The following is a 72,089-nucleotide window of genomic DNA, read 5'->3' on the forward strand; positions in this document are numbered from 1 at the left end:
ATAAGTATAACTAGATCACTTTGCTGTACAACAGAAATCAACACATAATAAATCAACTATACTTTAATAAAGATTGCCGGGAGAAATATCAATAACCTCAGATTTGCAGATGACACCACCCTTATAGCAGAAAGTGAAGAGGAACTCAAAAGCCTCTTGATGAAAGTGAAAGGTGAAGGTGAAGGTGAAGTCACTCAGTCATGTCCGACTCTTTGCGACCCCATGTACTGTAGCCTGCCAGGCTTCTCCATCCATGGGATTCTCCAGGCAAGAATACCAGTGGGTTACCATTTCCTTCTCCAGGGGATCTTCCATACCCAGGAATCGAACCCAGGTCTCCTGCATTGGAGGCAGACGCTTTAACCTCTGAGCCACCAGATATACAGATGACACCACCCTTATGCAGAAAGTGAAGAGGAATAAAAAGCCTCTTGATGAAAGTGAAAGAGGAGAGTGAGAAAGTTGGCTTAAAGCTCAACATTCAGAAAACAAAGATCATGGCATCCGGTCCCATCACTTAATGGGAAATAGATGGGGAAACAGTGGAAACAGTGTCAGACTTTATTTTTGGGGGCTCCAAAATCACTGCAGATGGTGACTGCAGCCATGAAATGAAAAGACGTTTACTCCTTGGAAGAAAAGTTATGACCAACCTAGATAGTATATTCAAAAGCAGAGACATTACTTTGCCCACTAAGGTCCGTCTAGTCAAGGCTACGGTTTTTCCTGTGGTCATGTATGGATGTGAGAGTTGCACTGTGAAGAAGGCTGAGCGCCAAAGAATTGATGTTTTTGAACTGTGGTGTTGGAGAAGACTCTTGAGAGTCCCTTGGACTGCAAGGAGATCCAACCAGTCCATTCTAAAGGAGATCAGTCCTGGGTGTTCTTTGGAAGGACTGATGCTAAAGCCAAAACTCCAGTACTCTGGCCATCTCATGTGAAGAGTTGACTCATTGGAAAAGACTCTGATGCTGGGAGGGATTGGGGGCAGGAGGAGAAGGGGACGACAGAGATGAGATGTCTGGATGGCATCACTGACTCGATAGACGTGAGTTTGAGTGAACTCTGGGAGTTGGTGATGGAGAGGGAGGCCTGGTGTGCTGCGATTCATGGGGTCGCAGAGAGTCAGACATGACTGAGCGACTGAGATGAACTGAACTGAACTGAAATTTAAAAAATCCCAAATGAGTTCCAAGATGTTAAATTGAATAGGAACATTCAAAACTGCAAAAAATAAATAATAATAATAATAAATAATAATAATAATAAGAAACAAAAACAATCGGTCCTCTTTTTCTTTTTCAGAAAGCAAATATATCTAATCAGCCATTCTAGTTTTGATTAAGAAGAAATGGTGGCTTATCCTCTTCCAGGAGGAGTGAAAGATAAGTCTGACAGCAGCTCCTGAGGGCACAAGTTAAATAAGAGTGAGTTTCGAAGGAAAAACTACTTTGAAGGAAAAAGAAATCATTTATTTGGATATATATATAATAGTAGAAAATTTACTAAAACGTTAATAGACTATTTTTACAGCAGTTATACACTTATGGAAAAATAGTACAGAGAGTCTGCAAGCACTTCTATAAGCACTTCTCTCTACAAACAGGTTCCCTGATTATTCATCTCTTGCATTGTTGTTGTACATTTGTTATAATCGATAAACCAGTATCAATACATTTTTAATAAATAAGTTCATATTTTACATAAATTTTTACTCTGTGTGTTGTAGTTTTATGGATTTTGAATAATGTTACTTATCCACCATTATATTATCATACTGAAAAGTTTCTCTAACCTAAAAATTTCTTCTTTTCCACCTATTCATCCATCCATGAACTCCTGACAGCTACTCATGCTTTTTGTCTCAGTAGTTTTACCTTTTCCAGAAACGTCATATGGCTGGGATCGCATTCCCACCAACAGTGCATGAGAGTTCCCTTTTCTCCATACCCTCTCCAGAATTTATTGTTTATAGATTTTTTAATGATGGCCATTCTGACCCATGTGACCTGATACATCATTGTGGTTTTGATTTGCACTTCTCTAATAATGAGTGATGTTGAGTATCTTTTCATATGTTTATTAGCCTTCTGTATGTTTCTTTGGAGATATGTTTGTTTAGGTCTTCTGCCCACTTTTTGATCTGGCTGTTTGTTTTTCTGGTATTGAGCTGTATGAGCTGCTTGTATATTTTGGAGATTAATCCTTTTGTCAGTTGATTCATTTGCTATTATTTTCTCTCATTCTAAAGGTTGTCTTTTCACTTTATTTATAGTTTCCTTCACTGTGCAAAAGCTTTTAAGTTTAATTAGATTACACTTGTTTGTTTTTGTTTTTATTTCCATTATTCTAGGAGGTGGGTCATAGAATATCTTGTTGTGATTTATGTCAAGGAGTGTGCTGCCTATGTTATCCTCTAGGAGCTTTATAGTTTCTGGCCTTATCTCTAAGTCCATAATCCATTTTGAATTTATTTTTATGTTAGGAGGCGTTTTAGTTTCCTTCTTTTACATGTTACTGTCCCATTTTCCCAGCACCACTTATTGAAGAGGCTGTCTTTTCTCCATTGTGTATTCCTGCCTCCTTTGTCAAAGATAAGGTGCCCATTGGTATGTTGATTTGTCTCTGAGCTTTCCAGGGCAGGAATTTGCTGTATGATGCAGGGAGCTCAAACCCAGTGCTCTGTGACAACCTAGCCGGGTGGGAGTTGGGAGCTCCTTCAAGAGGGAGGGGACATATGCATGCCTATGGCTGATTCTTGTTGATGTATGGCAGAAACTAGCACAATATTGTAAAGCAGTTATCCTCCAAGTAAAACTAAAGTAAAAGAAAACAATTGATAATGTCAGTCCTCCACTCATAAGACCTCAGGAGCCTTCTACTGCTTGTGGAAGTTAGCCTAAGCTCTTTGGCCTTGTGTCAGTGGTCACCATATCAGAAAGAGACAAATCTACAGAGCAACACACACTGTGACATTGTGTCATCCCAAGAGCAGGGGCAGCAGTGAACTTGACTACTGACCTACTAAATCTCAGGGTCTAATTCCTGAAGTTTACAGCTGTCTTGGGAAGTTCTGCCTTCTTCTGCCAGATCAGTTTTGTCCTCTGACTGGTTTCCACTGGATCCTCTGATGGATGTAGAAGTTCCATGACAAATACATAAATACCTTCCACTCAATGATATCTCTTTTGCTATTGTACTATGTTTCCTGAAGTGCTAGCTTCAGCTTTCATTCCTTTGGATTAAGGAATGGCTTCTTAACATGCAAATCAAAGTTTACATCAGACTAACACAATTTCACATTGATTAATTAGCTAGAGAAACTGCAGACAAGCACGGTAATATTAAGTAAGTCTTAGTTATCATTACCTCAGTGTGATTCATTTTCTTTAAATGAGGAAAGTGCAGTTTAGAGAAGTTAAGTGATTTGACTAATGCCACTTGGCAATTTGATAACCGAGCTGTGCAATCAGTGCTTTTTAACTTTAAACACTGTGCATGCGTGTGCATTTTCTTTCATTTGTGTTTTCCTTTAGGTGTGTGGTTAATTTCACAGCTTGAGAAAGTGCTGAAAACAGACCATGTAAACATCTTTTTGTTGGATGCAGGGAATTCCCTGTGACTGAAGCAGTGACTTCTTAAAGTTTGCTTCTGAAGCTATGAGGTCAGATAGATATCCTCAAGTTTAATTCTGCTTCCTTCACTTACTGATCTTTGGAAATGATTTCATTTATCTGAGCTTGTTTTCCTATCTGGAAAAAAGGGATACTTTGTATTCAGCCATGTTGTCCGAATCTTGACATTACTGACCTTTTGGAATGGAAAATTGTTGGGGGTGAAGGGAAGGGGCTGTCTGGTGTAGAATATTTGGCAGCCTCCCTGATCTCTACCCATTAAATGCTGGTAGCATTCCCCCTCACCCAAAATTGTGACAACCAAAATATTGCCAGACATTGCCAGCTGCAGTATAAAGTCATCTCAGTTGAGAAAGACTGCAGCAAGCATCAACTAACACCTGTTTCAAGCCTTCACACAGTACCTGGCTCAGGACAACTGTTCAACAGTGTTAACATTGCTACCTTCCTGACCGCCTCACCTGCCAGCTTCAGGACCAGTTCCATCTACCATCACTCTCCCCAGGCTTCCCCTGTGGCTCAGCTAGTAAAGAATGCACCTGCAATGCGGGAGACCTCAGTTTGATCCCTGGGTTGGGAAGATCCCCTGGAGGAGGGAAAGGCAATTCTGGCCAGATTTCCATGGACTGTTTAGTCCATGAGGTTGCAAAGAGTCGGATACAACTGAGTGACTTTCGCCTTCATCACTCTTCATTTTGAGGAGAACCTCTGTACTCACGTTTGTGGAAGGAGACATTTGCTGGGTTTGGATCAGACAATGGCTCAGCTTGCCGATTATGCTTGTTAGTCACCCAAATTGGTTTAAATTGGAAAGTAAACCTGGTGGTATCATTTTTGAAGCTGTCTCACACACATTTTCTACCTTTTCCTTCACATTTTCAATGAACTTATTCTCAAATTGCAGGCTCAGATAAAAATGACATGTATTATGCTTTTTAGCTGTGATCTTGTTTGTGGGGAAGGCACTGACCTTTACTTTTTTTAACCCAGAAGCAAATATATGATAAAATGTGGCTTTGGGTGCAACCAGCAGATTTGGGATATACTGCAGAGCAAACCAGACCAATATATGGCCACTGATTGTTGAGTGTGGAACATAGGGCCCAGTATGGAAGGACTTTGGAGCCCCTGATAACAGTTCAGTTCCCCAAAAATGAGGATAATGAAAGATAAATGTCCATGTATAGGCACTGATTTTGGTTTAATAGTGGTCGTAGGAGAAAGACTCATCTTCAGGATTGACTGAAGGTTGGAGTGTTGGGAGAAGTGGGTGGTGCATGTGGTCAGAGATAACGTGGTTTAGTGGGAAGCTCTTCGCACTTGGGAATGCTGGGCCAGCCTGCCTGGAAAAATGGGTCCTGGACCTGGGTAGGCATCTCATTCTGGTCATCAAAGCAGAGAGATGTCTCTGGGCTTGTCTAGCACGTTCCACCTAGGCAAAGGCAGATTCAAGGTGTAATTTAGAAAACCATGGCCACATGGTTAAAACTGGAAGCCATTTGGGAGGAAAAGTGGGTGCACGGTTTCAATGTGGAGAGCTGTGTTTTTCTTAAGCTTTCCTGGATACCCTTATGGATGGTCTCTTTAGCTGCATGTGAATCTCAGGAGCATCACTGACTTGGAGTCTGTGTACTGAACAATTTCTGGGCGCAAGATTCATCCAGCAGAAACCTCTGAAGGCAATGACATCATCATGCTTCAAATATGTAATCCAAGCCTCTTTTTTAAAAGATGAACATGTGTTTTTTATTTTATTAAAACATAGTTGATTTACAGTGTCATATTATATTAGTTTCAGGTGTTCAACACAGTGATTCACTTATAAGCACACATGTATACACATATATTCTTTTTCAGATTCTTTTCCCTTATAGATTATTACAAGATATTGACTATATTCCCTGTGTTATACAGTAGGTCCTTGTCGGTTATCTATTTCATATAGAGTAGTGTGTACGTGTTAATCCCAACCTCTTAATTTACCCCCCCCCACACACACACTTTTTTCTCCTTTGGTAACATGTTAGTTTTCTATGTTTGTGGGTCTATTTCTGTTTTGCAATTCCAGCCTTAAAATGCCTAAGAGGAGGATGTTTATGTACTCATATTACAGATAAGGAAACTGAATCTCAAAAAGGCCAAAGGTCATAAGCTATGGACCACAATGGTCCATAAGTGGATTCAAACTCAGCTCTGACTCCAAAATCTATGTTTCTTTTTCCTGCACCATGCAAAGGCTGTGATCAAGCTGTCTAGTCTGGTGAGTAAGCACAGGTGTAACTAGATTTCAGGTAGGAAGTTGTCTGTTTCACAGGGGTAACAGAAATAAGACACAGACACACCAACTGTCCCAGTGCCTGTGCCTCTTCATTCTGATCCTGCTGAGAGTCCCCTCAGAGGGTCCTCTGAGAATCCCCAAAGCTCCTGCTCACAATAAGTATAAGCCATAACAAATTCCGGCGACTTCAAACGTCAGTGCTGTTAGGCTGCATGCAGACTACCTGGGCTGCTTGTTGAAATGACTGGGATCCTACCCTGGGCATGAAGGCAGGGTACCTCTAGACAACTTTATCTAGGAGATGCTCTCTGATAGTTCAGGTAAATCACCAGCTCCCACTTGCTACAGGACTCCTCCATCACTCCCTTACCCCAACTGACTGCTCCTCAACCTCAGGTCAGCTCACTCCTCCATCCGACTCACCAGATTGAGCTCAATGTCCTTGCCTTGTAATCCCTCAGTGGCCCCCACCTCAAATCCTAGTTTCCACCCCAGCAGGTGATGAACTGGATATTGAAATCATCTGTTGCTGTGTTGATCTCTGCTACTTTCTAGGACAGTGGTTCTTTCCCAGGGTGATTCCTTCATGAGATACTTGACAGTGTTTGGAGACAATTGGTTGTCACAACCAGGAAAGGTGACATCCAGTCAGTGGAGGCCAGGGATGCTGCTGTGCTTCCTGTAACACTCAGGACAGCCCCTCAGCAGAGAATGATCTGGACCCAAATGCCAATGATGCTTTGGTGGAGAAGTTCTGTGGTCAGCTATCTTTTCTCTGTTCACTAGCTGTGCACCCCAAGCATGTTTCTTACCTTCTCTGTGGCTGGCTTCTTCTGTGACATGGCTTCTTAGAGAGCACTGACCTCATACACAGTGGGAAGGACATGAGTTAATATATGCAAAGTATTTAGAACAATGCCTGGCAGGCAAGGGGTCAGTGACAGTTTGCTAGACCCACAGTGCTGGCCTCAGGTGGAGTTTAGGGCCTTCAAGTTCCTCTGACCACACTCCACTCAGCATCTAGTCTGCTGGACTCCAGTCTTGCTGCCTGGCTCTGCACCACGCACCAAGGATTCTCTTTCCTTGGCCCCACAATTTACATTTCAGATCCACTGGGCTGGATGGAGTTGGCCTTCTGAAGGTTTAACCTTGAGCCCCTGGTTAAGTCCCCTCTATAAAACCTGCACCATGGGAGTGAGGCAGGCTGGCGCTCTATCACTTCAGAACTTCAGTGGATTATTTAGGTGATCTGGGTGCTTCTTCCCCAACCAGGCCTGCTTGAAGGTAGTGTTTCTGTGACCTTCTGGGTGCTGTGGGTGACCCTGAGGCCTTTCAATTATGCCCCAAAGCCTCCCTGCTTGGCCCCTTTTCCATACCTGTAACCAGACAGAACTCTACAAGGCCTTCCCAGAATAAACCCCACCCTGGTCCTCTGCCTGCCTTTTGTCTGTAGAAAAACTTTAGTCAAAGAATAAATTTAATCAGAGAATTGAGAAAATGCAGAAAGAAAAAGAGTCAAGGAAGACAAAATAATATACTTTAGCCATTAAACAAAGTCAAAGATTTTAATTCTTCCTCAAAGATTATAGATAATATTCTGAGCCATGTCCTTTGAGCTGTTCTGCAGCTATTGAAAATCCTACCAGGTGGATGAAGTTAACTGTGTACACTGCCCACAAGCAGATAGACCCCAAAGCAGTTGGAACCAGAAGGCTGATGATGCTGACTCCTGATTACCTCATCACCAACCAATCAGAAGACTGTCCATGAGTTGATCACACCCTCCTCTTTGAACCATTGCTATGAAACTCCTCACTACCTGCTCCAGGTGGGGACACACAGTCTTGAGGGCATTAGCCTGCTGAGGCCCTCTTTGTCTGGCAAAGCAATAAAACTATTTCTTATTGTTGTTGTTGCTTAGTCACTAAGTCGTGTTGACTCTTTTGTAACCCCATGGACTGCAACCTGCCAGGCTACTCTGTCCATGGAATTTTCCAGGCAAGAATACTGGAGTGGGTTGCCATCTTTCCTTCTCCAGAGGATCTTCCTGACCCAGGGATCAAACCTGCATCTCCTGTGTTGGCAGGCATATTCTTTACCACTGACCACCACGAAAGCCCCCTATTTCTTTTTACTTCACCCAAAATTCTGTCTCTGAGATTTAATACAATACCAGTGAACATAGCCAAATTTCAGCAATGTACCCTGGAGATACAAGGCAAAATAAGACACCTGATGTTTGCTCACAGGAAACTCTCAGACAAGATGAACACATAGCTCAAACAGGAGGCCTCCTCAGTTGGTCAAATGTCTAGAATCTGGGCCTGAAATTTGGGGGCCGAAGGTCTGCCTGGGCAGGGGGATGCCATCTCAAGGGCACTGCTACTATATGGGGCAGAACACTGCCCCTCCACACAAACATCACAGTTACAGCAACCTGCTGCTGGTTACTACTGTTCTGAGTTTTCCTGCTGGGAAACTGAGGCTCAGGGAGGTCTAGTCACTTGCCCAAGGAAGAGGGAACCAGGAGAGCCTGTCTCTTCCACATGTGACATTAGTCAGTGACCTCACTGTCCTACCCTTTCTGGCTCTTATGTTTGGGAATCATGGTGCCTTTCCAGGGAGGAACTAGTCCCTGGACAGATCCTACCTATTCTTCTCTGTGCCCGGTGATAACCTGGAGGCCATCCATGTGTGTATGAGCACGGCATCTGCTCTCGTCCGGCCAACCTCAACCACACTGGCCTTCTTGCTTTACTTGGAAGGTGGTCTGGTGCCTTGTCTTAAGATTGATTGCCTCCACCCACCTATGCTGTTGGACTGGCTGGTTTATACATTGCTTCCTACCTTGCAAATCATTTCCAAACTTGCTTATCAGACTCGGAAGGCTGGAGGAGCCAGGCCATAAAATTAAATGAAATTACCACAGAAACTACAGTGTTTGTGGAATTATAACTGGGAAGATGGCAAGGGGAGGTTTATGACACCCCCAGGCCTATCTGCAAAGTCATTATTCAAAAGGCTCTTGTTTGCCCTGATGTCCAGGCTTCACATCATCCTTGGCAGCTTGGAAGGGCTCGCTGGCCTCCACGCTATTCTCAGATTAACAGAACATTGGAAAGGTCTCAGGCTCAGCTCGGTAAACTTTCTCATTTTATGGGTGAGGAAGTTGAGGTTCAGAGAGGTGTCAGGGCTTCACAATGTGTTCATGATGGGATCAATATTCAGACTCAGATCCCTTGGCTCATAGCCTGGTGTCCCCTTTCCTATCATCTTGGAGCAATTTTTGATAGTAAAAAATTGTATCCACACACCACTGTAAATTAGTATTTAAACACAAAGTTAGGTGACAGGCAAAAGAGACCAGGAAAGAACAGAACTCAAGTGAAATGAGCTTTGTTTGTTTGTTTTTTATTGTGTCACACTTTTTCCCTCTGCAGGGAGCTCCCAGCCTGAGCCAGATGTGGTCAAGTTGCTCTCATGATTCAAATCCCATATCAATAAATGGTGTTTTATGGGTGCCAACCTTTTGTTAGATCTTGGGAGAACATGGAAAGTGGTGAGTTATAGTTCTTGCCCTCAGTGAGTCCAGAATTTATTTGGAAACAGACAAGTAAGCAAATGACCTCCCAAACGAATGCTGTATGTAGACAGAAATGTGCATAGGAGCAGCAGGGGGACAGAAATGCTCACAAGAGTGGCTATTATCTGTGGAGATTGGGGAGTATAGGGAAAGATCAAATTAGCCAAGATGGTATGGTCAGGCTCTACTGCCCCACAGCCTCTGCTTCTTGCCCCAGGTTTTGTAAACAATGTTTATGTAATAGCTGAGATCACATATAGCACTGCGCATGTACGTCAGGAGGTAATCGCCTGGTCTTGGGGTACTTTGTACTGTATGCTTATGTGCTGCTGCTGCTGCTGCTAAGTTGATTCAGTCGTGTCCGACTCTGTGTGACCCCATAGATGGCAGCCCATTGGGCTCCCCCATCCCTGGGACTCTCCAGGCAAGAATACTGGAGTGGGTTGCCATTTCCTTCTCCAGTGTATGAAAGTGAAGTCAAGAGAGCTCCACTTAAAAGCTATTGCGGCAGCATTGAGCGTATGCTACATCGAGGCTTTGGTTAGGTTATGCTATGTTATGGCTGCTGCCAGGAGAGCATAAACGCGTCTGCAGATCCAACAGCTCACCACGTCTCATTCAGCCTCTCAGTGTGCACTTTGCCTACCTTGGGTTCAGTGAACAGTGTGAACAGTGAGACAATTGACCTCATGAACAGGAGCAGCAAGACAGGGAGGCTTCCTAGAAGAGGTGTGGCCTGAGAAGGAGAGTGTTCCAGCGTGGTGTGACATGGACAACTCATGACCTTGAACTGCGGCTTTTCTTTCATGGTATGTTGCTTCTATCCTTGGTGCGATTGCCAGCATCTCTAGGAGTAGAAGACTTTTCCTTGCACAGCTTTGGGTCTCCATCAGTGTACAACGCAGGTCCATACACACTTAAGGTGCACAAAATGGATAAATCAATCGTACATTGTTGTTGGAACATGGATCTGAGCTTCAGTCTCATCATATGTTAAACAGGGATGACCACATCCACCTTGAGGGTCACTGGGACTTAAGTTATATGAAGCTGCCAGGCAAGTTCTTGGCACAGAGAAGCTAGTGTTTTTGGTCCTCGTTTTGCCCCAGGCACTGCTGCAAGCTAACTTCATCAAATGACAGCAGATATTCTCTTACTGAGTGAACTCAGCCCCAGAGTTCCTAACAGGGTTGTTGAAACAATGTTTTTATTTTTCTTTCAAGAGACAGTACATCTGGTGCCATCCTTACAGGCTGCCTTAAATAGTAGGAGCAGCATAGTGGGAGCTATACTTTTGGGGTTTTCCTGTTGGTGTTCACTGTAGAGAAGGTAGGAAGGCAACCTCTGTCCTCCTTTGGGACAATGAAATCTTGCTGTGGGACCAGGTGCCATAAACCCCATTGAGCTTTCTGCCTTCGGGGGCTGCCAGGTGAGCCTTCAATCCTAAGAGCTCTCAGACTTAGCTGGAGTTTGCAGAAAATGCTGTCCTTGAGATGGAATTTATGGGGCCCTGAATAGCTCTGATCATAGCCATGTCTGTGGAAGGACAAGCTATGGGAATGGGAATGAGTTGTGTAACTGTAGGAGGATTGGATGCTAATTCTAACCTCATCACACAGAGATAGAGACATCTCAGTGATTCCTTAATCTTTGAGTCTCAGACCCCTTCTCTATAAATTTAGGATATAAACATGGACTGTTACAGTCACTGTGAGGATTATATAAAATCATTATGTACGTGGCTTCCAATACTAATGGCCACATTAATGACACTTCCTGTGTCCTCATGTAATGTCTGCGGCAAGCTGGTGCTGGCTGAGTACATTCTGACCTGGCTTGTTTAACGTCCTTGCCGGTTTAACCATCGATCCATCCATCTGCGGCTGGCTAAGCGGGGATCCTCCGGAAGCCCTCATGCTTGGGCCTTCTCTCGGAGGTCTCAGTGGGCTCCAGTCCCAAGCTCTGAGTGACAGCACTGGACAGGGTGTCTCCTCCATGCTGGACAGAGGCATCTGACTCGACAGGTGCTCCCGGCTGTCCAGACACACGGACACCAGCCAACACCTCTCGTCTTTCTCAGTGAAGAGGCACTGGTTAACAAGGCGGAAATTTTCAGGCATGGCACAGTTGGTTTGGAAAATGGTTAGGCTCTTCCATGGCAGGAAATAAAAAAGAAAACCAAAACTCCAAACAGAAAACCTAATCATCCTAATTTTGAGGGCACCTTTGTTGTTGAACTGAGATAAATTTTCTCGTTCCCTCATCTACCTCGCCTCTGCCCTCAGGAAGTGGCTTTCATGTTCATCTGTCCGCTTCCTCCTTTCCTGCCTTCACATCACTCTTTGAGACTGCCGTCCAGGGTTTTGTGGTGTCAAGAGGGAGACAGACAAGTGTGATATGAGCTGAGACAGAGGAGGGCATGGCAGGGTCACCTCCTGCCTTTCCTTCTGTGACGATGCTTGAGAGACAAACTCAACACCATTGCAATAACTACAGAATTACTAAATTATTCATTTTGGCACCTTGAAGATGCCTTTCTGTGACATTCTGACCCAGTTTTTCAGGCAAAAAATAGTTCCACAGACAGGTGGTGACCATGTGAGTGAGGATAAACTACATGCCCCCAATATAGCAGCTGCTTAGACTCAAAGGCTCACATAACACAGGTGCCCTAGTCTCACAGAACTCATCTTTACAAGGGTTGTTTTTAGATTTCAGAAAAGCCCCTAAAATCACAAGTTTTTCATTGCTGCAGTTACGACTATGAATAACTTCAAAAAAAAAAAAACTTTTAGGGGAGAAAGAAAATCATAGCCTTTTTCTTAAGGACAGTTGTGTTTTGGAGCAGGGCTAATTCTTATTTGGGAGTTATGTGAATGGCAGTCTCTGTTCTGCTTCCTACTATTCTGAGAAAAATAGACATTTTAGAACTTTTCTGGGCTTCACACTCCACATATATGAATAAGAATATTTTCCACTCAGCCACGCATCACAGAGATTTTCCTGTATCAATACATTATCTTATCCATTTTAATGACTATGTACTGTGCTATGTACTGTATTTTCAATTATTGATGTACCGTAATGTATTTAACAATTTTCATATTGATAATTGTTTCCCATTTTTTTCCTGTCCAAAACAATTCTGTGATAAACTAGCCCTGTCTATAAATTTAGGTGAAGTTTAGAGAGGATTTTTCTGAAATAGGTTTGAAATCATTGAATTGCCAGTCAAGTGGTAGGAACATTTAGCATTTTAATAGTTTCTACAAATTGCTCACCCAATATGCTGTATCTAATTTACACTTCCTCCACTTACTTGATTCTCCCATAGTGTTGCAAGTTATATATTGCTGTGTCCCTTTTGAAGATGAGAAGCTGAGGTCAGAGAGGGTAAGTCAGTTTCCCAGTGAATTATTGTTAAATAACCTAACAGAGATTTGACAGAGATCAGCTTGTGTTTGTTTCACTGTCCACATCCTCCTGGCTTCTCTTTGGGTCCATCAGCTTTCATGACCCAAGGAAGGAAGGGTTCATTCATGATGGAGTAAAGGGAGGCAGCAGAGATCCTGCAAAAATCACATTAGGGTTGGAAGAGCAACCTCACAGGCTATGGGGATGGTGTGGAGAAATTAATAAGGTGGCGCCAGTCAGGCTCTCTCGGCCCCATGTTCTGTAAACAATGACTTTGCAAGGTTTATGTAACAGATGAGGTTGTTTTACCTCAGGTTCTCGCTTGGTCACCAGCTACTTTGTGATGTAGGCATATACAAGTTTCACCTAAAAAAGCCGCGGCATTACTGCTGCCTCATGGCTGTGTCCACTGGGTCAGTCATGAGAGAAGACAAAACAGCGTGTCTGCTGCACGGCTGTTGCACCAGCCAGGAGAGAGTAAACGTGTCTGCAGTTCTATGGTTCCTCGAGTCTCCTTCCAGCCTCTGAACTCATGCCTTGCCTACCCTGTGTTCAGTGAACAATGAGATGCAGCCAGACAATTAGCATCCTGAACAGGATCAGCAAGATAGATGGCCACAGCCAAACAAGTCTTTTTTATTGTATTAAATATTAGATACAAAATACGATTTACAAAATATATATAATAAATAAAAATAGTAATACAACAAATGCCAGTAAATCCAACACACTATAAGAAACAGAACATCACCACAGTCTTTAAAGCCCAGTAAGTACGTTTCCCTTATCCTTTCTTCCACAGAGGTAACCTCTATACAGAATTTATGGTTATTATTTTCTTGCAGTTTTAACAACTGTGGCTGGATCTGCCACAGGGCCACTGTATAATGCTTCAGAGAGTATCCACATACCCTTCCACAGTGTATCTACTGAAATGGGGCAGTGCAGGCCAGCATCGCTCTGGTGATGAAGAAGAATATAGTGCTTAGCGTTGCAAATTTTAAACTTCGTTTAAATGGAATCATACCATATGCACTCATCTGCAACTTGCTTTACACAGCTCAACACACTCTCTTGAGAGTGAGTCACCATATGCTCCTGGCTATAGTTCATTCATTTTCACTGCTGAATAGGATTGTGTGGGACCAATGCACCAGTCTCTACGCCATCACCTACCTTGAGGCATTTGGCTTGTTTCTGAAATTTTGCTAAGATAGAGTGTTGCTAGGAACATTTTGTAGATATTCTCTGGAGCACATATGCACAAGGGTTTCCAAGCAATACTATGAAAGGAATGCCTTTATCTTGGGAATGTGCAACTTCAATTTTATTAGATATAGTTAGATAAACTATTAGCCAATTTGTTACCCCACAGCAGTAGATGGATTTTCCTGAACATCTGTGACAAAACTTGATTTTGTTAGACTTAAAAAATTCGGCCATTCTGTTGAGTCTAAAATGATGTCTCATTATGGCTTTAATTTGAATCTCCTCATTAATAATGGGTTCAGCATCTTTTCATTTTTTTATTAGCCATTGTGTGTGTGTGTGTGTGTGTATGTGTGTGTGTGAAGTATTCCAAGTCCTTTGCACATAGCTCTTTGGATCATCTTATTTTTTCCTATCAATTTATAGTACTTTAAGTAGTTTGTATTGTAATTCTTTATCAGTTATATATATGGTGCAAATATGCTTTCCCAATTTGTGGTTTATGTTCATTTTTGCAATGATTTCTTATGACAAAGAGAAGTTCCAAGTTTTAATATGTCTTTATTGTTTTCCCTATGATTTGCCGTTTTTAATCTTAAGAAATTCATCCCTATCTCTCAGTCAGAAAGATATTCTTCCACATGATATTCTAAAATTTTTTATAGTTTCACATTACACATTTAAATCTTTAAAGCATTTGAAGTTAATACTCCAATTTTTTCTTTTTTTCTCCTCCTGTGTAACTGTCTTCAGGACAGATTATTGCAAAGCTCACACTTTCTCCCTTATTATACAACCCATTTCTCATATGCAGAAGCCTGTGTGTGGGCTCTCTGTTCTGTCCTGTCAGTTCACCAATGCATCCTTGTATCAATGACACATTCTCTTAGTTGCTATGACTTAAAAAAATCTATTTTTATTGAAGTATTTATTGAAACATAGTTGATTTGCAATGTTACATTATTTCAGGTATATAATGTAGTGATTCGATATTTTTATAGATTACACTCCTTTTAGAGTTATTATAGGAGAAGGCAATGGCACCCGACTCCAGTACTCTTGCCTGGAAAATCCCATGGACGGAGGAGCCTGGTGGGCTGCAGTCCATGGGGTCGCTAAGAGTCGGACATGACTGAGCGACTTCACTTTCACTTTTCACTTTCATGCATTGGAGAAGGAAGTGGCAACCCACTCCAGTGTTCTTGCCTGGAGAATCCCAGGGACAGGGGAGCCTGGTGGGCTGCCGTCTATGGGGTCGCAGAGTTGGACACAACTGGAGCGACTTAGCAGCAGCAGCAGCAGAATTATTATAAAATATTGGCTCTATTCCCTGTGCTGCACAATACATTTTATTTTTGTGTTTTATATCCAGTATTTGTGCTTATTAATCCCCTACCCCTCCCTAGACACCCCCCTTTCCTTCCCCCACTGGTAACCAGGAGTTTGCTCTTCGCATCTCTCAGTCTGTTTCTATTTTGTTACATTTGTTTGTTTCATTTTTCAGATTCCACATATAAATAGTAACATATAGTATCTGTCTTTCTTTGCTGAGAAGGATTCCCCACCTGGTTTCTTCTTCAGGAGTATCTTGGCTCTCTTTGTTCCTTAACACTTCCATATTCATTTCAGGAATTGCTTGTCAGGTATCACAAAATAACTTTGATTTGGGTTGAGTTTGCACTGAAGTATATATAATTTTTAAAATAACTGACCTCTTTAAGCTGTCTACTCTTCTGATCTATAAAAATGATATATTCCTTCATTTATCTGCATCTTTCTTTTTTAAGTATAGTTTTATAGTTTTCTATACAAAAAGCTGAAAATCTTATGCTACATTATCCCTAGGTATTTTACAATCTCAGAGCATTTAAATAGTATCTTTATTTAACTATAATTTTAAAATGTTTGCTACTGTTGTGTATAGATAATTTTGAAATCAGACTACTTTGCTCAACATATTTTTAATTCCAATAACTTACATGTCTATTTTAACAATCACATTATTTACTCCATCCCTCCCTCTATCCCTCTCTCCTTTCCTTCCTGCCTTCATTCCTTCCCTCCTTCTTTCCTTCTTTTTTTTTTTCTTGTTCTTATTCTTTTTATTCTATATTTTTATTATTGCCTGGTAATTCATTAGTAAATGTTAAATGTAAATGGTCATAACCAGCATCCTTCCTTTTCTTATTCATAAAAGAAATGCTTTCAGCATTTCCTATATATTATGATAACCTGTTTTAAACTGTTGGTAGATTTTTTTTTGCCAGCTTAAAATTTTCACCTCTACTTTTAATTTGCTAAGAATTTTGAAAACATTGATGAAATTTTCTTTGCATCAAGCAAAAATTGATCAATTATTCTCTTTTACATTGTTAATATAAAGCTTATTTAAAATGATTTTTAATAGTAAATTACCCTACATCCCTATTGACATAGTGTATTATCTTTTCATTTATTCTAAATTCAGTTTGCTAGCATTTATTTGAATCTTTTTTTTGCATTTAAGTTCAGGAGATGTCCCTATAGTTTTGCTTCCTCATTAAATGAATTGTAGAGTATTTCCATTGTTCTATCCCCTGTAATACTTGTTTAAGAGTGGAATTATTTGTACCTTGGCTGTTTATTTAACTTAAATGCAGAGTACATCATGCTAAATGCTTGGCTGGGGGAAGCACAAGCTGGAATCAAGATTGCTGGGAGAAATATCAATAGCCTCAGTTATGCAGATGACATCACCCTTAAGGCAGAAAGTGAAGAACTAAAGAGCCTCTTGATGAAAGTAAAAGAGGAGAGTGAAAAAACTGGCTTAAACTTCAACATTCAGAAAACTAAGATCATTGCATCTGTTCCCATCACTTCAAGGCAAATAGATGGGGAAACAAAGGAAACAGTGAAAGACTTTATATTTTGGACTCCAAAGTCACTACTGAGGGTGACTGCAGCCTTGAAATTAAAAGACGCTTGCTCCTTGGAAGAAAAGCTATGACCAACCTAGACAGCATATTAAAAAGCAGAGACATTACTTTGTCAACAAAGGTCCATCTAGTCAAGGCTATAATTTTTCCAGTAGTCATGTATGGATATGAGAGTTGGAGTATAAAGAAAGCTGAGTGCTGAAGAATTGATGCTCTTGAACTGTGGTGTTGGAGAAGACTCTTGAGAGTCCCTTGGACTGCAAGGAGATCCAACCAGTCAATCCTAAAGGAAATCAGTCCTGAATATTCATCAGAAGGACTGATGCTGAAGCTGAAACTCCAATTCTTTGGCCACATGATGTGAAGAACTGACTCATTTGAAAAGACCCTGATTTTGGAAAAGATTGAAGGCGGGAGGAGAAGGGAAGGACAGGGGATGAGATGGTTGGACGGCATCATTGACTCAATGGACTTGAGTTTGCACAAGCTCCAGGAGTCGGTGATGGACAGGGAAACCTGGTGTGCTGCAGTCCATGGGGTTGAAAGAGTTGGACATGACTGAGTGACTGAATTGACTAACTAACTGGGAGTTAGAACTTTTAGGGAAAACCACTTGAGATGTATAATATTTTTGTAGAAAGATTTCTAACTGTTGATTTAATTCCTTTAATTGTAGTAAGATTAATTACATTTTCTATTTCTTCTGTTATTTATTTTTACATTAAATTTAAAATTTGTCCATATGATATAAGCTTTCAAATTTATTGGTTTAACATTATTTGTGAAATATTTTTACTTTGTGTAGCATCTGAAGTTACATATGTTTGAAGTGAAGGGAAATTCGCTCAGTCGTATCTGACTCTTTGTGACCCCATGAACTGTATAGTTTATGGAATTCTCCAGACCAGAATAAGACTTCCCTGGTGGCTCAGATGGTTAAACGTCTGTCTACAATGAGGGAGACCCAGGTTCGATCCCTGGGTCAGGAAGATCCCCTGGAGAAGGAAATGGCAATCCACTCCAGTACTATTGCCTGGAAAATCCCATGGACAGAGGAGCCTGGTAGGCTACAGTCCATGGGGTCACAAAGAGTCGGACACAACTGAGAGACGTCATTCACTCACTCCAGACAAGAATACTGGAGTGGGTAGCCTTTCCCTTCTCCAGGGGATCTTCCCAACCCAGAGATCAAACCCAGGTCTCCTACATTGCAAGAGGATTCTTTACCAGTTAATACTGATAATTTCTTTTCATTAATCTGCCAAAGGATTTTTCAGTTTTTATTAGACTATCCTCTGCACTATACTTCCTTCCTTTAATTCTTGTTGTGACCTCTCAAATTATACTTTTTGCTCATTGCATTTAGTCCTTTTAGTTTTCTAATGTAAATTATTAGGCTCTAAGTAAAATTTTTCTCTAAAAATTGCTGAATTCTATAATTTTGTTAAACTGTAGTTTAATTATTGCTCAACTTTATATATTTCTAACCTAATTAGAATGGGACTTCTTTGGAAGGAATGATGCTAAAGCTGAAACTCCAGTACTTTGGCCACCTCATGCGAAGAGTTGACTCATTGGAAAAGCCTCTGATGCTGGGAGGGCTTGGGGGCAGGAGGAGAAGGGGACGACCGAGGATGAGATGGCTGGATGACATCACTGACTTGATGTACGTGAGTCTGAGTGAACTCCGGGAGTTGGTGATGGACAGGGAGGCCTGGTGTCCTGTGATTCATGGTGTCACAAAGAGTTGGACACTACTGAGTGACTGAACTGAACTGAACATAATTATGATTTATTGATTCTTAAATTATTTAAACTATGATACCACCTTACATCAGTCAAAATGGCTATCATCAAAAACCCTACAAACAGTAAATCTGGAGAGGGTGTGGAGAAAAAAAGGAATCCATTCTTTGAATATCTTTCTTCAGCTTATAAAACACATTTTTGTTTCCTTGATTAATTTCTGAAGTGTATATCTGGTGATAAGCTCAAAGGTTATTAAAATGGAATTTTTGTTTTAAAATATAAGCTGTGTAAAAATAAGTTTTGTCTATATTTCTGTTGTACATTTCTAATTTATAAGAATATGAGAAATTCTCATTTCTAAGAAGAGTAACTGTTAAATTTATCTTTTGTTTATGCTATCTAACCAATTGCATTAATTTTTTTATGTTTGAAATATGGTCCTGTTGATCAATTTTTTAAAAATTTTTATTTTTACTTTATTTTACTTTACAATACTGTATTAGTTTTGGCATACATTGACATGAATCCACCACGGTTGTACATGAGCTCCCAACCATGAACCCCCCTCCCACCTCCACCCCACATCATCCCTCCGGATCGTCCCCGTGCACCAGCCCCAAGCATCCTGCATCCTGCATCGAACATAGACTGGTGATTCGTTTCTTACATGATAGTATACATGTTTCAATGCCATTCTCCCAAATCATCCCACCCTCTCCCTCTCCCTCAGAGTCCAAAAGTCCGCTCTACACATCTGTGTCTCTTTTGCTGTCTTGCATACAGGGTCATCATTACCATCTTTCTAAATTTCATATATATGTGTTAGTATACTGCATTGGTGTTTTTCTTTCTGGCTTACTTCACTCTGTATAATCGGCTCCAATTTCATCCATCTCATTAGAACCGATTCAAATGTATTCTTATTAATGGCTGAGTAATACTCCATTGTGTATATGTACCACAGCTTTCTTATCCATTCATCACACATATGGACACCTTATCTTTGACAAAGGAGGCAAGAATATACAATGGAGTAAAGACAATCTCTCTAACAAGTGGTGCTGGGAAAACTGGTCAACCACTTGTAAAAGAATGAAACTAGATCACTTTCTAACACCACACACAAAAATAAACTCAGAATGGATTAAAGATCTAAACGTAAGACCAGAAACTATAAAACTCCTAGAGGAGAACATAGGCAAAGCACTCTCCGACATATATCACAGTAGGATCCTCTATGATCCACCTCCCAGAATACTGGAAATAAAAGCAAAAATAAACAAATGGGATCTAATTAAAATTAAAAGCTTCTGCACAACAAAGGAAAATATAAGCAAGGTGAAAATACAGCCTTCTGAATGGAAGAAAATAATAGCAAATGAAGCAACTGACAAACAACTAATCTCCAAAATATACAAGCAACTTATGCGGCTCAAGTCCAGAAAAATAAACGACCCAATCAAAAAATGGGCCAAAGAACTAAATAGACATTTCTCCAAAGAAGACATACAGATGGCTAACAAACACATGAAAAGATGCTCAACGTCACTCATTATTAGAGAAATGCAAATCAAGACCACAGTGAGGTACCACTTAACACCAGTCAGAATGGCTGCGATCCAAAAGTCTGCAAGCAATAAATGCTGGAGAGGGTGTGGAGAAAAGGGAACCCTCTTACACTGTTGGTGGGAATGCAAACTAGTACAGCCACTATGGAAAACAGTGTGATCAATTTTTTAAAGTGCCACATATGTGCCTAAGAAATATTTGTATTCTCTGTTGGTTGTGTTAATGTTCCAGCTATGTGTGTTAAATTAAATTTGCTACTAGCATTGCTGTAATTTTATATATGAATCCTGATGAGTTTTCTTAATACATCTATCATTAGCTATGAAAATTTTCAGTTAAAAAATCTCCCACTATGATATTATTGTCATTGATAATGATGATATTTCTTCCTTCTAGTCCTTTTAATTTCTGCTCATTATGTCTTAGGCTATGTGTTGTATGCAACAACTTTAATATTATTATACCTTTCTTGAGAATTATACCTTAAATTGTTTAATAGTGATTCTCTGTTAAAGCTTTATACTTTAAAATCTATTTTGTCTGTTATTAATATAGCTACATACTTGTGTTAGTTAGTACTTACCTGGTAATTTCCTGGACGTGTTTACTGTTATTCTGATATTTATAACTTAGAAATGTTTCTTACAAATAGCATAAAGGCTAGCTTTTGTTTATTAATCCTGTCTGACAATCTTTGTCTTTCAATTCTTGAAATTAGATCTTTTACATTTATTTTAATTACATTTATTTCTATCATCATTTTATGTATTTATACATTTTGTGCATTAGACATTTCTTATGCTTCTTTTTTTCCTTTTCTTTTTCCTCTTCATTTTGACTGTTTGAGCATATTTTCTCATGGCACCTATTCGTCATCACTATTTGGAACTTTTTAATTCTACTTTTGTTTTGCTAATGGTTACCTTAGAAAATTGTAAATGTTTACCCTTCTCCTGAATGATATAAGATCTGCATAATAAGCTAACTTCAATCTTACTCCTTCTTTCTAATATATTATTGTGTATGTTTTAGATCTATTTTCCCACAAGTGTTGATAAACAATATTATTGTTGTCTTAAATAGTCAAAATTTGGACAGGTGCTCCTCTGTATTTACCATTTTATTTTCTTTTTATTTATTCTTACATCTCAGAGCTTCTAACTGATCGCTTTTATTTTGCCTTTAGGATAAACTTCACAGTACCACAAGTGAAGGTCTTTCGGATACAGTGTTCAGTTTTTGTCTGTATGTTTTTCTTTTTCTACCTTAAATTCATTTCCTTCAGAAAGATACTTTCATTAGTTCAACTGTCACTTTGTCTGGTACATTTAAGATATTATTCCACTGTCTTCTAACTTCATTTGCTGCTTATCATTCCTTTATTATTTATTATTTATCTTTGTGAAGTTTTTTAAAATAGTCTCTTTCCCTTTGGTATTGTGCAGTTTTACAATGATGTTTCTAAGTGTTGATTTTAATTCTATTTTTATCCTGCTTGAGATACACTTATTTTTATAAGTAATAATGTACTTTATTAGTTTCAAAGTTCTTCACTTATTATTTCTTCAAATATCATCTGTCCCCATGTCTCACTTTACTCTCTCTGGGCTTGCAGTTACACATATTATGCTTCATTATATTCTTCATGTCTTCTAAGCCTCCTGTGTTATTTCTTGACTCTTTGTGTTTCTATATTGTATTATAGAACGTCTTTAGATCTAGCTTTTCTTTTATGAAATATCTCTTCAGATTTTGAAAATTTTCTGTTAAAATCATCCATTGAGCTCCTTATTTAGCCTGTTATATATTTTTGGCACCCTATTTCTGTCTAAATGGTTTCAACATTAGTCTTTCATTATTTGTTCATTTGATCAATACCCTTCTTTTTTCTTTTTTACTTAAATCCTTTAAACATACATATTTTATATTCTTTCTGATACTTGTGAATATGAAATTGATGAGAGTGGATTGCCTCCTGTTATTACTCTTAATTCTCATTTAGGATGTCTATTTTCCTTATTTATTATTATTATTTTTTAATTTGACTGTGAAATTAGAGTCCTTGGAAATTCATCTGTGGGGATTCTGTGAAGATTGTGTGGAACATTTGCTTCTGTTGGTTATTTGGAGTTGATATTTGAAACTGAACTTTCAGCTTGAGTTTTTCTCAGACCTTCCAGCTAGTGTGAATTTATGCTGCAATTTGAGAGAAAATAGGATTTTCTTAATAATTCCTGGGATAGATATTTCCTCCTTTACTAAGTGATATAATGCATGACAGGCAGCTTTTGCTGTTTTTCCCTCAGTGGGTATAGAAGCGTGTGAGTGGGAATGAGTGTAGAATGTAGGTTGATTCCTTATTCACTCTTACACTGAAGAATGATTGAGTTTCATAAGTTACATTTATGCCCAAGAAAGGTTTGTTTTCTCTACTGATTGTGCTAATGTGCTAGCTTTGTGTGTTTAGGTTTACTAATGCACACCCAATGCATCTCTGGTTCCAGCTTCAGGGAATTAGATCTCTCACCTGGGCAGACCCAGAGCTTTGCATCTTGATCCCCAAGTCTTGTATTGTCAGAAATGAACATCCAACATTCGCAAGGAGAGGGGCGGTTTCAATGTTTGACCTAACTCTCTAGAGTCCAGATTTAATTTGGTTTTAATTTAAAATACTCTTACGTTTGTGCCAGGTAGTCAACGTTTAAAAATAAACTTAGAATGTTTCATCCAGCATTTTTAGTGTCTTTTTCTCCCCATTTGGAGGGATTGCCAGTGCTTCTGTTCTGTCACAGTATCTAATGTGCAAGACACCATGAAAATTATGAGTGAATCAAAAGAATATCTAATACCTGGATCTCGGGGAGCTTATGTTCTAGCTGATAGTAATGGGAAACATACCTGAAGCAGTTAGGGAATGTTATAATATGGGATAAATTACTTTCTGAGCCTCTAATCACTATGAGGGTTTGGAGGAGAGTCAGGAATCTCTTCCAGAGACTAAGCTGCAGGAGATGAGCTTGAAGCAAGTGGAAGATCTCTATAGACAGAATTCTTTGTATGAGCAAAAGCACTATGGAAGTCATTAGGATGGAAAATTCATGATACAACCTGGCTTTGGTAGTCGTTGCTCAGTGGTAGGTGCTGGATCTAAGTTGCTGTTAGACGTAAGCCTGACTATAAGACTAGAGTGGGACTATGGATACAGCTGAAGTCCAGGCAGAAGAGTCTTGGGGTTGTTTTGCAGGCCATTGGTAGGAAAACCACAATATGGATGGATCAGAGCTGAGAGCACACTCTGCTCACCCATGGGTCAAATTTAGTCAGCAGGTAACCTGCAAATGTTGAACCATATGCTGCTTGAAGCATTGGACTGTTTGTCCAATCAGCAGGCTTCGCTTTAAAAACCCAGTTACCATATTTTCTAGAATGGCTGGACTCAAGGCCTGCAGTTTTGTGGGCAGCACATGGCTGGGTAGAACAGCACCTGCCTCTTTGAATGCGGCAGGTGTTCCTGCAGTCTCTCTGATCCCCACCCTCCTGATTATTGGGCAAGTGTTAGCTTTCCATGACTCTTGTTCTTAACATAAATTTGGAATTGTAAATATTTCTTATATGCCTATCCCTATGAGGTAAAGATGAACAGCAGACTGAGAGGCTCAAGTGTTTTGGAAAAAATGGGAGAGATGATGTTTTCTTGCCCAAGTGAAGACAATTCCTATTCATTTAACACACACACAAGTGTCTAGGTCTAAAGACTTCATTTTCAATATGATTCTGGGGAGAAAATCTGTGTGACTTGTTACATGTACTCTTCCTGGAGCATTGGCTCCTCCTGAGTGAGAAGGTGAGGGCCTGGAAAGATGGGCTGAAGGGCTGTTGGTCCCTCAGTAGTGGCCTGCCAATCCATGGAAGAGTCATGTCTACCCTTGAGGACCAGACAGAAGTGATGGGTGAACATATAGAATGATACCCCAGCAGATGGGGTGAAACTCTCATGTGGGGGTCCTCATCTCAGAGGGTCCTCACCTCCAGGTAAGCCAGCAGACCAGAGGGATTGGGGGCTCCCCAGATCCCTGCCATCCAGTCCCAAGCTCCCTTCTTCCTTACAGCACTGTTCTTCTCAGGATAGCGGATTAGAAGAAAGAAAGGCTGTCCACTTTTGGGGGAGGGGAGCCTGGGGGAATTCTGGGAACTGTTGTGTGAATGATTCCCCTAAAAGGTGAAAGAATCCATAGTTTTGCAACTGAACATCTCTGGAAGATGCCTCAAGGCTAGATATAGGATTCTTATTAGGAATTTGGAGTTGAGGTGAAGTTTTCTCTCCACTTCGCAAACTTGCTGTGAGATAGCATTCACAGAGAGGCTTCCCTTAATCCCAGCAGGAATGGCAGCAATAACTGCCCTCTGCAAGAGAAAGGCGCCCATTGTTCCTCGAACTCCACATCTTGCATTTAATCTGTGCCTAGCCCTTGGGGTGGCTACTGCTGTCATCCAATTGGACAGACACCCATCGGACAGACAAGGGATCTGAGAACCCAACAGGACTCAGCATGCACAGCCCATCTAGACAGGACCTCACTGACCACTAACCCTTCCTCTTTACCCTTCCCCTCCCTACAAGCCAAAGGATCTGTGGACCAAGCTCAGAGTTTGAAAAATCGTTAGACATTTTGGCTTGCTGCAATGAGGCACAATTGAGTGAATATTTTTAAATGTGGAAGAACTGCTCAAACTAAAGAATTGCTCTTTTGGTTCATTTCCCAAATGCAGTTTTTCTTGGAGCTGTGTGGGCACACTTTGATATATAGATGTTTACCTTTTAGAATAGTGGAGGCAAGGAGAGAGGGAGTGAAAGGCGTGACTGAAAATAATCTATTTTTGACGGAGAACTCACCACTGTCACTGGTCTTTTTTATTTGGAGACTCTTCTGATTTGTAACTGTGTTATTCAGGCGACCAGGAAAACCTTATGACTGAGTTACTGCAAGATTCTGGGACGCATTTCACAAAGAACAAATGTCTTTAACTGTGTGTATGAACATCAAAGAAGTTAATAATTCAGTTCAGTTCAGTCACTCAGTCGTGTCCGACTCTTTGCGACCCCATGAATCGCAGCACGCCAGGCCTCCCTGTCCATCACCATCTCCCGGAGTTCACTCAGACTCACGTCCATCAAGTCTGTGATGCCATCCAGCCATCTCATCCTCGGTCGTCCCTTTCTCCTCCTGCCCCCAATCCCTCCCAGCATCAGAGTTTTTTCCAATGAGTCAACTCTTCGCATGAGGTGGCCAAAGTACTGGAGTTTCAGCTTTAGCATCATTCCTTCCAAATCCCAGGGTTGATCTCTTTCAGAATGGACTGGTTGGATCTCCTTGCAGTCCAAGGGACAGTTCAAAAGCATCAATTCTTCGGCACTCAGCCTTCTTCACAGTCCAACTCTCACATCCATACATGACCACAGGAAAAACCACAGCCTTGACTAGACGGACCTTAGTTGACAAAGTAATGTCTCTGCTTTTGAATATGCTATCTAGGTTGGTCATAGCTTTTCTTCTAAGGAGTAAGCGTCTTTTAATTTCATGGCTGCAGTCACCATCTGCAGTGATTTTGGAGCCCAAAAAAATAAAGTCTGACACTGTTTCCACTGTTTCCCCATCTATTTCCCATAAAGTGATGGGACCGGATGCCATGATCTTTGTTTTCTGAATGTTGAGCTTTAGGCCAACTTTTTCGCTCTCCTCTTTCACTTTCATCAAGAGGCTTTTTAGCTCCTCTTCACTTTCTGCCATAAGGGTGGTGTCATCTGCATATCTGAGGTTACTGATATTTTTCCCGGCAGTCTTGATTCCAGCTTGTGTTTCTTCCAGTCCAGCGTTTCTCATGATGTACTCTGCATAGAAGTTAAATAAGCAGGGTGACAATATACAGCCTTGACGTACTCCTTTTCCTATTTGGAACCAGTCTGTTGTTCCATGCCCAGTTCTAACTATTGCTTCCTGACCTGCATACAGATTTCTCAAGAGGCAGGTAGGTGTTCTGGTATTCCCATCTCTTTCAGAATTTTCCACAGTTAATAATTAGCTGTTTGCAATAACCATGCTCTTTCCTAGTGACAGCTTAGGAAATCCAAAGAAATGAGATCTCCATCTCTTTTTTAGTTTATTTATTTTATCGAATGAGAGGTGAATCCCAAAGGAAGATGAATTTTTCCAGAGGCTCATAAGACAAGTGCAACTAAAATGTCTCCTGTTTTTTCAGTTTCTAACATCACACTCTTTATTCCACATTCTCAGGTAGAACTGGAAAAACCAGCACTTCCTGTGACTACTGGGACTGGCTGGCTTCACCTTTACCAGAGCCAAGGAAACACTCTCAACCTTAGCAGGCAAGGAACATGAGGAGGAAGGAAATTTACACTGTTGATCACCTACTGAGTGCAGATCACTGCCCAGAGCTCTATACAAAGTTCATTTCTTTTAATTTCTACAATTTTGTTCAAAGTCTTAAGCTTTTGAAAGAATCTTCCCATGGTTTTAATTTACACTTCCCTGATGACTAATGATATGTGCTTATTGGATATTAGAGTATCTTATTTTCTTAAGCATCTGTTCAAGTCTTTTGCTCATTTTTACTGGGTTGTTTCTCTTCCTATTATTGTTAAGCATCTTCATATAGTCTATATTCAAGCCCATTGCCAATTACGTGTTTTGTAAATACTCCCTGCCAATTTGTGGCTTGCCTTTTCCTTTCTTTAACTATATCTTCTGAATAACAATTTTTTTTTTTTAGTTTTGATGAAGTTCAATATATCAATTTTTTTCTTTTGTGCTTTTGTCTTAGTGTCATCTCTAAAAATTTCTTGTTTGCTCCAAGAAGGTATTTTTCTGTGTTTTTTAGATACTTTTGAGTTTTAACATTTGCATTTTGGCCTATGATACTTCTTGAATAAATGTTTGTGGATAGTATGAGGTTGGGGTTAAGATTAGTTTTCTGTATATGCATATATAGTTGTTCCAGTATTTTGGCACATTTGTTGAACATCAATTAATCATATATATGTGTGTTTCATGCTCTTTTTTATTCCATTGATATTTTTGGCTATCCTTGTATCAGTGAAAGTGAAAGTCGCTCAGTTGTGTCCCACTCTTTGCAATCCCATGGACAATATGTAGACTGCTTGGCTCCTCTTTCCATGGAATTCTCCAGGCAAGAATACGGAAGTGGGTAGCCATTCCCTTCCAGGGATTCTTCCCAACCCAGGAATAGAACCCAGGTCTCCCACATTGCAGGTGAATTCTTTACCATCTGAGCCACCAGGAAAACTTTTTAAAGAGTTTTGAATTCAAGAAGTGTGTTTTCTCCTACTTTGTTGTTTTTTCAAAATTGTTTATCTTATAGGCCTTTTAGCATATAGGGATTTCAGTTGGGATTGCACCAAATCTTGTGGAGAATCAACATCTTCACAATATTCAGTCTTCTAACCCATGACCATTCCATGCCTTTCATTTATTTAGGTCTTTAACATTTCTCATCAATGCTGTGTTTTTTTTTTTTTTTTTGCAGTGTAGAGCTCTTATACTTCTTTTACTAAATTTATTCATAAATATTTTGTATTTTTGATGCAATTGTAAATGACATATCTTAAAGTTTTATTTTCCATCATGTAAAAATACAGAGCAGCCAGTTCAGTCTAAGAAGCAGTGTGCAGACTTCCCTGGCACTCCAGTGTTTGAGACTTGACCTTCCAATGAAGTGGGTGTGGGTTCAATCCCTGGTCAGGGAGCTAAGATTTCCCATGCCTCACAGATGAAAAAATAAAATATAAATAGCCGAAATAACATTGTAACAAATTCAATAAAGACTTTAAAATGTCCAAGTAAAAAAAATCTTTAAAAAGAAAGTAGTGGAGGATCCCAGGGACAGGGGAGCCTGGTGGGCTGCTGTCTATGGGGTCGCACAGAGTTGGACACGACTGAAGCGACTTAGCAGCAGCAGCAGTGTAGAAAGAGATATTAGATAAAGTTATTAGATTTTATGCAGCTGTGGTAGTTGTCAAGCAGTCTGTTGAGCTGTTACTGCTGTGTCTGATTCAGGGTTTTAGGTATGGGCAAGGTGGTAGTGAAAGGAAGATGAACATAAATGAGAGAAACTTAGGACAAACCAGAACCTGTAATAACAAAATGGAGCAGGGTCTGTCTCATCACTTTTGCTATGAACTGAATTGCATCTTCGCCTCAAATTCATACATTAAAGCCCTCACTCCCAATGTGACTGTATTTGAAGATAGGGCTTTTACAGGACAATCAAGGTTAAGAGAGGTCATAAAGTGTGGGGGCCCTAATTTGATATGATTGGTGGCCTTATAAAAACAGGAAGAGAGATGTCTTTGTCTCTGTCATGTAAGAACACAATGAGAAGGCAGCTGTTTACGACAACCAGAGAGTCCTTACCAGGAACTGATCATTCTGGCACCCTGATACTAAACTTCTTAGGCTTTGGAACTGTGAGAAATAAATTTCTGTTGGTGAAGCCACCCAGTCTATGGTATTTTGTTATGGCATTGCCAGCATTCTAGGACAACCTCCAGTCTTCATGATGCAAGTGACTTGCCTGATAAACTGTTGTCCTTCACCATGCAGCTGCTCACCCAATTGGCCTAAGATGTGTAGAAGCTTAACAAAGGTACTGGGCAAGAGCAGGAGGAGTTGCATGCCCAGCTGCTGCTCCTTCCAGTGAGAAAAGCCAGCAAATAAATAGCAATGTGTGAGCTGTAAGAACCCCTGCCCTATGTTATAATTCAGTCTGTAAAAGGGATACTCTTTCACTTCCATCTTCAAAGTATCAGAATTCTCTTGTGGCCGCTCTAACCAGCTTAGCTAGTTTGACATAGTGTAAAGTCAGCACATGTTGTTTGCTCCTAGTAGGCAGAAATACAACTTAGCTTTTCATACTGACCCTTTAACTTAGGACTTCTGTAAGTTGACTTGCGTGTGTGCTAAGGTACTTCAGTCTTGTCTGATTCTTTGTAACTCCATGGACTATAGCCCACAAGGCTCCTCTGGCCATGGGATTCTCCAGGCAAGAATACTGGAGTGGGTTGTCATGCCTTCCTTCAGGGGATCTTCCCAACTCAGGGATTGAACCCATATCTTCTGCATTACAGGCGGATTCTTTACTGCTGAGCCACCGGGAAAACCCTGGCATGCTGTATTGTAGTCATATTTATCATGTAGTATTAGAAATAATGTTACTTCTTTTAAAGGAACCCATGACAGTGAGCTGATAAACAGTTTCTGCAATTATGAGGGAGAGAGGCATACAGTATGGTAATGTAATTCTTTGAGTGAAAAGTTATAAAACAGTAAGAAAACATTAATTTTATATTAAATATCACTCACCTTATGCCTATGTAAGGATAAACTAATATCTATTAACATGTCTGTTTCATGTATTTATGTCATAACTAACTTTTCTTTTAAAAAAAAATATATTTCTAGGCTCTTATATTTGTCTGCAAGTTTCTTCAAACTGTTGCAAATCACCAAAAGTTTTTCCAAAAGATTTACTGAAGAAAAGTTCCATATAAATGAACCCATGCAATTCAAATACATGTTTTTAAAGGGTCTACTTATATAAATGTTATACATGTCATATCTCTATATAGCTATAGGTATGGATATATGTTTTATATCTCTTAAATATGTCAACTTATTATTTCTTTTGTGAGGTAAGGTGTGCTTCTCAAAAAATGTTAAATATGCTAGAATAGATTTAACCATAATATTCCTTTGTTATGATTTTAATGTATTTGTCATATGTAGTCAAATCCTTTCTCTCATTCCTGAAATTTAATCTGTACTTTCTTTTTGTGGATAATTTTATAAATATTTTTTTAATTATTTAAAGAACATTTAAAAAGGTTTCACTAGGTTTTCTATTGTTTTCCTTTTCTATTTAACTGATTTATTTTGTGTCCTTTTCTTTGATACTTATTTTTGACAAATAAAAATTACATATATTTAAGATGTACAATATACGTGTGTATTGTGAAATGATTACAATTATCCTAATTAATATAAGCATCAACTCCATAAGTTATCGTTTTGTGTGTGTGGTAAAAAACCTTGAGATCAACTTTACAGCAAAGTATACATTATTATTACCTATGGTCACCAGGCTGTACATTAGGTCACTAGGATTTATTTATATTATAACTGAAAGTTTGTACCTTTTGATCACTATTTCTCTTTTCTCTCCAGCCCCCAACCAGTATTCTACACTCTGTCACTCTAAGTTCAACTTTAAAATGATTTTGACTCTGATCTACATGCATATGGGTTTATTTGCAGTCATCATGCCTGGCATTTCCTGCATGTGTTAGATCTATAAATTGATGTATTTAACCAAATTTGGAACTTAAAAATATATCATCATTTACCTTTCTTTTTCAATACCTTCCTTCTTTGCTTTTTTATTATTATTATATTAGATTGGTTGGTGCTGTGCTATAGTCTATGAGACTTTATTTTTGTTCAACTGTTGCTTGCTTTGTTAAAAATACTATTAATAAGTAATTTTCATCAATTTGTTCTTGAGTTTATGGTTCTTTTTCTTAAATACTACATTCAGTTCAGTTTAGTTCAGTCATTCAGTTGTGTCCGACTCTTTGCAACCCCATGGACTGCAGCAAACCAGGCTTCTCTGTCCATCACCAACTCCTGGAGCTTACTCAGACTCATGTCTATTGTGTTGGCGATGCCATTCAACCATCTCATCCTCTGTCATCCCCATCTCCTCCAGCCTTAAATCTTTCCCAGAATCAGGGTCTTTTCAAATGAGTCAGTTCTTTGCATCAGGTGGCCAAAGTATTGGAGCTTCAGCTTCACCATCAGTCCTTCCAATGAATATTCAGGACTGATTTCCTTTAGGAGGGACTGGTTGGATCTCCTTGCAGTCCAAGGGATTCTCAAGGGTCTTCTCCAACACCACAGTTCAAAAACATCAATTCTTTGGTGCTTAGCTTTCTTTATAGTCCAACTCTCACATCCATACATGACCACAGGAAAAACCATAGCCTTGACTAGACGGATCTTAGTCGGCAAAGTAATGTCTCTGTTTCTGAATATACTATCTAGGTTGGTCATAACTTTTCTTCCAAGGAGTAAGTGTCTTTTAAAATCATGGCTGCAGTCACCATCTGCAGTGATTTTCTCCAAAAATTTTCTCCATTTGGAGAAAATCACTGCAGATCGTAATTGCAGCTGTGGAATTAAAAGATGCTTACTCCTTGGAAGGAAAGTTATGACCAACCTAGATAGCATATTCAAAAGCAGAGACATTACTTAGCCAACAAAGGTCCGTCTAGTCAAAGCCATGGTTTTTCCAGTGGTCATGTATGGATGTGAGAGTTGGAGTATAGAGAAAGCTGAGTGCCGAAGAATTGATGCTTTTGAACTGTGGTGTTGCAGAAGATTCTTGAGAGTCTCTTGGAATGCAAGGAGATCCAACCAGTCCATCCTAAAGGAGACCAGTCCTCGGTTTTCACCGGAAGGACTGATGCTGAGGATGAAACTCCAATACTTTGGTCACCTCGTATGAAGGGTTGATCCATTGGAAAAGACCCTGATGCTGGGAGGGATTGGGGCCATAAGGAGAAAGGGGCAACAGAGATGAGATGGCTGGAAGGCATCACTGACTCGATGCACATGAGTTTGGGTGAACTCTGGGAGTTGGTGATGGACAGGGAGGCCTGGCGTGCTATGATTCATGGGGTCACAAAGAGTTGGACACGACTGAGAAACTCAACTGAACTGAACTGATGGGACTGGATTCATAGTCTTAGTTTTCTGAATATTGAGTTTTAAGCCAACTTTTTCAACTCTCCTTTTTCACTTTTATTGAGAGGCTCTTTTGTTCTTCTTCACTTTCTGCCATAAGGATGATGTCATCTGCATATCTGAGGTTATTGATATTTCTCCCAGCAATCTTGATTCCAGTTTGTGCTTCATCCAGACCAGCATTTTGCATAATGTACTCTGCATATAAGTTAAATAAGCAGGGTGACAATATACAGCCTTGACCTACTCCTGTCCCGATTTGGTACTAGTCTGTTCAATATTCAGTTGTAACTGTTGCTTCTTGACTGGCATACAGATTTCTCAGGAGGCAGGTCAGATGGTCTGGTATTCCCATCTCTTGAAGAATTTTCCACAGTTTGTTGTGATCCACACAGTCAAAGGCTTTGGCATAGTCAATAAAGCAGAAGTAGATGTTTTTCTGGAACTCTCTTGAATTTTTTGATGATCCAGCAGATGTTGTCAATTTGATCTCTGGTTCCTCTGGCTTTTCTAAATCCAGTTTGAACATCTGGAAGTTCACGGTTCATGTACGGTTGAAGCCTGGCTTGGGGAATTTTGAGCATTACTTTGCTATCATGTGAGATGATGTTAAACACAACCAGTGAGTTTTTTCCTTCACATATTGTTCATTTTGGTTTTAGAATTTTCACTTGGTTTTGTTTTGTAGTTTACATTTCTCCACTGAAGTTCTATATCTGGTTAGTTACTGATTATTTTTTTTTCCTTAAATCTTTAAACAAATTTATATTGGCTGATTTAAATAAATTTTCTGCTAATTCCAACACCTTTATCTTCATTTCAGTTTTTATTAATTACACTTTATTACATTTAACTTGGCTCATTTTTCCTATTATTAAATGCATAGTATTTCTTTATTGCATGATGAAAACTGTACATTATGCACTGTATAGTCTAGATTATATTTCTTTCTTTTCCCCAGTATTTTTTCTTAATGTGTATTTTATACAAAGTAAAATTATCCTTGTTTAAATGTGCATAATTCTAAGATTGTCAAAAGCATGCAGCTACATAGCTATCATGACAATAATAATGTAAAATAGCTCAACTGTTTCCAAATTTTCCTAAGCTTTTTTGTAAACATTCTTATTCTCAATACCTACTTCTGGCAGCCATTGATCTGTTTTTCTCTTATTTGCTTTTATTAGAAGTTCATATAAATGAAATCATATGATGTTTTGCTTTTCAATCTGGCTTCTTTCACTTTATATGATATATATGTAATTCATCTATGTTTTGTGTTTAGCATTTAATTGATGAGTAGTATTTCATTACATGGTATCAAAGTTTATCTGTTAGTTCTCTAGTTAGAGGAAATTTGGGTTTTGCCTGTTTGAGGAGGTTGCAAATAAAGCCTATAAACATGATTGTACAAGTTTTCATACAAACATAAGTTTCCATTTTAATAAGATAAATGCAAAAGAGCAGAATTGCTAGGCCATATGGCAAACTTATGTTTAACTTTGTAAAATACTGCCAAGTTATTTTCCAAAATGTCTCTACCATTTTGCATTCCTACCAACAAAGTATAAGTGTTACAATGATACTACAGCATTACCAGAACATGAAATTGTCAGATTTTTAGTTATAATTATTTTGAAAAAAGTTTCAATTATTTTCTCTATTTTAATGATACATAGTTGTATCTCATTACAGTTTTAATTTGTTTTTCTCTGATAACTAATAATGTTGAGCATCTTTTCACATAACTGTTTTGACAGTCATACCTTTTTTGGGGGGGTGGGGTGTAGTTTCTACTTATATCTAATGACAGTTTGAAAAATTAGATTATTTGTTTTCATTTCTTTGAGTTTTGAGAGCTGTTATGTATTCTGCATATAAGTACTTTATTAGATATGGGATTTGCAAATATTTTCTAGCACTGTTTGGCTTATTTTATTTTTCAACGTGCAGATAAAGTCCAATTTATCAATTTTGTATGTGGTTTGAGGAAAGGATTAATAGTGTTATTTTTTTTTCTGCCTATAGATACTTCATTGATCCAGCACTATTTACAAAAAATAGAATACTTTTTTTTTTTTAAAACAGTTTTGTATCTTTGTAAAAAATCAATTGATGTCATATGTGTGGGTCTAATAATAGACTCTTTATTCTGTTCAAATGAACTATAAGTCTCTCTTGTTTCCAATATCTCAATGTTTTTGTTTTTAACTTTTCTGCCTGTGCCACATGGCATACAGGATCTTAGTTACCCCAGGGACTGAACTGGTACACTCTGCAGTGGAACTGCAGAGCCCTAACACTGGCTGGCCAGGGAGTTTCCATCCCACTGCCTTAATGCAGCTTCATATACAGTCTTGAATCAAATTCTGAGAGTCCTCCAAATTGGTTTGTCTTTTTACAAATGGTTTTGACCAGTCTAGTTCCTTTACATTTTCATATACATTATAGAAGCACTTTCTAAAAATTTCTAAACTAGAATGCTGGAATTTTGATTGGAATTAAATTGTATACGTAGCTCAGTTTGAAGATATTTGTCTTTGTAACAATATTCAGTCTTCTAATCCATGAGCACCATTTAATTAAGGTAACTTTGATTTGTTTTATTAGAATTTTGCAGTTTTTACCTCAAAGATATTGCACTTTTTCATATTTATAAGCGTGTTCTATTTCAAGTATTCACTAGTTTTGGCAGTGTTATAAATAATTGGTTATTCTTGGAAGTACTATGGATATCTTAATCTTATCAAGATTAAATAATTTAAATTTTAAAAATTCTATTTCCAATTTTTGATAGTACTTAGAAATACAATTTTTGCATATTGATCTTATATACAGAAACTTATCTAAATTCACTTATTACTTCTAGTATTATTTTGAAAATTCTTTGCCATTTTTTGTGACAATAATTTGTAAATATTTTATTTGTTTACAACTTAAGCTGTTTATTTTCTTAAGTTACTTCATAAGCTATCAGTTATTGTGCTGATTAGAAGTTATAGGCAGATATTGTTACCTTGTTCGTGATATTACCTGAAAAGCATTCATTTCACTATTTTTTGTTTCTTCAATGCCAGCAAGGAAGATCGAGATTCCAGTAAGATGAGTGCTATAATATAATGTAGTATAATCATAGACATCCTATTATTGAAATATTTTATTGGTGATAAGAAAGTCATAGATTCTGTCCACACTCAAGAAAAAACTACTGTATCCCACAAAGATATGAATAATAGGAGATAGGAACAGGGGTTTATTTTATGAGCATATCTGCTATAGCAGCAGTTGCTTTGGGGATTATAGTTAGCATTTTTTACTTATAACTATCTACCTACAAGTAATATATTATTTCAAATATAGTATAAGAAACATAACAGCATACTTCTGTGTTCCTCTTCAGCCTTTGTGCCGTTGCTGTCATAAATTTTATTTTTACATATTTTATAAATCACTCAATACTTTGCAGTTCTTTACACTGGCTCAGACACTAAAGAATCTGCCTGCAATTCAGGAGACTCTGGCTAGATCCTTGGGTTGGGAAGATCCCCTGGAGAAGGGAATGGCTACCCACTCCAATATTCTTGCCTGGGCAACCCATGAACAGAGGAGCCTGATGGGCTAAAGTCCATGGGATATCAAAGAGTCGGACACAGCTGAGCAACTAACACTTTTCTTTAAGCAATTAATTATGCTTTAAATAGATTTTTTTTAATGAAAAAAGTGATCTTTCTTTTTTAAAACCTACATGTTTATCATCTCTGAAGCTTTTTATTCCTTTCTGTAAGTATTCCATCTGGTATTAATTTCCTTCTGCCTGAGGGATTTCCTTGAATATTTTTTGTAATACAGGTTAGCTGATGATGAATTCTTTTAGTTTTTGTATGCTTTAAAAAGTCTTTGTATGACTTTTGTTTTTTAAAGATATTTCTGCTCAGTTTAGTATAGTGGTTGATTTTTTTGTTTTTCTATACTTTAAAGATGGTGCTCCACTGACTACTGGTGTTCCTCTTTACCAATGAGGATTCTGTCATTTTTGCCTTTGTTCTTCTGTATTTAAAGAAACTTTTTTCCTCTGGATGCTAACATTTCCCTTCTACCACTGGCTTTAAAAAATTCAATTATAGTTACTCTAGTGCAGTTTTCATTTCATATTTCTTACACTGTGGCTCCTTGAACTTCTAAGATCTGTGGGAATTTGGATATTTGAGAGTAATTATTTCTTCAAATATATTTTTTATCTCTGTTCTCTCCCCTTTTCTTCAAAGATAGAATTAAGCATATATTCAGTTCAGTTCAGTCACTCAGTCATGTCCGACTCTTTGCGACGCCATGAATTGCAGCACGCCAGGCCTCCCTGTCCATCACCAACTCCCAGAGTTCACTCAGACTCACGTCCATCGAGTCAGTGATGCCATCCAGCCATCTCATCCTCTGTTGTCCCCTTCTCCTCCTGCCCCCAATCCCTCCCAGCATCAGAGTCTTTTCCAATGAATCAACTCTTCCCATGAGGTGGCCAAAGTACTGGAGGTTCAGCTTTAGCATCATTCCTTCCAAAGAACACCCAGGGCTGATCTCCTTCAGAATGGACTGGTTGGATCTCCTTGCAGTCCAAGGCACTCTCAAGAGTCTTCTCCAACACCACAGTTCAAAAGCATCAGTTCTTCGGCACTCAGCTTTCTTCACAGTCCAACTCTCACATCCATACATGACCACAGGAAAAACCATAGCCTTGACTAGATGGAATTTGTTGGCAAAGTAATGTCTCTGCTTTTAAATATCTAGGTTGGTCATAACTTTTTTTCCAAGCAGTAAGCGTCTTTTAATTTCATGGCTGCAGTCACCATCTGCAGTGATTTTAGAGCCCCCCAAAATAAAATCTAACACTGTTTCCACTGTTTCCCCATCTATTTCCCATGAAGTGATGGGACCAGATGCCATGATCTTCGTTTTCTGAATGTTGAGCTTTAAGCCAACTTTTTCACTCTCCACTTTCACTTTCATCAAGAGGCTTTTTAGTTCCTCTTCACTTTCTGCCATAAGGGTGGTGTCATCTGCATATCTGAGGTTATTGATATTTCTCCCGGCAATCGTGATTCCAGCTTGTGCTTTTTCCAGCCCAGCATTTCTCATGATATACTCTGCATATAAGTTAAATAAGCAGGGTGACAGTATACAGCCTTGACATACTACTTTCCCTAACTGGAACCAGTCTGTTGTTCCATGTCCAGTTCTAACTGTTGCTTCCTGACCTGCATATAGGTTTCTCAAGAGGCAGGTGAGGTGGTCTGGTATTCCCATCTCTTTCAGAATTTTCCACAGTTTATTGTGATCCACACAGTCAAAGGCTTTGGCACAGTCAATAAAGCAGAAATAGATGTTTTTCTGCAAGAATATACAGAAGAAGTATACAAAAGAGATCTTCACAACGAAGATAATCACAATGGTGTGATCCCTCACCTAGAACCAGACATCCAGGAATGTGAAGTCAAGTGGGCCTTAGAAAGCATCACTACGAACAAAGCTAGTGGAGGTGATAGAATTCCAGTGGAGCTATTTCAAATCCTGAAAGATGATGCTGTGAAAGTGCTGCACTCAATATGCCAGCAATTTTGGAAATCTCAGCAGTGGCCACAGGACTGGAAAAGGTCAGTTTTCATTCCAATCCCAAAGAAAGGCAATGCCAAAGAATGCTCAAACTACCGAACAATTGCACTCATCTCACATGCTAGTAAAGTAATGCTCAAAATTCTCCAAGCCAGGCTTCAACAATATGTGAACCGTGAACTTCCAGATGTTCAAGCTGGTTTTAAAAAGGCAGAAGAACCAGAGATCAAATTGCCAACATCCGCTGGATCACGGAAAAAAAGCATATATTAGGCTGCTTTAAATTATTTTTTTTAATTTAAATTTTCATTTTTATTTTATTTTACTTTACAATACTGTATTGGTTTTGCCGTACATTGACATGAATCCACCAGGGGTGTACGTGAGTTCCCAAACATGAACCTCCCTCCCACCTCCCACCCCATATCATCTCTCTGGATCATCCCTGTGCACCATCCCCAAGCATCCTGTATCCTGCATCGAACATAGACTGGCGATTGCTCACTGATACACACTTGATTTCATTTTCAGCCCTTTTCCTCTATTTTAAAAATTTTTTATAGTATCTATATTTATGTTTTCTATAGCTCATTAATCTTTCTTCTGTAGTGTGTACTCTGTTTTTAATCCCATTCATAATATTTTTCTTCACCAACATTTTTATTTTTCATATCTAGTTTGATTTGGGTCATTATACATGTTCCATTTCTCTGCTTAATGTTTACCCTTTCTCTCTTCCTTCTAAAAATCATATGGAGTAAAGTTATAATCAACAATTTAATATTCTTGTCTACTAATCATATAATTTGTGCCACTTTTGGGTCTATTCTGGGAATTCCACCCCCCTCAATAGTCTATGAACATGAAATTTCTTTGTTTATTTGCTGTCCCCCACTGTACTTTTACAGGAAGATTAAATTGCAGGGTTATCAGTGATCTATTAATCAAAGAGCAGTGGAAACACAAGGGGAATGCAGATTGCCCATCAGGAAGCTCAAGACTTTCCAGATTACAAAAACACCTCAACTCAGTTACTAAGAGTAAGTATTGGCAAAGTGGGGGAAAGGAGGCAAAGGAAGTTCCTGTGGACAAAGTCCATATGCCAAAGCACAGAAATGAGAAATGGATACATGAAAGGAATCTCAGGAAGTTCCATGTGGCTGAATTATGGGCAGAGTGGAGAGAGGAAACAGTAGACTAGTAGGTGGAGCCAGCATGTGGTGGGACCTGTGCTTGGCTGAAGAACTTGAGACTTATTTGCATAGCAATGCTTTGGAAATCTTTAAAAATTGTGATAAAATATATTAACCATAAAGTGCAGTAGCTTAACCACTTTCAAGTATACAGTTCAGAAGCAATGAGTACATTTACGTTGTTGTGCAACCACCACCAACATTTATCTTCAGAAAACTTTAACCTTCCTAACTGAAACTCTGTAACCATTGTCAACACTCTGAACGCTGACTCCCCATTCCTCCCTCCCCTCAGCCGCCAGCAACCTTAATGCTAGCTTCTGGTTTTATGAATTCTAGGTATCTCATATAATTGGATTCACACACTACTTGTCTTTTTGTGATTGATTTATTTCACTTAGCGTAACGTCTTCAAGACACGTTGTAGCAGGTGTCAGAATTTCCCTCCTTTTAAATCACATTTATTCCACTGAATAATATCACATGTTGTTTATCCATTCATAGGTTGATAGATATTGAGTTGCTTTCACCTTTTGACAACTGTGACAAATGTTGTTATGAACGTGGGTGCACAAATGATGTGTTAGAATTCATGCTTTCAATTGTTTTGAGTATATAACTGGAAGTGGAATTGCTTGATCCTATGCTAATTCTAATTTTTTAAGGAATACCATTTTTGGCAGTAGCCACATCAACTTACATTCCCATCAGCCATGTTCTAGGCTTTTCACATCCTTGCCAAAGTTTGTTATTTTCTCTCTTTTTTAAAAATCTTAATTTATGGAGAAGGAAATGGCAACCCACTCCAATATTCTTGCCTGGGAAATCACAGAGGAGTCTGGCGGGCTACTGTCCATGAGATCACAAAAGAGTCAGACACGACTTAGTGACTAAACAACAGCAACAAAAGATTTGTAGGCTTATTCAGTTTTACTTGTTTAATGTTCACTAGTCTAGATGACACATAATACACGTTACTACTCAGTGGTCAGTGGACTAAGTCTCTTCGAGCGCTGTCATTTTTAGCAGAGACCGCAGATCAGCTGCTTGAGCACGTTCTATAAGAATGTTAGAACTGCAGGTCACAAGCTTCGATTCCTAGCCTTTGCTCTCCTGCTTGACCGTGAGCCTATTTCCTCACCTATGTATGAAAGGTGTGCATTAGTGATTCCTCAGTTTCTTTCCAATTTTAAATGTCTGTAATCTAGTAATATATTTTAAACAACTGAGCTGAGGAAGAGAAGATACCTGGAACGACTGGAACAGTCGTTTAGCCTAAGAGGTCCAAATCACACCATCTCGGTCTGCTACTAGTCAGCCAGCCATTGTCATGGTACAGTGGTATGTAACATGATGGCAGCAACTTCAGGAAAGCAACAGTAGTGATGTGATGACTTTTGCTCACTGATGCCTTGGCTAAGTGGTTACATGTGCCTACAACCACTCTTATCAGTTCTATTTCCACCTTGCTATTACTACGTAGGCTCTGGCAAAGAATGTTCAAGAAGAAAGGGTGGGAAAATAGTTTATACTCTCCTGGAAGTTGGGGAAGTGCCCCTTAGAGACTAGAATTCTGCCCCTTTCTGAAGTCTGAGTTTCAGAAGTTTTGGGAAATTCCAGACTGAGACTGAAAATTGAGTTTCTTCATCTAAAAAATCAGGAAATTGGAAAAGATACTCTCTGAAAGCTCCTTCAGGAATAAACTTACTCAGAACTTAGTGACTGTAGTAATTGATCAGTTATTAATATTTCCCATATAACACACTCTGTTTTGTTACCTGTGAAATGAACAAATAAGAGGGCCAACACATTTATTTTGTCATAAACACATATCCAGGTCTCCTCTGTACAAAACATTTTTTCCAGATGCTTTTAGTATGTTACCCATTTGTCCTTTCAACAATTCTATATGTAGTACAGTTCTCCTACACTTTACAAATAAGGAGATTAGTGACACCTAAAACCCCCTGGCTAGTAGAGGCAGATTGGGGACTTTAGAAACTACTCATTGTCATTATACAATATCCTTTAATATATAACAAAGCACATTTATGTTCTATGCTTGTGATCCAGGTGATAGCCCTGTGAAGTTAGTACAATAACTTTTACTTCTCACATTTTACCTATAAGGAAACACTTCATACTTGGGCAATGTTTGTAAGGTGGAACTCAAAAATAGATGATAGACAATGGCTATCTCATTTTATTTGACACATACTCTAAAAGTTCAAAAACTAATGTTATTTAGTAAAAATATTTTGACAGTAGAAATCTAATGTCAGAATAAGTCAGTAGAAAATAGTGGATTTATATTATTTTTTTCCCACTGCCAAGTAAATACACCACTGTGTGTTCTATCTCTGGCTCGGGAAGATCTCCTGGAGAAGGGCATGGCAACCCACTCCAATATTCTTGCCTGGAGAATCCCATGGACAGAGGAGCCTGGCAGGGTTACAGTCTAGGGTTGCAGAGTTGGACACAACTGAAGCGACTTAGCACGCATATGTGTTTTTTAAATTACCTCCAAATATAAGCTTGAACTTAGAGTCATGAATTCACATCCTAACCCTGTCACTTGCTAGCTGTATGACTTTGGGAAATTTCTTGAACCTCTCCGAGGCTCACTCATGGACCAGGTGCCCCCATCTTTGCTACCATAGTGAAGAATCCTATTTTGTGGACTTCCAGTAGTTAAGAATCCACCTACCGATGAAGGGGACACAGGTTCAGTCTCTGGTCTGGGAAGATTTTACATGCTGTGGGCCAGCTATGCCCATGAGCCACAACTACTGAAGCCTGGCCACTCTCAAGCCTGTGCTCCACAACAAGAGAAGCCACAGCAACAGAAGCCCACGAACTGCAGCTAGAGAGCAGCCCCACTTTCCACAACTAGAGAAAATTCTGCTTAGCAGCGAAGACCCAGCACAGCCAAAAATAAACATTGAAACATGTATACTATCATGTAAGAAACGAATCGTCAGTCTACGTTTGATGGAGGATACAGGATGCTTCAGGCTGGTGCACGGGGATGATCCAGAGAGATGATATGGGGTGGGAGGTGGGAGGGGGGTTCGTGTTTGGGAACTCATGTACACCCGTGGCTGATTCATGTCTATGTATGGCAAAACCAATACAGTATTGTAAAGTAAAATAAAGTAAAAATAAAAATTAAAAAAAAAAAAGACTCATTCTGTAAAAGAAGAGAAAGGGAGTCATTTTGGAATTATACTTGGAGCTCTGGAATTTAAACACTTCTGTGGTAACATTTTTATTTTGAGGATTTTGGGAGTGCAGTGGTTAACAGCACAAACTGGAGCCAAATTGCAGGGGTGGAAGTGCTGGTTCCTCCGCTCACTGTCTAACTTGGGGCATGTTGGTGATCCTCTGTGTGCTTTACTTTCCAAACTGTAACTGGTGAAGGGTTGTTGAGAGAATTAAATGAATGTATACAAAAAAAAAAAATCTTAATTTAAATTTGTATATAGCAGCCATCCTAATATGTATAAAGTGGTATATCCCACTTTGATTTTGATTTGCATTTCTCTAATGATTAGTGATGTTAAACATATTTTCATGTGTTTATTAACCATTTGTATATCTCCTCTCAAGAAATGTCTATTCAAGTTCTTTGATCATTTCGAAATTAGATTGGTTGCTTTTGTGATGTTAAGTTGTAGGAGTCCTTTATTTATTCTGGATATGAATCTTTAATCATATATATGATTTTCAAATATTTTCTCTCATTCTATGGGTTGTCTTTTCACTCTGCTGGCTGTATTCTTTGCTGTATGACAGCTTAACATTTGAATAAAATGTGTCTATTTTTTGTTTGGTTGCCTGTGCTTTTGGTGTCATATCCAATGGATCATTGACAAAGTCAATGTCATGAGGCTTTTCCCATTTTCTTCTAAGAGTTTTATCATTTTAGGTGTTACATGTAGGCACTTGATCCATTTTGATTTAAGTTTTGTATATTGTGCTAAGATAAGCATTCAATTTCATTCTTTCTCATGTGGATAACCAGTTTTTCCAACATCATTTGTTGAAAAGACTGTCCTTTCCCCGTTGACTGGTCTCTTTCCTCATTGAATTGTCCTTTTCCCATAGGATGGGTGCTGATCTCAGCACCCTCATCAAAATATATTTGATTATATATGTGAGGGTTTATTTCTAGGCTCTCTGTTCTATTACATTGATTACTGTAGGTTTGTAATAAGTTTTGAAGTCAGCAAATCTGAGATCTTACAATTTTATTTTTCTTTTGAGATTGTTTTGACTATTTCAGATCTTGAAATTTTATATGAATTTTAAGAGGAAATTTTCTATTTTGGTAAAAAATGGGATTTTGTAGGATTGCATTGAATTTGTAGATAGTTTCAGGTAGTACTGACTTTTTAACAATATTAAGTCTTCTAATCCATAAACATAGGATATCTTTTCATTTGCTAGTGCCTTATTCAATTTTTTTTCCAGCAGTGATTTATAATTTTCACTGTACAAATATCTTGCCTCTTTAACTTTATTGCTACATATTTTATTCTTTTTGATGCTTTTTTAAGTGGAAATTTTTCTTAATATCCATTTTGGATTATTTATTGATAGTATATAGAAAACAAATGATTTTTGTCTGTTCATTTTGTATTCAGGAACTTTGCTGAATTCTTTCATCAGTTCTAACAGTGTGTGTGTGTGTGTGTGTGAGTGTGTGTAATCTGTAGAATTTTCTACATATAAGATCATGTGGCCTGTTAAAAGTGATAGTTTGACTCTTTCCTTTCCAATTTGGATGCCTTTAAATTTCTTTCTGTTGCTTATTTGCTCTGTCTAAAACTTTTAATACTATAATGAACAAAAGTGGCAAAAGTGGTCTTCCTTAGACACAAGCACGTGCATACTTAGTCACTCAGTCATGTCTGACTCTATGTGACCTTGTGAACTATAGCACATAGGCTTTCCCAGGCAAGAATACTGGAGTGGGTTGCCATTTCCTCCTCCAGCAGATCTTCTTGACCCAGCGATCCAACTCGCATCTCCTGAGCCACCTGAGAACCTCAATGTGGAAATTTGGAAAGTTTTAAACAAGTGATGGAGAGGATCCTATCCAAGTTGTCTGTTCATCATTCTGGCTGCTGAATGGAGAATGAATAGAAAGGAGAAGACTAGAGGCAAAAAAAAGCTAATGAAGTAGATTTTCTGTAGTCCAGGTAAGGGAAGTAACTTTCTTGGAAGCAGTGGGGTGAGGCAACAGTAGTGACACCCAGTGCTTACCAACGCTAAACAGATGTGAGAGCGTCTAATGGCCAATGAACCACCCATTTCTAAAGCTAGAGGAGAGTTTGGGGTTGAATGATGCTCCTGCATTCCTCTGCACATTCTCATTCAGAAGGAGTCAAGTTAAAATCAAAACCAAAGACTCCCAGCATATGTGTTTGAGGGGAGCTTCTAAAGTCAAATATTCTAGCCCCAAGTATTTTAGTTTCTTCACAAGGAGTGTGGATTACAGAACAGACATGGAAGGCAGTGAGGATAGCAAACTATTCCATCCAGACTACACTCCTTCTTTTCCAACACCCTCCACACTAACACTTCTACAGAAAGTAGAAAGACAAAGCTAAGAGGCCTTTTGATCCCCAAGTTACCAGATGCAAGTAGTGAGCATTATTCAGTGTCTCAAGCTGAGAATAGGAATTTCTGGCACCTGTCAAATGTCAGTGGAAGGAAACAATGTAATATATATATTGAGAATGAAGATCTTGTATTTAGAGCCAGGACCAGTGGCAGAGTATCTTGGTTTCTGGGTGTTTAAGGATTACTTTTGAAACAGAGCCAAACAGTCAAAAACACATATCACCATGGACCATTCTGGATTGGAATCTTTACTGCAATAACCAAGTAGTCTAGGGATTGAGAATTTAATCCAACTCTTTCAAAATTGAGAGCCCACCCTCTATTCTATGTGGGTTTGGTGTCTTCTGATGTTCCTGCTCTGTTTTGTTCCCTGATCTGTCTTCATGGAATAATCAGTAGCAAATTTTCTTAGATTCTGTCTATAATTGCTCAGTGTTCATCTCATAATATATATATATATGTGTGTGTGTGTGTGTGTATGTGTATGTATATATATATATGTTTTATACCAGCCAGTACAATTGGAAAGTGTTTAACACAAATTGCATCCCTTAGAAGAGGTTTTCTTTTATTTTTTTAATTGTGGGTACTATAGTCAAATAGTTCTCTTCACTCTGAGTGCAGTGTGTTTTCTGCCTACCTTCTATCATTCTTTTTCCATTATGCAGCCATGGGAGAATTAATTTTTCTCCACTGGCTAGGAGAAGAATCTCCCTTTCTGAGCCCAAAGTGACTATTGGGAGCAATATGGATGTCGTGGTGCAGTCTATACAGTGCCATCAGATTCATGCCCATTGGCTTCAGTGGAAGGTTTGACTTCACATTTTGCTCCTGTTATCAAGAGAGCTGCACCAGAGCTTCTCATTAAAAAGTGTGTTTTGAAGTCTTAGCCCTCTCAGGGGCAGGAGAACTAGAAGAAGTTTGAAGAAGTCCAAAAGTCAGAAGAAAATGGTCAGGAAAGCTGAAACCTTGGCCCGAATTGATGATGGGAGTGGTCATAGGAGAGACTGAGTATTCTTACTGTGGGGTACTCCTCAGATCCCTGCTAGCTAAAAAATCAAACCCAGAAGAGACACCATAGAACCTCAAAGTAAGAGTAGTAATAGTTGGCAATTCTCAGAAAGGAGTTAAAATCATGGTGACTTTGGAACTACCAGTGTCCACATTCTAACAATAGTGGAGGATTTATGTACAAACAATATCATCCCAGGAAAACCCACTTTGAGAGCTCTATTGATTATAGCATTTGGCTTTTGAAAACCTTTGTAAGAAAGAAACATTATTAGAAAAGGTGAGTTATTATTCTAATCTAATACTTACATGCCCTTGCCATATTTATCCTAAAGAAATGAATTCTGATTTATAAATGTTATTTGATTGATTTTGGTTTCTAGGAGCTAAAAAGTGAAACTGGAAATGGTCTATGAAGGCCCTTGTAATCACCATGCACCCACCAGCTTGCTTTTGAGCCTTGGATGCCCCTGGTTCTGATTTGACCAGGATGCATCAAGACCAACTGGGGCTGGAAGGGAAGAGTTTCAAATTAAAGGGAACAATGTGGTGATGGCAGAGGGAAGAAGCTTGGTCTGTAAACCTAGAAAGATGAGACAGGTGAGAGTTACAACCCAGGAGGGTAAGCAGGGACCAGGAAACCAGACTAGAAGCCTAGAAACCCAGGAAAATGGATCAAAGATGAAGGCAGACATGAAGAGTTCATCAGAGAAGTTTCCATCTAAGCTGGTGGCTCTGCATCCTGGCCACATATGACAGTCACCAGTGCCCTGCCCCTCATCATCTACCAGATTTGGTTTCCAGGTTATTCTGGAGGGATTTCTGTGTCCATACTGCAATGGAGACTTACCTGCCAAGAATAAGAATGATCTCGTATTCTATTTCCTAAGCTTAAAGAATACTTTTTTTCCCATTCAATTTATCTAACTTCCAACAGAATCCCACGCAGTCAGTCCTCCTCCTCTGAACTCTTTTTTCTTTTGCCTTCATGACACCATCATTGACACTATATATATATATATATATATATACACACACACACACATATGCTTGCTCACTCTTTTTTTGTTTGAGCTTCTCTTTTGAACTTAATGTTGAGATGTTCCCAGAGCACTTCTCTGACCCTCTCCCCTTGTATCTTCTCTTTCCCATCTCACCACCCTTACTCTCTTCTTTCTTCTCTTTTACCCTCTTCTTTTCCTTCCCTTTTCTTTATTTTTCTTCTCTTTCTACTTATGTCCTGGGTAATCTAATCAAAGCCCATGGCTTTAAATATCACCCCTACACCTAGTAACCCAAATCAGTCAGAATAGCTTAGATTCTGTAGTATCAAGAAAAAAGTTGAAATTTCATCGCTGTCAATAACTAAGGTCTGTTTCTTGCTTGTGTTGCAGATCCAAACTACAACAGCAGGGGTTTTTGCTTACTGATGTCCTTCTGGTTGGAGTCATTATCTTGCTAGAAGACCCCACTTTTACGGAAGCTGTGTAGGGAATGCAAATTGTACATTGTCACCTCTGAAGTGTTCTGCCCTGAAAGTAAGATAGGTATTGTTCCCCTTCCATTTTCCAGAGGAGAAACAGAGGCATCTAGAGGCTAAAGAAAAAGCTGATGCTGGGCTGTGAATCCAGTCTGTTATGGCCACTCATTTATAAATGAGTAGTAAGGGAAGCTGGGTGCTTGCCAAGGGCCTCAGGGTTCTCAAGATAAGTTATGCTTGGGGAGCTCCAGTCTGCCTGGCGTCAGAGCCCTGGTCTCCCAGAACATTATGTCTTCTGTCACCGGAAGTCCATTCTTGCTTGTGAAGGAATCATTGTCATCTCCTGAGAATGTCAAGTTTTATTGGAAGGAGTAACTTAACTAACAATAGCTAACATGCACTGATGTCTTACAGGATCTAGCTTACTTGAAAACAGCCCTATATAAAAGGCACTGTGGAGTAGATGTGACTTTTCCCATTTTAAAGTGATGTTTGAGAGCTGGAGAAGGGAGACTTCCTCCAAAGCCACCTAACAAGGGGAAGTGGAGCAGGGATTTGAGACTGGGTAAATGACCCTGACCTTACCACACAATCTCAGATAATTCATTCAAAATGTGTTTTTCCACCAAGACGTGGAAACAACCTTAATGTCAATTGACAGAAGAACAGATAAAGGAGATGTGGTACGTATATACAATGAAATACTACATGCGTGCTCAGTTACTCAGTCCTGTCCGACTCTGTCCAGCTCATGTCTGACTGCACGAACTGTAACCTGCCAGGCTTCTCTTTCCATGGGATTTCCCAGGCAAGAATACTGGAGTGGGTTGCCCTGCCCTCCTCCAAGGAATCTTCCTGATCCAGCAATCAAACACGTGTCTTTTACATCTCCTGAATTGACAGGCAGGTTCTTTACCATTAGTGCCACCTGGGAAGCCCCTGTTTTACCTTATGAATATATCAAAAAAGAATGTATATATAGCTTCCCCAGTGGCTCACCTGTAAAGAACCTATGTAGAAGGCAGGAGCCACAGAAGTAGCAGGTTTGATCCTTGAGTTGGGAAGATCCCCTGGAGAAGGGAATGGCAACCCACTCCAGTATTCTTGCCTGGAGAATCCCATGGACAGAGGAGCCTGGTGGGCTACATTCCACAGGGTTGCAAAGAGTTGGACAATGACTGACGTGAGTTAGCACACACTCATATATGTATAATAGAACATTTTGCTGTAGAGCACAAATGAACATTGTATTATAAACCAACTATACTTAAATTATTTTTAAAATAAGATAACACAAAAATATACTTTTCCAACCAGGTACACATTAGCTATTGAACTCCACTTTCTGCCTTTTTATTCATGGGTACCTTATGGTTAACATGGGAGATGGGCCAGCCCTGCAAGCTTGGCATGTATAGGTGTTTGCTTGAGTAGGGAGGGGAGGCTGGACTGAAACTCTCAGTGGTCATTTCTCATGGCCAGAGACCCCTACGCTTAGGGGAGCACATATTTCATAGGTTCAAGGCAGGGGAATTGTGTTGTGGGAGCAGTTGGCAATTTTCCTAACTTGAAGAGGCTGGGCCATCTACACTCCCCATTGCCCATGGGTCCAACTTCTGAGTATCCTCGTTCCCTGCAGCTTGCCGATCTGTGCCTTCTTGCTTCATGCTTGGTTATGCTGGGACTACTAGGTCCCTCCTCCTCCTGTCCCTAATTGCATCCCCAGTTCCAGCCATGGTACCCTGGTTTTGTTTATCTTCGAGTACAACTCTCTCTCTTTCTGCCATTGCCATTGTCCCATTTCTTTCCCACTATGTGGCTTTGCATTTAAATTCTTCACAGCAGAGGAAAAGAGGACAGACATGTTTTGGGATCAGACAGATTTGGGTTGGGTCTTCGACTTTGTCACTTAACAGGTGTATGACCTTGTACATGTCACCTCAATTCTCCAGTCTCAGTCCCTGCATCCATAAAAATGGGGGGGGGGTCACATCTCCTTTGCAATAGGCAAGACTTATAAAGGCAGTGCAGAGTCTCTGGTGTAAGGGTTTTGTTCAAAAATGTAGAAACGAGGTCTTTTAATCCACTGTTATCGATGATTTACTATGCAGAAAAGATATATTCACATATACATGTAAATGGATATGAAGGCAAACCATTCAATATCACGGTAATCCAAGTCTATGCCCTGAACAGTAATGCTGAAGAAGCTGAAACTGAACAGTTCTATGAAGACATACAAGACCTTCTAGAACTAACGCCCAAAAAGATGTCCTCTTCATTACAGGGGACTAGAATGTAAAAGTAGGAAGTAAAGAGACACCTGGACTAACAGGCAAATTTGGCCTTGGAGTACAAAATGAAGAAGGTCAAGCTAATAGAGTTTTGTCAAGAGAACACACTGGTCATAACAAACACCCTCTTTCAACAACACAAGAGAAGACTCTACACATGGATTTCAGCAGATGGTCAATATGGAAATCAGATTGATTGTATTCTTTGCAGCCAAAGATGGAGAAGCTCTATACAGTCAGCAAAAACAAGACCAGGAGCTGACTGTGGCTCAGATCATAAATGCTTACTGCCAAATTAAGACTTAAATTGAAGAAAGTAGGGAATACCACTGGACCATTGAGGTATGACCTAAATCAAATCCCTTATGATTGTACAGTAGGAGTGACAAATAGATTCAAGGGATTAGATCTGATAGACAGAGTGCCTGAAGAACTGTGGATTGAGGTTCATGACTTTGTACAGGAGGCAGTGATCAAGACTATACCCAAGAAAAAGAAATACAAAAAGTTAAAATGGTTGCCTGAGCAGCCCTTACAAATAGCTGTGTAAAGAAGAGAAGCTAAAGGCAAAGGAGAAAACGAAAGATATACCCCTTTGAATGCAGAGTTCCAAAGAATAGCAAGGAGAGATAAGAAAGCCTTCCTCAGTAATCAATGCAAAGAAATACAAGAAAGAAATAGAATGGAAAAGACTAGAGATCTCTTCTAGAGGTACCAAGGGAATATCTCATGCAAAGATGGGCACAATAAAGGACAGAAATGGTATGGACCTAACAGAAGCAAAATATATTAAGAAGTGGAACAATACACAGAAGAACTATACAAATAAGATCTTCATGATCCAGATAACCATGATGGTATGATCACTCACCTAGAGTCAGACATCCTGGAATGTGAAGTCAAGTGGGCCTTAGGAAGCATCACAACGAACAAAGCTAGTGGAGGTGGTGGAATTCCAGTTGAGTTATTTCAAATCCTGAAAAATGATGCTGTGAAAGTGCTTCATTCAATATGCCAGCAAATCTGGAAAACTCAGCAGTGGCCAGAGGACTGGAAAAGGTCAGTTTTCATTCTAATACCAAAGCAAGGCAATGCTAAAGAATGCTCAAACTACTGCACAATTGCACTCATCTCACACGCTAGCAAAGTAATACTCAAAATTCTCCAAGCCAGGCTTCAGTAGTACATGAACCATCAACTTACAGATGTTCAAGCTGGATTTAGAAAAGCCAGAGGAACCAGAGATCAAATTGCCAACATCTGTTGGATCATCGAAAAAGCAAGAGAGTTCCAGAAAAACATCTACTTTTGCTTTATCGACTATGCCAAAGCCTTTGACTTTGTGGATCACAACAAACTGTGGGAAATTCTGAAAGAGATGGGAATACCAGACCACATGACTTGCTTCCTGAGAAATCTGTATGCAGGTCAGTAAGGAACTGTTAGAACTGGACATGGAACAACAGACTGGTTCCTAATCGGGAAAGGAGTATGATAAAGCTGTATATTGTCACCTTGCTTATTTAACTTATATGCAGAGTACATCATGAGAAATGCTGGACTGGATGAAGCACAAGCTGGAATCAAGATTGCCAGGAGAAATATCAATAACCTGAGATAAGCATATGACACCACACTTAAGGCAAAAAGCAAAGAACTAAAGAGCTTCTTGATGAAAGTGAAAGAGGAGAATTAAAAAGTTGCCTTAAAGCTCAATATTTAGAAAACTAACCTCATGGCATCTGGTCCCATCACTTCATGGCAAATAGATGGGGAAACAATGGAAACAGTGAGAGGTCTTTTTTGGGGGCTCCAAAATCACTGCAGATGGTGACTGCATCCATGAAATTAAAAGACGTTTGCTTCTTGGAAGAAAAACTATGACCAACCTTGACAGCATATTAAAAGGCAGAGACGTTACTTTACCAACAAAGGTCCATCTAGTCAAAGCTATGGTTTTTCTAGTAGTCATTTATAGATATGAGAGTTGGACTATAAAGGAAGCTGAGTGCCAAAGAATTGATGCTTTTGAACTGAACTGTGGTTTTGGAGAAGGCTCTTGAGAGTCCCTTGGACTGCAATGCGATTCAACCAGACCATCCTAAAGGAAATCAGTTCTGAATATTCATTGGAAGCATATTCAGTTTCATGCTGAAGCTGAACTCCAATACTTTGGCCACCTGATGTGAAGAACTGACTCATTTGAAAAGATACTGATGCTGGGAAAGATTGAAGGCAGAAGAAGAAGGGGACAGCAAAGGATGAGATGGTTGGATGGCATCGCTGACAGGACGAACATGAGTTTGAGTAGGCTCTGGGAGTTGGTGATGGACAGGGAAGCCTGGTGTGCTGCAGTCAATGGGTTTACAAAGAGTCAGACATACTGAGAGCCTGAACTAACTAACATATATACTAAGTGAATTTAATGAGGTTGTATGTTCACACATGCCACTGCCTAGATGGACAATACAAATGTCCCTTCTTGACCCACAACTTAGCTAATTTTCCTCCTTGAGCTCCAAACCTGTCCTGCTAGTAAGAAATCTTAAATTTGCCAATTTATTTATATTTTATAATCAATGGTCAACTGCTTTTAATAGGAATTTGTATAAGTTAATCTTTTTTTAACCATTTATCATTTATTTATTATTATTATTATTTTTTTACTTTACAATATTGTATTGGTTTTGCAATACATCAACATGAATCCACCATGGGTGTACACGTGTTCCCCATGTCTTTAACAAGTGGCGCTGGGAAAACTGGTCAACCACTTGGAAAAGAATGAAACTAGAACACTTTCTAACACCATACACAAAAATAAACTCAAAATGGATTAAAGATCTAAACGTTAAGACCAGAAACTATAAAACTCCTAGAGGAAAACATAGGCAAAACACTCTCCAACATAAATCACAGCAGGATCCTCTATGACCCACCTCCTAGAATACTGGAAATAAAAGCAAAAATAAACAAATGGGACCTAATTAAAATTAAAAGCTTCTGCACAACAAAGGAAAATATAAGCAAGGTGAAAAGACAGCCTTCAGAATGGGAGAAAATAATAGCAAATGAAGCAACTGACAAACAACTAATCTCCAAAATATACAAGTAACTCCTGCAGCTCAATTCCAGAAAAATAAACGACCCAATCAAAAAATGGGCCAAAGAACTAAATAGACATTTCTCCAAAGAAGATATACAGATGGCTAACAAACACTTGAAAAGATACTCAACATCACTCATTATCAGAGAAATGCAATGAAAACCACAATGAGGTACCATTTCACACCAGTCAGAATGGCTGCTATCCAAAAGTCTACAAGCAATAAATTTACCACTTTAAAAGTTACCCAAATTTCTTTTGGTGAGTGTCCTTTGGTTTAAATGTATCCCTTTAGGTCAATGCTAAGACCTCCAATATTCACTCTGCCCTTTTTTTGCCTTCAGAGGGGGATTCTTCATGTAGGAAGTGCTTACTGTGAGCTCCTGGTGGTGGGAGGGAGCCTGCAGTTTCTTGGAGCTCTTGTACTCTTCTCTTTGTGCTAACTGTTCCTTCCTGCTTTGGTTACTGACCCTATGGTGGGTATTTGCTGTTGCTTGCTTGGTGAATTCAGGTTGATCTCCCAGGCGCACTTGTATGCCAGAGACCTAGCTGTGCCTCCCCTGTCTCCCGCTGATAACCCTTTACCCAGGCCAACCAGCAACCCCAGTGACCTGCCTTCCACATGCCTTCACAAGATGTAACAAATAATGGTTGCTTACAACACAAAGTGGTAATTTTGGTGCGACCAGGGAACAGGAAATAGAAAGCAGACACTTTCATGAGCACCTTTGTATCAGAGTGAGATCTGTTAAAGAGCTTGAGGACCTTATATATTTTAAAAAGTTTAGAGAAGCCAGCAAAATTCCCTTGGACTAAAGAGATTCCAAAAATAATAAAGGCCTTTTTATTCAGTGGGGTCATGTAAATTTTTTATTCTATTTGGAAATAAAGCAAGTGTGTGAATTCTCAACTCCTTTTAATCTGTCACTCATATATATCACTCATATATATCAAGGGGCTGGGGCCCAAAAGTGGATTATAATGAGAGAGTTGGAAGACTTTCTTGACATAAGTGTGCCTTAAATTACATATTTTTCATCTAGTTTTTAAAATATGGAGTTCTATTTTTTTGTGGCTGTCAAATATGTCTTGGAAAGGCTGTAATTTCTCAGTAAGGATCAGAAAAAGTTTTCTGCTGAACAAAGTTGAAGGTACGCTTTTGGTGCTCTGTGTATTGCTATTTGATCAGTGAGGTTTACGTGTGTTTCATTAATCATTATTGCTTGAGGATGAATAATAATCATCATAGCGATAACAATATTCGGTCACTCTGATATTGTTGCATAAGATGAGCCAAGAGGTAGATGGACAAACTGAAACCTGACATTTCTGGCTCCATTTCGCGCCTGGGTGGAGGAGATGGAACCTGCACATTGTGATTTCAGACGCTCATGGAGGCAAGGTGAGTTCACACTACAGGGATAATTGAGATCTGGATTGTCTTTTCATGGGGACACATTGAGCAGGAAATAAAGAAAGCAGATTTCCTCATACAGGGTAACACAGAGCATCATTTATCGTGTGCTTACTAAGAATATCAGAACTTCCCTGGTAGCTCAGATGGTAAAGAATCTGCCTGCAATGCAGAAGACCTGGGTTCCATCCCTGGGTGTGGAGATCCCCTGGAGAAGGGCATGGCAACCCACTGCAGTATTCTTGCCTGGAGAATCCCATGGACAGTGGAGCCTGATGGGCTACAGAACATGGGGTTGCAAAGAGTCAGACACAGCTGAGCAACTAAGACTTTCACTTGCACTAAGAATAAGGCCATGGACCACACGTTCTGGGTCCTGTGTCCTTTTATCACCACGCGATGCTAAGAGGCTGTGGTGCAGTTGTGGATCCAGTAGGAGTGAGAATCCATGGGTGAGCTCAGGGGTCCAGGATTAGGCAGAGAGTATGTGGCCGAGCTGCCCTGGGAGCCCAGGTCTCTCAGTCTTTTCAGGCAAGGCTCACAGAACCACACAGGAAAGATTTCAGTTCAGTTCAAGCACTCAGTCATGTCTGACTCTTTGCGACCCCATGGACTGCAGCATGCCAGGCTTCCCTGTCCATCACCAAACTCCTGGAGTTTACCCAAACTCATGACTATTGAATCAGTGATGCCATCCAACCATCTCATCTGCTGTCATCCCTTTCTCCTCCCACCTTCAATCTTTCCCAGCATCAGGGTCTTTTCAAAGGAGTCAGCCCTTTGAATGAGGTGGCCAAGGTACTGGAGTTTCAGCTTCAACTTATGTGGATCAGAAAGCAATAGTTAGAACTGGACATGGAACAACAGACTGGTTCCAGTTAGGGAAAAGAGTATGTCAAGGCTGTATATTGTCACTGCTTATTTAACTTATATGCAGAGTACATCATGAGAAATGCTGGGCTGGAAGAAGCACAAGCTGGAATTAAGATTGCCGGAAGAAATATCAACAACCTCAGATATGCAGATGACACCTCCCTTATGGCAGAAAGTGAAGAAGAACTAAAGAGCTTCTTGATGAAAGTGAAAGAAGAGAGTGAAAAAGTTGGCTTAAAGCTCAACATTCAGAAAACTAGGATCATGGCATCTAGTCCCATCACTTCATGGCAAGTAGATGGGGAAACAGTGGAAACAGTGGCAGACTTTAATTTTTTGGGCTCCAAGATCACTGCAGATGGTGGTTGCAGCCATGAAATTAAAAGACGCTTACTTCTTGAAAAGAAAGTTATGATCAACCTAGACAGCATATTAAAAAGCAGAGACATTACTTTGCTCATGTGTGGTTGTGAGAGTTGGACTATAAAGGAAGCTGAGTGTCGAAGAATTGATACTTTTGAACTATGGTGTTGGAGAGACTCTTGAGAGACCCTTGGACTGCAAGGAGATCTAACCAGTCCATCCTAAATGAGATCACTCTTGCTGTTCATTGGAAGGACTAATGTTGAAGCTGATTTACTGTTTCGCTTTTACAGTGATGCTTGCAGAAGTGAAAAAGCTGTCCAATGTGTCCAAGTGTATTTCTTTTTCTGGTATCCCCCAACTCAGAAAGTAACAAGGCTTAGATTTCACTCAATTCTGCAAAGTAAAGCACATTTTTTTTAAATTTGCTAAATCTGTTCCAGACCATCAATATGTAAAAAAGGGATAAAAGTAAGCATAGTATATACTCATTTTATAAATCTGTATTATAACCTTTACTAGTAAAGTTAATCAGTGAGAACAATCAAGGTATCTTGACAATAACAAACATTTAAAAAAATTAAAAATATAACCTTTTTTTAAAAAGATTTACATCAACTTCAGCATCTAATTTATTTCTCAGCTTCATAATATTTGAAAATCTCAAATTTAAAAATATAACCAATTGAAAGTGCTAAATTCTTTCTAGTAGGTCGAGGTTCTCCAGCTGATTCAGGAGAAAGTTGACACAGGGGCTCTAAGTCAGAACCAGATGTGCTGAGCTGCACAAAAACCCTGGATGGAACCCTGGGGAGTTCCCTGGGAGGTGTCTGGCAGGAGGACTTTTCTTGTTCATCTCTGGATCCTGATTCTGAAGTCACTTTCCTTGGCCACACTCACCAACCTGTGCTGGCCCTCATTGGCAGTGTGGTGTCTCCATCCCGCACTCAGGAAGATGGGTTTTGTATTCTCATCAATGAGCTCCTTGACGATCTGCAATGTGAGGCTTTTCAATGACAGTGACCAGCAGGCAGCCCGGCCCAGAGATATGGAAGTGCTGCTTGGCCATTACTGCTGCCTTTTCTTCCTACCCTACCTTCTGCTCTCAGATGGCACAGACCTGTGCCTGCTCAGATATCCACCTTAGGGGAAGGAGACACACCTAGAGGGCTTGGGATAAACCTTGGGATGTGCGATGGCTCTCCATATCCCACCCAACCAACTTTGACTGTTACTGAGCCCGGGCTGCCTCTGTCGCCTGCAAGACAGGCCAATAAATCAGCAGGCAAGTTATGGGGGCAAGAAATAATGACTTCAATTGAAAGGTTAGCAGACTGAGAAAATGGTAGACTAGTATCTCAAAAAACCCATCTTGTCCTGGTCTGACTTTGGGCTCCTTTTATACAGAGGAAGGGGAAGAAACGGGGCTTGCAGAGCACTGATTCATGGCTAAGACCAGCCTGCCAGGCTCTGACCCTTCATCAGCCTAGTCCTGCTGGAAGCAGACCCACTCCATATGACCCCTGCTCCTTCCACACACATAGGGAGAGGATATGGGGCTACTCGGGTGGGATCAGAGTGGTGGCTCGGCCTGGACTGCCTGCCCTGGGTCTCCCTGTGTTACCTTTCGGTCCCTCTAGGCAAATGGCCAAAGGCATCAGGAATGAGACCCGGCCAAATACCTGCCGTGTCAGAAAAGGTGGTCACTGTGAGACGGTTTCTGAGGCCAGGGTTTCAGGACATCAGGACAGAGAAGTTTGAGTTTCTCCTACCAAGTGAGCTAGGTAGGGATCTTCTCTAGAATGTGGTGCGTGGTTTCCTGGGTTCCAAGTTCTGTTGGCCTCTATTGCCAGGAAAATGAGGTTGCCTCCTGGGGTCCGTTTATCTGGCTTCCTTCTCTCACAAAGCTCCCCAAGGACACCTCTGGTCTGCTGACTGCTCATGCTGCCACCCCATGTCCATGTGCAATGAAACCAATGGGGAGGCCTGAGTGCAGATCCCATCCAGCAAGAGCAGAATCATCTTCCTACACACAAGAAAAGAACAGGCATGGGCCCACACCCATCTTATCCTTCTCCACCTGACCAGCCTCATCATATCAGAAAAATGTGACTTTCCTCCCATTAGAAATCAAACACCAGGTAAGATTTAGATGTAAAGTAAACCAGAATATTGTTTGAGCTACAGACATTAAAAAACAAAACAAAACAAAACAAAACAAACCCTAGCAGCAAAAACAAACAACCCCCCCACCCCGCAAACAGCAAAACAGTAGGTGCAAGAAGAGTGTGCTGACTCTTCCCTTTTTTCTTCCTGGAAGCAGGTGATGGCATATCCATCCCCCTACCACTGTTCCTCACCCCCTGCCTCTCCTTCAAGTCCCCTCTTCCCCCCAACTGGCCCCTCTCCATCCCCCAATGAAAGATGTCTTCCCTCTCCTGGAAGCAGAATGGCATTGTTATTGTCAGGGGCAGAGAGTGGAGAATGAGAGGAGGAACAGACCTGTTCAACAGAATTCTCATCCTTCTTCGCCTCCCCACATACTGCAGTTATTTTTCCACAACTGCCTCTCTTTGTTCAACCCAATAGAAAAACATTTAGATTTTGCCACTTCTCTGAGTCTTTCTTCATTTTTTAGGATGGTTCTCCATGTCATGTAAAACAGGGAAAATAAATGTGCATGCTTCTCTCCTGTGAATCTGTCTCATGTCCATTTAATTCTCATGACCAGCCAACAACCTAAAAGGGTGGAGTTAACATTTTGTTTTGGCAATGTCTTTCTTGAAGGCATCTTCAATTTTACCTCCTTCCTTGGCTTGGTTCCTCAGTATGTTACATGCTCTCAGTTACTCTTCAGAAACTCTGTGAACACAGGCTATGTCTTTCAAAATGAAACACATCAGTCCTAGAACTCCTTGGTATAGATGGACTCCTTGGTGTCAATGAATTTCCATGACAGTGTTTAGTGTGATACACACATGAGATTCATTTGTCAAAACCCATAGAATGTACGCTAAAGTACAGGAGTGAATTCTAATGCAAGCTTTGGACTCCAGTGATAGCAATGTGGCCATGCAGATTCATCAGTGTTAACCAACACACAGAATGATGATAAGACAGTTGGGGGCTTGGGAGGCTCTGAAGACCAATTTCAGACTTAAAGTAGGGGAAAACATTAGAAAATTCAAGTATTACCTAAATCAAATCCCTTACAATGATACAGTGGAAGTGGCAAATATGTTCAAGGGATTAGGTCTGATATACAGATCTGATAGACCTTCTAGAACTAACACCTCCCAAAAGATGTCCTTTTCAATATAGGGGACAGGAATGAAAAAGTAGGAAGTCAAGAAATACCTGGAATAACAGGCAAATTTGGCCTTGGAGTACAAAATGAAGCAGGGTAACGGCTAATGGAGTTTTGCCAAAACAACACACCACACTGGTTATAGCAAACACCCTCTTCCAACAACACAAGAGAAGACTCTACACATGGACATCACCAGATGGTCAACACTGAAATCAGAGTGATTATATTCTTTGCAGCCAAAAATGGAGAAGCTCTAGACAGTCAGCAAAACCAAGAGTGGGAGTTGACTGTGGCTCAGATCGTGAACTCCTTATTGCCAAATGCAGACTTCAATTGAAGAAAGTGGGGAAAAACCACTAGACCATTCAGGTATCAACTAAATCAAATCTCTTATGATTGTACAGTGGAAGTGATGAATAGATTTTAGGGATTAGATCTGATAGAGTGCCTGAAGAACTAGGGACCGAGGTTCGTGACATTGCAGAGGAGGTAGTGATCAAGACCATCCCCAAGAAAAAGAAATGCAAAAGGCAAAATGGTTGTCTGACAAGGCCTTACAAATAGCTGTGAAAAGAAAAGAAGTGAAAGGAGTAAAGGAAAGATATACCCATTTGAATGCAGAGTTCCAAAGAATAACAAGGAGACATAAGAAAGCCTTCCTCAGTAATCAATGCAAAGAAATAGAGGAAAGCAATAGAATGGGAAAGACTAGAGATCTCTTCAAGAAAATTGGAAATACCAAGGGAACATTTCATGAAAAGATGAGCACAATAAAGGACAGAAATGGTATGGACCTGACAGAAGCAGAAGATATTAAGAAGAGGTGGAACAATACACAGAAGAACTATACAAATAAGATCTTCATGACCCAGATAACGATGATGGTGTGATCACTCACCTAGAGTCAGACATCCTGGAATGTGAAGTCAAGTGGACCTTAGGAAGCATCACAACAAGCAAAGCTAGTGGAGGTGGTGGAATTCCAGTTGAGTTATTTCAAATCCTGAAAAATGATGCTGTGAAAGTGCTTCATTCAATATGCCAGCAAATCTGGAAAACTCAGCAGTGGCCACAGGAGTGGAAAAAGTCAGTTTTCATTCCAATCCCAAGAAAGGCAATGCCAAAGAATGCTCAAACTACCACACAACTGCACTCATCTCACACACTAGCAAAGTAATGCTCAAAATTCTCCAAGCCAGGCTTCAACAGTACGTGAACCATGAACTTCCAGATGTTGAAGCTGGATTTAGAAGAGACAGAGGAACCAGAGATCAAATTGTCAACATCTCTAAAAAGCAAGAGAGTTCCAGAAAAACATCTATTTTGCTTTGACTATGCCAAAGCATTTGACTGTGTGAATCATTACAAACTATGGAAAATTCTGAAAGAGATGGGAATATCAGACCACCTGACCTGCCTTCTGAGAAATCTGTATGCTGGTCAAGAAGCAACAGTTAGAACTGGACATGGAACAACAGACTGGTTCCAAATTGGGAAAGGAGTATATCAAGGATGTATATTGTCAGCTTGCTTATTTAACTTATATGCAGAGTACATCAAGAGAAACACTGGGCTGGATGAAGCACAAGCTGGAATCAAGATTCCCAGGAGAAATGCCAATAACCTCAGATATGCAGATAACACCTCCCTTACGGCAGAAAGTAAAGAAGAACTAAAGAGCCTCTTGATGAAAGTGAAAGAGGAGAGTGAAAAAGTTGCCTTAAAGCTCAGTATTCAGAATACTAAGATCATGGCATCTGGTCCCATCACTTCATGGCACATAGTTGGGAAACAATGGAAACAGTGACAGACTTTATAGTTTGGGGTTCCAAAATCACTGCAGATGGTGACTGCAGCCATGAGATTAAAAGATGCTTGCTTTTTGGAAGATAAGCTATGACCAACCTAGACAGCATATTGAAAAGCCAGAGACATTACTTTGCCAAAAAAGGTCTGTCTAGTCAAAGCTATGGTTTTTTTCCAGTAGTCACGTATGGATATGAGAGTTGGAGTATAAAGAAAGCTGAGCGCTGAAGAATTAATGCTTTTGAACTGTGGTGTTGGAGAAGACCCTTGAGAGTTCCTTGGATTGCAAGGAGATCCAACCAGTCCCTCCTAAAGGAAATCAGTCCTGAATATTCATTGGAAGGACTGATGTTGAAGCTGAACTCCAATACTTTTGCCACCTGATGCGAAGAACTGACTCATTGGAAAAGACCCTGATGCTGGGAAAGATTAAAGGCAGGAGGAGAAGAGAATGACAGAGGATGAGATGGTTGGATGGCATCACCGACTCGATGAACATGAGTTTGAGTAAGCTCTAGAGGTTGGTGATGGACAGGAAAGCCTGGCATATTGCAGTCCTTGGGGCTGTAAAAAGTTGGACACAACTGAGTGACTGAGCTGAACTCAACTGAACTGAATACCTGTGTTTGAGTGTAGGATGTAGGAAGACAGCAACAACAGAGCAGGGTCCATGTGGGACCTCTCTCTACTCTGCTCCATTCTGCTGCCAACTCAAAACTGCTTTAAAATATATTATGAAGCCTATTTAAACAAAGGAAAAAGCAAAGCTTTCAGTAACATCACATGGCTACTCCTCTTTGAGTCCTCATCCTGTCTGGGCCACTTGAGAGTGAAACGTCAGTGGACACTGTCCTTTCAACACACGTCCTTTCAAAGTTTCATCTGCCAACCTCTTTCTATCTCATTCAGTTCAATTTAGTTCAGTCTCATTGCACTCTTTCTTTTTTAAGATACTCTTCTTGCTCTTTCAATTTGAAATATAATTGACTGGCAATACTATATTATTTTTCTGGTATATCACATAGTGATTTGATATTTTTATACATTATAGAATGATCACCAATATAAGTCTAGTTACCATTCACTACCATTGAAAGTTATTACAGTATTAGGAACTCTATTCCTTATGCTTTCATTACATTCCCATGTTTTATAACTGTAAATTTGAAACTGGAGGAAGCAATCTTTTTCACTTATTGAACTCATCCTCTACTCCCCTCCCCCTTTGGCAACCACCAGCTTATTCTTGGAATCCTTGAGTCAATTTCTATTTTGTTGTGTTCATTTATTTTGTTTTGTGGATTCTATATATGACATCATAAGGTATTTCTCTTTCTTGGTTTGACATATGTCACTTAGCATAATGTTCTCTCAGTCCATCCATGTTTTAAGATTTCATTCTCTTTTGTGGCTGAGTCATATTCCATTGTATATGTGTACATGAAATATATATATATATATGAAATTTTCTTTATCCATTTGCCTATTGGTGCACATCTGGATAGCTTCCATATCTTGGCTATTGTCAATAAAGTTCCATAAGCATGGGGATGTATATATCTTTTTAAATTAGTTCTTTTTTCCTTCAGAAAGATACCCCCAACTGGGATTCCTGTATCATATGGTAGCTTTATTTTTAACTTTCTGAGAAAAATCTGTACTGTTCATATTGTTTTCCATAGTGTCTGTATCAATTAATATTTCCAACAAAAGTGCACAAGAGTCCCCCTTTTTTCCATATCCCTGAAAATGCTTATTTGTCATCATTTGGATGATAGCCATTCTGTCCGGTGTGACTTGATATTTATTATGGTTCTGGTGTGCATTTCCCTGATTATAAAGGATTTTTAAAAAATTTTATCTTTTGGCCACTCCACATGGCAGGTGGGATCTTAATTCTCCAACCAGGGATAGAAACTGTGTCCCCTGCATTGGTAGCATGGAGTCTTAACCACTGGACCATCAGAGAAGTCCTGCAGATAAATGATGTTGACATCTTTTCCTGTGTCCATTGACCATTTCCATGTTCTTTGGAAAAATACCTGTATGGGTGTTCTGACCATTTTTTGTTATTTTTGGTGATGATTGAGTTTTGTGAGTTCTTGGTCTATTTTGTATATGAACCGCTTGTCAGATATATTGTTCACAAATGCTTTCTGTCGTTTGGTAGGCTGCTGTTTTACTTTGTATTTGTTGATGAGATGGTTAGGACAGAGTTGCCTGGTATGCTTCAGTCCATGGGGACACAAAGAGTTGGACACAACTTAGTGACTGTACAGCAACAAGAAATATTGGTGATGGGGAGGGCAAAGGAGAGGATGAAAAAGTGGAGTGAGGGCTGAGACTTGAAGGGTGACTAGCATTTTGTAAAAAAAAATTTATATATAGTGACTTTAATTTATATAGCTCCCAAATGGAGAAAATACAAATGCCCTTCAACTGGTGAAAAGACAAATTATGGTTTATCTATACAATGCCACATTAATCAATTAATTAAGCAATAACAGCAATTAAGCAATAAAAAGAAACTACTGAGACATGAAATTAAATTATGAATCTCAAATGCAGTTTTGCTGAGTGAAAGAAACCAGATTCAAGGCTACCCGCTATGTTACTCAGGTGATATGACATTCTGAGAAAGGCAGAAGCAGAGACAAAATACAGATTGGTGATTGCCAGTGGGTAGGCATCGACAACAAAGAGGGAAAGGGGAGCTTTGGGGGAATTGTTTTGTCAGTGAACCTTTTGGGTACTTATACAGGTATATATGGGGCTTCGCTGGTGGCTTAGTGGTAAAGAATCTGCCTGCAGGAAACATGGATTCAATACTTGGGTTGGGAAGATACCTTGAAGAAGGAAATGGCAACTCATTCCAGTATTCTTGCCTGGGAAATTCCAAAGACATAGGAGCCTGGCAGGCTACAGTCCATGGAGTCACAAAATTCAGACACGACTTAGCAACGAAGCAACAAGTAAATAGAGGTGGGGAGAAGGTTGAGTGGGGTGGGCTGGGGACTCCTTGGGGCTCTGTGGATTCTGATGGAACCACAGTGCAGGCTGATGGAGAGGAGCACACACAGCGATGCTCCTGCTCCCTGCAGAGCATTCCTTCTCCCGAGCCCTCCGTGATTCTGAATTGGTTTCTCCCTGGGGGCAGGCACAGCCCCAAGTCTGGGGCAGGGTCCTGGGTGTCTGAGTCCCAGTGCAATCTACTGCCTCAACTGCCCCTTTCTGCGGCTCCCTCATTCTGCAGAGACCCTGGCAGCAGAAATGATGCAGGGTGTTCTAAATATGATGAGGAAATGCAACAGTAATTTGCAGTAACACATCTGGTGTAATCAGTTGCTCTTCACCTGGAATGGAAATAGAGCAAGAGGCTCTTTACAAATATGTAAACTCTTATCAGAGGGTGCCTTGTACAAAAGTAACAAAGTAGCTTCTCTGGAGATACTGCTGTATCTATAACAACTATTATTGATAACCTACAACCTTCAGACACTTTGTGGCATTAAATTATCATGACACTGTGGTGGGTATTGCTATTATCTTTTTACATCACAGATATTAGAGTCCAAAGAAATTAAAGTGAAAGCACAGTATCATGCACCAGTAATGGACAGAGTCCATCCCGACTCATTCCTGCCTGATTGCTTTTCATTATTGCTCTTGATGCTCAGTGCCACCCCCAGACCAGTCCTTCTGTGTCTTGCACACCTGTACAGTCTCTCTGTAGCCTTCAGGGTCCTGATACTGGAAGAAACAGAGGGAATTTTGGCTCAGCTGATGGATCTGGTGCTGGGGCAGTTTGGTCTGGAAAAACCTCACAAGATGCAAGGAGGGTCCCCTTCAGTACTGTGGAGGAACTTGAAGATGTACCTGCTGGGAACTGTTGCTTGGAGTCTCAAAACTCCACTGTGGCCTGTGGCCTTATCCCTGATCCTTGACACAGAAAAGAAAGACATAAAACAGGCTGACACAGGACACATGAAGAGAAACAGAAGATGCAGAAGATTGAACAGAGAAACAGAAGCCTGAAAGATTGAAAAGACTGAGAAAGACCCACATCATTTCACCACCCCCAATTAACTTAAGCCTTACATTTTAAACACACATACACATACGTGCACACACACACAGTATCGATGTCTCCATTTCACCACACGTACCACCCTGCATTATAGTTAATTTATTAATTTAACTAATGTTTATTGAGCATATATTAATACTATGAGCCAGACACTGTTCCAGGCACTAAGGATATAACAGTGAACCAAACAAACAAAAATCCCTGAAACTATATTCAACTAAACAATTAGACGGGAATACCCAAGGCAAGGTAAATATAAAGGATTATATAAACTGTCAGAGAAAGTTTATATTAAGTTTTCCTACCAATGCAGGTAAATACTAAATGACTGAATACAAATTTTAATCTATATACCAAAGATTTATGTGTTATATACACTTTACAACTAATTTCATATCACAGCCCACATGGAAGTGAATAATATGCGTTCAGCATCCTGGGATAGATGAATAGGGCTAGGTGCAACCTGAGCACTGAGTTCTGGGGGATGATGCCTCAGTCTCCACCAGGCTGCCTGAGGAACAAAGTGACACACGTTTCAGCATGCCTCTAATCCATGTGTAACAAATACTATAGTGTATCATTTGGCAAACTTTGCCTAATAGACACAAGCTTCCTGCAAGTTGAACAAGTGACATTCCGATAGAATAAGTGGAAACTATGATGAATAGACAATTTACAGAGCCCACAGAGAAAACATCAAGGCCTAAAAATCATATAAATAGATGCTCAACCTGACTAACAGCTAGGAAATTACAAAAAAACACCTTTCTTGTTGTCTGTTCTTGAGATGCTGGGGAAATGGGTACCCTTGATCTTCCTTGTGGAAATTAGTTAAACATTTTGAGGAAACAATCTATTATGGTGCATTGAAATGAAAAAAATATGCTTATTGCATACATGAACAGATATTAGAGCCTTGTTTGTAACGTCAAAGACTAGGAAGAACCAACATACCCATTGGTTGAAGACTGATAGAATAAAGATGCACCAAGTCCTGGAGTCCAATGCAGGGGTGAGCAGTCATGAAGCACCACTCTCATTTGTTCAGTTGCTCAGTTGCATCTGACTTTTTGCAACCCCATGGACTGCAGCACACCAGGCCTCCCTGTCCTTCACCATCTCCTGGAGTTTGCTTAAACTCATGTCCATTGAGCTGGTGATACCATCCAACCATCTCATCCTCTGTTGTCTCCTTCTCCTCCTGCCTTCAATCTTTCCCAGCATCAGCGTCTTTTCAAATGGGTTAGTTCTTTGCATCAGGTGGCCAAAGTATTGGAGTTTCAGCTTCAGCATCAGTCTTTCCAATGAATATTTAGGATTGATTTCCTTTAGGATGGACTGGTTTGATCTCCTTGCAGTCCAAGGGATTCTCAAGCGTCTTCTCTAACACCACAGTTCAAAAGCATCAATTCTTTGGCACCCAGCCTTGTTTATGGTCCAACTCTCACATCCATACATGACTACTGGAAAAACTATAGTTTGACTATGTGGATTTTGTAGGTACAACTTTGTCTGCTTTTTAAAATGCCGTCTGAAAGTGAAAGTGGCTCAGTTGTGTCCTACTATTTGTGACCCCATGGACTACATAGTCCATGGAATTCTCCAGGCCAGAATACTAGAGTGGATAGCTTTCCCCTTCTCCAGGGGATCTTCCCAACCCAGGGATTGAACCCAGGTCTCCCACATTGCAGGCAGATTTTTTACAAGCTGAGCTACAAGGGAAGCCCAAGAATCCTGGAGTGGGTAGATTATCCCTTCTGCAGTGGATCTTCCCAACTCAGGAATCAAATCGGGGTCTTCTGTCTAGGTTTGTCATATCTTTTCTTCCAAGGAACAAGCTTCTTTCAATTTCATGGCTGCAGTCACTAATTATTTGAGAAATGTAAATCAAAACTACAGTGAGGTATCACTTTATTCTTGCAAGAATGGCCATCATCAAACAATCTACAAATGATCAATACTGGAGAGGGTATGGAGAAAAGAGAGGCCTCCCACACTGTTGGTGGGAATGTAAGTTAGTATAGCCATTATGTAAAATAATATGGAGGTGCCTTAAAAAGCTAAAAATAGAATTGCTATATGACCCAACAGTCCCACTCCTGGGCATATACTGGGGTAAAACCATAATTTCAGAAGACATGTGTACCCCAAAGTTTACTGCAGCACTACTTACAATAGCCTGGACATGGAGGCAACCTAAATGTCTGTCAACAGAGAAATGGATAAAAAAGATGTGGTATGTATATACAACGGAATATTACTCAGCCATAAAAAGAACAAATAATGGCCTTATACATAGTTTTGAATGTAGTTAACAGACATTTTTGGATTTTGATTTTTAACACAAAGCACATAATGATTATGTTATTACAAACACTTCATAAAACTGGGCTAATGTCATAGATTTACATTGCTCATATTGTTTTTCTTCCCAACAAATCAAATTGAAATGTACATCTTTGAGCAAAAGACACTTTTATTTAGCAGACTTTCCTTAGGGTGGATTGTAAGAGGTGTAAGTAGTAGAGAATAGGTTTATTTTAGGTTGCTTTGTCCATATTTAATGAATATATTATACCAGAGACCTGAAGCCATATTAAAAGCAGCACCAGGCATGTTTTGAAAATATAGCCTCAGCTGGGGTTATTTCCACAGTTCAACCTAAAGACTGTGCATCAGGTAAGAGGCACAGAAAAGGGGAAGCCAGCTGGGCTGTGGAGGAGACTCTGTTCCTGGGCTGCTCACATCTTCACTGGTCCTGGAGACAGTTCTCCATAGAGAGTTGCCCACCCCAGGTGAGGATGAGGAACAGGGAGGCTACATGGAGAGGGATGCTGTTGAAGATGGCCTCAGGTTGGAGTGGGCAGGAGAGATCAAAGTGAGGCTCCAGTGAGCAAAGAAGAAAACCATAGCAGAGAAGAAGGAAGAAGAAGGTAGTGTCCACAGAGGAACCAAAGAACTAGAGATGGCTCTTCATTTGCTCAGCAGAGCTCTGGATTCACCCAGGTTTCTGGCTGACATGGTTTAAAAGCTTATCTGGTCTGTGGCTTCTCAGGGGCTAGAATAGAGAGGGTCTCCCATTTCCATAAGTCATGGAAGGGAGTGTGTGATTTGAGAATCAGGATTAATGGGTATAAAGTAAAAATCTTTAAGCTCTCAGGCTCCAAAACTGACTCAGGCTATGACCTCAATTCAAATATATTCTCTCTCTTGGAAAATGCTAAGTGACCCTCCTTGGGGTTGGAATTTCCATGTGGTAGTTCACATTCTAAGCCTGCCCAAGTGCCCAGCCCGGATCCAGCACATGAAGATTAAGACATGGCCTCTGGCCAGGAGGAGCTAGCAGCCTAGGAAGGGAGGCAACTTGGGAGTACCATGGCCTGCAGGGCCACTGGGAAGTTTGTGCTCTGTTGTGCCTACAAGAATAGAGACCCAGCACGGAGAGTCTGTAGGCCATTGTACTTGACATGTGTTCTCATTCAGTTCTGCAATTTTATTCACTCACCAAATATCCATGGAGCCTCTTTCCATGGCAGATTCTTTAACAGAGTAAAAAGCACACAGAGTGGAAAAATAATCATTCCAAGCATGATCTCCGGTCTCATGAGGCTCACAGTCTAGAGGTGAGACAAAGATATAACTACCAGCAGTATAAGATATGCAATGTTGAAAGCAGTTCAGAATGTGGATTCTTAATTTTCTTGCATGGTTGGAGGTCGATGAGGGGTCAATGTGGAGAGATAATCAGGCATGGCTTCTCAAAGAAAGAAGTATATGCTGAGTTGTGGGAATACAATTAGGTTTCGCCATCTATCAGAAAAATAAGCCTATGAATAAAAGAATGAAATAAATGTGTTTCTGACAGAAGGCCCATTCAGAAGAGAGCATGGCATGGTGCAATCAGGGAGTGTGTGTGTGTGCGTGCACATGTGTGTTGGATCCTATGTGAAACATTTAGCTCATTTGTTTATCTACATTCTTCTTTACAAAGAGGAAGGATAAAAATGTTAACCTGCTTCATTTTGGACTGATCAAATAGATGATAATCCAGCAATTTTGATGAGACATAAATGCCCATATTAAAATTCCACAAATGCTCACCATCAAGGAAGTCTATCAATTCATACTACTGAAGTTTTTTCTTATTAATATTTATTTATATATTACTTATATTTTCCCCACAATGGAAAGATAGCAAATTTAACCTTCTTTTAGATTAATGTATATATTCTCACAAGTTTGATGATCACAAAGTACTTGCATATGCATTATCTTTTTTGATCCTGAGCTCTTTTTCTTTTCTCTTGATGGCAGTCCAAAAAAAAAAAAAAAACTTTTCTCTTTCATCAATTCTGCCAATTGATAATTGGACAGTCAATTCAGTGGCTGTATAAGATACTCCCTTAATCTTTTTCAGTCAATCACATCAAACAAGAATTTCTGACTAGAAATAAATCTTTAACAAATATGATTGATATTCTAAAGTAACAGATGTGAAAATTTACAGTACATTTCAAAACCTAATTGATTTTTAAAACCACCTGCATGGATTGTCAAGGAAATCAATTTCTGTAATTTGTTGGGATACAAGTATGGTCTGAGAATGGTCTGTGGATTACCAGTAGTCTTGTCTGAAGGGAGAGAAATACAAATACAGACCCGGATTTTAGGCCTGACTCTGTCACTCTATGGTCCAGAGACTCAACACTGTTCCCTGGCTGCTCTGTCTGCAAGATGAGAACTTTGATACAGTTACCCATAGCTTGGGATACATTTAGAAAGTTATTTAAAAGTGTCCTAATCACTTTCACTTATTTTGATTTTATTCTTCTCAGTGATCCTGTGTAGTAACTGGACCATGATGTAGCATTTATAATAATAAAAAAGAGAATGGGATGTCCAGAGAAGTGCAGGGGCAGGCTCAGCATTGCATGGCTACAGCAGGGTCTCCTGGCTTCCAGGAAAGCACACCCACTGCTGCCACCCAGAGCTCTGGAGTCCCCAGATGGAATTCCAGAAGGAGATCCCATATGCAAGCAGGCTTGTACTCAGCTTTCTGACCTGGTTCTACCTACTCTTTGGTGCAGACCCTCCTTAGGGCCAAAAGAGATTAAGGCAGACCTAGGAGGGAAAGGCAGCAAATAAGAACTTTAATAAATTAAATTTTAATTTAAAAATTGGGCTTGTATGATCCAGCAATCTGACTCCTGGGCATATATCCAGAGAAATCTCTAATTCAAAAAGATCCATGTACCCCAAAGTTCACAACAGCACTATTTACAATAGCCAAGACATGGAAGCAACTTAAGTGTCCATCAGTAGATGAATGGATAGAGAAAATGTGGTACATATATACCGTGGAATATTACTCAGCCATAAAAATGAAATAACACCATTTACAGCAACATGGATAGACCTAGCAATTATCACACCAAGTGAAGTAAGTCAGACAAAGACAAATGTCCTATTATATCACGTATATGTGGAATCTAATCTATGACACAAATGAATTTATTTATGAAATAGAAACTGACTCACAGATATAGAAAACAAACTTATATTTACCAAAAGGGAGAAGGAGTGGAGGAACAATAGATTGAGAGTTTTGGGATTAGCAGATAGAAATTGCTATATATAAAATAGATAAACAGCAAGATCATACTGTATAGTACAGGAGGGCACTATATTCAATATACTGAAGTAAGTCATAACAGAAAAGAATATGAAAAAGTATATTTATAACTATGTATAATTGTATCACTTTTCAGTATACCATATGCCAACACAATGTTGTAAATCAATTATATTTCAATAAAATAAATAAAATAAAAACAAACTTTATTTTCTCTAGATTTCTTCACAATTGCCAAAATTTGCAGTCCTCGGATGCAAACATTTGCTTCTGGCAAGGGAGGGGCTTTTTCAGTTAAAATTGGACTAAGAAAAATATTCAAAAATTAAATTTTATTAAACATTATTTAAAATAGGCAACAACTTTGGATTTTTTGTTGTTGGTTTTAATACAAGAGCATTGTTGAGCCATAACTCATATACTTTAGCAAGTGACTCATTTAAAATGTAAAACCTGATAGCTTTTAGTATATTCACAGAGTTGAAATTTGACCACAGTCAAATTTAGAACATTTTATCACCCCAAAATGATATTCTATATCCATTATCAGTCATTCCTATTTCCTTTCAAATTCCTTCCCTCCCAAAGTCCTAGGCAATTCCTAAAATAATTTCTATCCCTATAGTTTTGCATATTCTGAACATTTCATACAAATTGATTCATATCCTATGTTATATTTTTTACCTGATTTCTTTAACTTAGTAAGATATTTTCAATGTTCAATGGTGTTGTAGTATGTATTAGTATCTGCATTCTTGTACATATTAAGCAATATTCCATTGTTTGGACATACCACATTTATCCATTTATCAATTTTTGCCACTTCTTGGCTATTATGACTAATGCTGCTATCTATATACATCAATTCTACAAATTTTGTGTGGATGTATGTTTTCACTGGGCTTCCCTCATAGCTCAGTTGGTAAAGATTCTGCCTGCAATGCAGGAGACCCTGCTTCGATTCCTGAGTCGGGCAGATCTGCTAGAGAAGGGATAGGCTATTCTTGGGCTTCCCTTGTGGCTCAGCTGGTAAAGAATCCTCCTGCAATGTGGGAGACCTGAGTTGGGAATCCCTGGAGAAAGGAAAGGCTACCTATTCCAGTCTTCAGGTCTGGAGAATTCCATGGGCTGTATAGTCCATGGGATCACAAAGAGTTGGACACAACTGAGCGACTTTCACTTTCACATGTTTTCATTTCTCTTGATTAATGCCTAGAAGTAGATTTGCTGGATCAAATAACTTTTAGTTATTTAGTTTCACTTTTCAAGGAACTATGAAACTTTTTTTTTTTGCAAAGCAGCTGCAGCATTTTATATTCCCACAAGCAAGATCTCAGCGTTCCAGTCTCATTACATCTTTGTCATCATATATTATTATTTGTCTTTTTCTTTATAACTGTTCTAAAGGGTGTGTATCTCATTGTGGTTTTGATTACCATTTCTCTGATGGTTAATTATGTTGAACACCTTTTTATATACTATTTGGGTATTTATGTGTCTTCCTAAGAGAAATTTTCTGTTAGTCAAATCCTTTGACCATTTTTAAAATTGGATTACTTGTCTTTTTAATATTAGTTGTAAGAATTCTTTGTATATGCTAGATTCAAAGTCCCTTATTATATATAGTATTTGCAAAAAATTTTTCCCAATTTATGTGTTATGTTTTCAATTTCTTGATGGTGTCTTCTAAAGCACAAGAATTTTAGTTTATATTAAGTCTAATTTATCTGTTTTATCTTTTGTCATTTGAGGTTATAGTGTCAAATCTAAGAAGGATTTTCCTAACTTGAGGTCATGAAGATTCTGTTTGAAAATTTTAGTTCTTATGTGTAGGTCAATGACCCATTTTGGTCAGTTTTTGGGTTTGGTATGAGGAAAAGGTTCAACTTGGTTTCCTTATTGAAATAATGAAATGAGCAAGAATAAATGGTTGCCAAATTGTGGGCTGGAAGAATTCCAACAGTCCTCTATGTGACACATTGCATTTTCCAAAGAATTTTATGATAATTTTTTTCTCCATTTGCTTTTATAGAACTTGCCATTCACCCATTATAGGGTAGATTTTATTTCTCTTCATCTTGAGTTTGAGGGTGCTT

This window comes from Oryx dammah, unplaced genomic scaffold (assembly GCF_014754425.2).
Source record: "Oryx dammah isolate SB20612 unplaced genomic scaffold, SCBI_Odam_1.1 HiC_scaffold_27, whole genome shotgun sequence".
Classification (NCBI taxonomy): Eukaryota; Metazoa; Chordata; class Mammalia; order Artiodactyla; family Bovidae; genus Oryx; species Oryx dammah.